Genomic DNA, 72,089 nt, shown 5'->3' on the forward strand with positions numbered 1-72,089 from the left:
AATACTTAAAAGGGAGTGAAGATTGACATAATATGCTCTCTGAGGTAAATGCTTTTAACAGCACATTATCAATGTCCAGTCTACTCTCCAGGGCACATTATCCAGACTCAAGATCATACGTAGGGTAGGGTAAGTGGGAAAGTCCAGACTTGGGGGAAGCTCAGAGATGCAGCAGGAGTCAGGATTGGATGGCAGTGAGTCGAAGACCAAGCTCAGGACTGGAGCAGGGACCAACAGTGGGTTGAAGCTCAGGATAAGGAAATCAAGGATGGTGTGAGAATATGCTGGGTACATGTATTAATTTTTAAAAAGCGAAAAATTGGAAAGAAAAGGGAAAGCCCTTCCTCAGAATATAGAAAGTTTGGAGTTATAAAATCAGTTGATGCTAAAACTGGTGGGTGAGAGATGAGGAAAGTCTATTTACACAGCCTCAAATAATCTCCCCACAAATTGCACATTAATTACAAAGGGAAAAACAATGACTTCACAGTGGAGAAAGTCAGCAGGTACCACCTTCATTGATCAAAGATAACATCACCGAGAATGGGACAAATAGATAACAGGCACCTCCCAATGCGGTGCGTCGGTTTTGCGCTGGTCCTGTTCACACTGCATCATCTGAAATAGTAACGAGAAAACACTGGAAAAACCCCAGTTGAGGGATAATCTCAGTTGGCTTCTATTCCTCAAAAGTGGCAAAGTCGTTAACGACAAAGGCAGGCTGAGGAGCTGTTCTGCAGTGAGGAGACAGAAGGAACAAGACAGCTGCTTGCCCTACGCCATCCCGCGCTGAACCCTGGCATGGCAAAAATCGCCAGAGACATATTTTGATGTAAGTGATGAAATTGGAATATGGACTGTGGGTTAGGTAACTCTATCTCATGAATGTGATATTACCTGATGGTGAGAAATCAGGCTGTGCTTCTGTAAGAAAACATCCTTGTTCTCAGGAAACACACCCAAGTATTCAGAGGGAAAGAAGCAGTGTTTCCAACTCATTCTCAGATGGTTCAGAAAACAGCATTGCTGCTACAACAAATAGTGGCGTGAATTTATCTAAATGTTTTAGATGATTTGCCATCTTCCTGCCATCATTTGCCCCAACACTCTTGCCAGTTGTTGGTTAAGTTCACCATTTAGTGCTTCAGCTACTGAAGGCAAGAACTAAAGAGCAGACATCACAGAGATTTCCGGGACTTGGAGCAGTAGCTAATGGCACTTGGTATGGTCTCCCTCTGGGGAAGGGCTAATGCATTTTTGAAAATTGCATTAGGTGAGGTTGGGAGCATTTGGGGAAGCATATGAGTGAAAAGGATGTGGATGGAGATACTGGGAGACCAGCAAAGTGATTTATGGCAGACAGTTGCCATTAGTTATTGCCTGGTATACACCCCCCATCCTGGGCTCTGATTTCCTTTAGGGGCTCTCTTATCCAGCCTTATGTATGGTCTTGGTGCATCACTGAAATTTGGCATCTGCCTTACTATGAAGCGAAGAGGATAGATCTTTCCTCTAATTACCTTGGTTTCCACCCATTTCCAAGCCTGACATTCTAGCCTTCTTGTAAGTCTGTGAGCTGCTAAGAGCCTTGTTATAAAGTTCCCTTTTTGTTTAAATTATCTAGAGTCAGGATCTATGGTCTGGAAAGACTGATCCATTCACTATGTGATGGGCACTGTGGTAGGTGTTTATCAGACACTGTCAACAAGTCTCAGAGCCCCCTACTAGCCTCATGGAGAAGAGAGGCCTTTAAAGGCTAATTGCTAGTAGCAAGAACCACAGATCCATTTGTCTCTGCTAATCAGGGAATTTTAAAAGGGGAGCATAAGTGCAGTTTTAAGTGTAGGAATCAGGAGTTGATCCTCACCAGCCAAGGGGAAGAAGCAGTTTGCAAGCTTTCTCCAGCCTGTGCCCCGTGACAGGTGAGACAGGAAGAGAAATCCATCGTCATAAGGAGTTAATTTTTTAAAAATTCTTATTTAAATACAATTTACCTAACATACACTGTATTATTAATTTAGGGGTAGAATTCAGCGAGTCATCACTTCCCTATAACACCCAGCGCTCATTCCATCAAGTGCCCCCCTAATGCCCATCACCCAGTTACCCTATCTCCCCATCCGCCTCCCCTCCAGTGACCCTCAGTTTCCTAGAGTTCATCACTTATGGTTTGCCTCCCTCTTTGTTTTTATCTTATTTTCTTTTTTCCTTCACTTCCCTTATGTTCATCTGTTTTTTTTTTTCTTAAATTCCACATATGAGTGAGATCATATGGTATTTATCTTTCTCTGGCTTATTTTGCTTAGCATAGTACCCTCTAGTTCCATCCATATCATTGCAAATAGCAAGATTTCATTCTTGTTGATGGCTGAGTAATGGTGCTGGGAAAACTGGATATCCATATGCAAAAGAATGAAGCTGGACCCTTACCTTATGCCAAAAAATGGATCAAAGACCTAAATTTAAGAACTAGCTAGTTCTAAATTTAAGAACTAGTCCTTAGAATAAAACACAGTTGAAAATCTTCATGACTTTGGGTTAGGCAATGATTTCTTCAGTATGACACCAAAAGCACAGAAGAAAAAATAAATCAGGCCTCAACAAGATTAAAAACTTCTGTGCATCAAAAGACACATATCAACGTAGTAGAAAGACAGCTCACAGAATGGAAGGAGATATTTGCAAATCATCTATCTGATAAGAAATTAATATCCAGAATATATAAAGAATTCCTATAACTCAACACACCAAAAAGCCTGAACAACCCAGTTAAACAATGGGCCAAGGTTAAACTAGGCATTTCTCCAAAAAAGATACACAGGTAGCCAGTAAGCACATAAGAAGATGCTCAACATCACTAGTCATCAGGGAAATGCAAATCCACACCAGTGCATATCCATTAGGACCGCTATTAGTCAAACAGAAAAGCATTGGTGAGGATGTGGAGAGCGGAGCCCCCAATCATGGCTGGTGGGATCTCTGTGTCTCTCATGAATAAATAAAATCTTAAAAAACAAAAACAAAAAAACATTGCTGGTGGGAATGTAACATGGTGCAGCTGCTGTGGAAAACAGCAGCTCCTAAGTAAGTTAGACACCGAGTTACAATATGACCCAGCAATTCTACTTCTAGATGTATACCTGAAAGAGCTGAAAGCGGGAGCTCAAACTTGTACATCAATACTCATGGCAGCAGTACTCACAAGGGCCAAAAGGTTAAAAACAAACAAACCGTCAATCAGTGGGCAAATGGGCAAACAAACTGCGGTGTACGCATTGCCATAAAAAGGAATGAAATTCTGGCACATATTAGAACATAGATGAAACATGAAGACATGGTGCTAAGTGAAATAAGCCAGACACAGACAAATAGTGTGGGATTTCAAGTATATAAAATATCTAGGCTAGGGGAATTTCTAGGATAAGAAAGTAGAATAGAGGTTGCTAAGGGCTGAGGGGAGGGAAAATGGGGAGTTATTGCTTAATGGATACAGAGGTTCTGTTTGGGGTGATGAAAGTGCTCTGGAGGTGGATGGTGGGTAAACAACACTGTGAATGTACCTAGTGCCACTGAAATGTAAGCTGACAGTGGTAATTTTGTTATGTACATGTTGTCATAAAGAAATTATCAAGATAATAAGGCTGGTGAGATCTTCCCTGAGAAGTTAATTTGGGTGGCTAACGATCAAAGATACTAAAAAAAAATACTGTTTTATCCCAGGCTTGAGGGTTTTTTTTTTTTTTTTTTACAGGTTGTTGTAAAACATGGTTGGAGGTAAGTCTAGTACATTTCAATTATTAATATTCCTGTTTATACCATAATTCATTTACACTAGAATTTCTATTTGATTTATCTCTTCCCTGAATCACAAGAAAAGGATTCGCAAGATTGTCATTGAACTCGAGGTTTAAGTGAGTCTCACTTAAAACACAGGCTCTGTGGCAAACCTCAAGTGCACTTTGGTGCTCCTCCCAGGAGCGCCTGACTACCCTAAGATGTACATTATCTGCAGAAGATAAGACCGAGGGCCCAAGTGTCTGCTGGCCCCCAGTGCACGGTGGGCGTGAACTGCCTGCTGCGTCCCAGAGGCAGAAACCCCAGCTGCGGGTAAGGATGGCAGCCATGGCCTCTGACAGGGACAGCTCTGGCATATTTCAGGGTTAGGACGGCCCGGCTTCTTTATTTAACACTGGTTACTAACTGTACCCAGCAACCGGGGGCAGGACAGCCAGGGCCACAGGACCATGAAAAGGCCAGCAAAGCATTCAGAACGCACACTGTTGGGTTTTGCTTTTGTTTTTTGTGCACCACTTCTATTCAGAGCATCTCTCCTCCAAAGTGATCCCGGGGTCCTGGGATCGAGTCCTCCATCGGGCTCCCCATGAGGAGCCTGCTTCTCCCTCTGCCTGTGTCTCTGCCTCTCCCTCTCTCTGTGTCTCTCATGAATAAATAAAATCTTTTTAAAAAATCACATTTACTAAGAAGAAAAGCATATGACTGTTACACCGCCTGTCTTAGCCACTACTGGTACAGGTTGCTGTTTTAGAATGGAAGGAAGTGCATAGTGGGAGGAGGGCAGCTTTCTGATAAAAAAAAAAAAAAAAAAAGCCTTTTGCAATGTTTACCCCCACATTGTCATAGTCACAGCGGATGGACTTGGGCAATAGCTGTCAAAGCAGCTTAAAAACATGCACAGGAAACTGTACATCTTAGGGTAGTCACATTAGAAATAAGTTGCTGATAAATTGGAAGCTGTTTTATAGAGTGTTTTTTAAATGATGACATATGTTGTCCATTGTTGGCCCTTGAGAAGTGACAAACCACCCAGGGCTCTTGGCGCCCCTCGGTTCTGGATGCCGGTGGCGGAGGCAGCAGCCCGCAGCCCGGGCCGACGGGCCACCTGGAGCGGCAGTCCCTGCGGTCCCCCTCTGCGCCGCGCCTGCCTCGAGCGCACCGTCGGATTAGACCGCGCCCGGGCGCCTGCACGCCGGGCCGGGGGCTGGGGCCGGCTTCAGGGTCCCCGCTCTGCGCGTTACTGCCGAGGCCCTTCTACAGCCCGCATCTCTTCCAGAGGCTCCAGTACGCTCCTCGGGTGGAGGACATACAGACGGACTTTCTGAGCGGGCCATCGGCCACAATGGTTGAGGGACTTTGATTTGGGGCAGCGGCGGAGGGCGCGCGCTCACTGAACCGCCGGGGGCGGGAGCGCAAAGCGCGTCTGTCTGCAGGCAGCAGCGGCGTCTTCGGGACACAGACCCCGCGGAAAGCTCTGAAAGCCGCTCTCGGGAGCCGCGCCTGCTCACCCACCAGCCTTCTCACCGGCCCGGCTGCCTTACTTTGCACTGCTTGGCTCCCGGGGTTCCTTTACTTGGAAAACATCCTGTTCAGCTCTGTCCGTGCAAACCTAGCTCACCCTTAACGCCAGGTGCGCCGCTTCACCCCCAAAGATGCAGGAACACCGACCTCCAGGAATCACGAGGTCATCCCGATTGGTCTCGCAGCCTCCGTGCTGCCTGCGCGTCTCAAAGTGAACAGTTCAAGGAAGACCGCGTCCCCGGGAGTGTATACACCAGTCTCATTTTCTGCAGGCACAAACACATGCACAGGCTTATTTAGCCGAATGGATACCGTGCATCCATCGTACTTACTGGGCTTATTCACAAATGCTCTGATTTGTTCCTTTCAGGTCTCCTGAAGTTAGATGTGACTTGCTTGGGCCAATGAAACCATCCAAGTAGAGGGAACAGGAAAGCAAGTTCCCATTTAGACTCTAGGATTTGCGTGGGACAGGCGTGTTCTGGGGACAAGAGTGGCTGATGCAAAGCAAGGGAGGTGAGTCTGAGAGGCCTCGGGGAGCACTTCATGGAGGGGGGTTTGGGGGCCACTGTTAAGGACGTGGGCTATCACTGAGGGAAACGGGAGCCAGCTCAGGAATTCCAACACAGGATCTGCTGGGCAAGGGAGAATGCAGGTGCTCACTGCGGATGTGATGGGTGTGTGTGTGTGTGTGTGTGTGTGTGTGTGCGCGCGCGTGTGTGTAACCTTCCAAGTGCACCTTGACTGATGACAGACTTTTTAGTTTTCCAGGTCATTCTATCTTGCAGGCAAGTTGAGAACCACCGCTTCAGAGAAGCCAGGGGACCAATTAATGGAAGGGAAACCTGCAATCATTATTTTAAACTTCATTTTTGTTTTCCTAATCACACCTACAAGTTGATGGCTGACGCTGGGTCCTCCCCTCCCTCCCCTCATCCAGGGCTTCTGAGAGGACACACTAGAGGGAGGACAGAGACTCTTCTGCCAACCAGTGATGCCTGATCCTGACAGCTATAAAAAAGTAAGGCGCATCTGTGGAGCCTAGGTTGATTCATTGTTTTTAGTCTCAGAAAAGTAGAATTATCTTAAGAAAACCTGAAAACACTTTAGAACCCCTTCTTCTTGCCCTTTTCTTCCCTGCCTCCACACTCCCTCTTCCTCTTCCTCTCTTGCCAAAAAGAATACTGCCAATTTCATTAAATGACTCCAAGTTAAAGTCTAAGAAAATCATAGATTCTAAGATTAAAAAGTACAATGATTCTCACATAAAGCATTCAAATTTTTATACCTGATTTTTGAACAAAAAAGTTTGCTTTTCAGCCCAAGAAACTAAAATATCAAAACAGTTCCAACAGATTTAGAGAACCAACTACATGATCTTCAAAAACTGCTACTGCATCATCTCAAATCATGGAGACTTGCCCTCCAGGAAGTTTCCTTCTTGGAGCCCTCCTGAGATGAAGCTTTTACTGACACTGTAGTTCTGTCAGATGCCAAATCCATCTGGTTGTGAAGCAGCCAACCTCTCTGAAGGTCAAGTTGAACCAGTAACACTAGTGACATGCTCTCAGAGTTGACCTTGAACAAGGGCATTTATATATGCATATATAACACCCTTATAACCATATTGTCATCAAACAGTCCAACCTACATATATTGTAGAAATCAGGACAGAGCATAATGCAAACCCTTAGGATATGTGAGGATGCAGAGTTCAACACCCTCAGACTTTTCTAAAAAAAAACAAATTTACATTAAGTCCTAAAGCGAACGTAGTCTAGCAACTTACATATTTAAAACAAAACCAAAGGAAAAAAAAACACAAGGCAAGCATTCTGATTTTAGACATAAAAGTAAATACTAAGGAAGAAGGACACCAAGCAGGCTTCCTTTCTGAGATCCAGGCACATTAGCAGTTTTGCTGCCCTTAGTAAATGCTAAGACTTTGGTCTTTTCATCTTATTAAGGATCATTGCAGCAAAGTCTGTCAAAACACATCAAGAAAAGTGGACAGTTATAAAAGTTGAATTTACGCCAACTACATGAAAACTTTTATTTGCTTAATGACAGGTTAAAAAGTCACTTCCCATGTGCTTTTCTACATCAAGTCACTATAGTTGTTTTGTTAGGAATGTTCTGGAGACCTTTAGTTAAGAAAAAAAAAAAAAACTTTGTTATCAAGCAGTGAAAAGATTAATGGCTAAAATAACTTGAGAATGACCCTGCTGTTATAATGATATATAGTGAATCTTTGTTTTCTTCATTAAATAGAATCGAATACACATTGAAGATTGTTAAACTGAAAATTTAAGAGACAATCCTTGGGATGATTTCAGTATGCTAATGTGAGGTACACATATAACCCATTTGACCCAGAATAGTCACAAACTCTTCTAGCAAACCCTTTTTCAATACCAAACAATTTTAGGCAGTCGATAGCAAAACAAACACAATAGCAAAATATAATACAAAGAGGATCTTTAGGAAGTACACAGAATTGCTACAATCTAAGTCAGAGTTTGACTGTCACTTAGAGCCCTCATTCACCTCTTCTTTTAAAACTACACTTAAAAGAATAATTTTCAGAGATTTCAGTGATGTCTCAGACTGAGGTGGATCCATAAATCTCAACACCTTTACTGTTTGAAAGGAACTCTCCAATTACCTCAATTTTATGTAATCCAAAGGAAAACCTGAAAATCGTTTTCCTATCTATCTTTATGCTATAATCCAGCAGTAACATTTATTTTTTTTTTTTTTTTTTAGATTTTTTTTTATTTTTTATTTATTTATGATAGTCACAGAGAGAGAAAGAGAGAGAGGCAGAGACATAGGCAGAGGGAGAAGCAGGCTCCATGCACCGGGAGCCCGATGTGGGATTCGATCCTGGGTCTCCAGGATCGCGCCCTGGGCCAAAGGCAGGCGCCAAACCGCTGCGCCACCCAGGGATCCCGAGCAGTAACATTTAAATTCAGTATTATTTTCTTTCCAAGTCAACTGCTAGAATAACATTTCTCAGATCATGTCCAAGCAAGTTTATTTAATATTAGAGCATGGGGGGGGGGGGGCTCTATATAAAGCTGAAATGACAAAAAATAAGTAATTTAAAATAAAAACATCTTTAGATTTAATTTCAAAGTAGGAATCATAAAGTTGGTATTTGTCTATATCAAATTTTATATATGCAAGCTTTATATATGTATGTTTTTTCTTTAAACCGGTCACCCAGTTCGGGGAGCCCTAGGTGGCTCAGCGGCTTACCGCCTGCCTTTGGCCCAGGGCGTGGCTCCCTGCAGGGAGCCTGCTTCTCCCTCTGCCTCTCTCTCTGGGTCTCTCATGAATGAATAAATAAAATCTTAAAAAGAAAAAAAACGTTAAAAAAAAAAAGTCACCCAGTTCTAAGAGTCAATTCTAAGGATACAGGAGTCTTTTTTTTTTTTTTTTTTTTTTAAAGATTTATTCATTCATGAGAGACACAGAGAGAGGTAGAGACACAGGCAGAGGGAGCAGCAGACTTCATGTAGGGAGCCCAAGGCGGGACTCCCCGGGACTCCAGGATCAAGTGCTGAGCCAAAGGCAGACACTCAACCACTAAGCCACCCAGGCGGCCCAGGAGACAGGATTCAATTGAAATAACGAGAAAAGTACCGAATTGCAATCTGATCATTCAGGAACAACTGACTTCAGAAACTATGAAATTGAACCACATAAAAACTGCCATTTTTGTAGATCAAAAGTGGTCAAATTAGAAATTTGAAATTAGAAATTTCAATTAGAGGGGCACCTGGGTGGCTCAGTTGGTTAATCATCTCTCTTTGATTTTGGCTCAGGTCATGATCTCAGGGTCGTGGGAAATGAAGCCCTGCATTGGGCTCTGTGCTCAGCATGTAGTCTGCTTCTCTCTCTCTCTCTCTGCTCCTCCCCTTGGTCACTCTCACTCACTTTCTAAAAATTAAAATCCTTAAAAATAAAAAAATTTCACTGGTTCTAATTAATATCTGGAAAACCTCTTGTGTACCTATAAGGAAAGCCATGGAGAAAATGCTTTGGTCTGGAGACCCAAGCCCATATCCAAACTATAAGCAAAGGAGGAACACATATGCAGTATGTTTAGCTCATCTACTATCTAGGTAATGGTACAACTATTACCACAAAACTCAATCCTATAAAAAGCTTTCTAGGTACTCTGTATCACCTTATATAAGGTATCAGAGAAATTAATATGTATCTAATTTAGACAACAGGCAGCAGCAGAGCACAAATCATTTACCTGTCTCTGGTAAGTGATTGGTTTTGTGACAAGTAAACAAAATCCTATCGACGGCATACAAACTAAGTTTTTATAGGGTAGTTCATTTAAGAATACATTTTCAACTAGAATAAAAATTTCTGTGATTTGATGGGAATTTCAGTCGAAGCAATTGATAACAAGGAAAGAGAGCCCCAATACTAGTATCTTGGTAAGTAATCACTTAAAAGTAAAAGAGTAATTGAAATAAACAATTTGTACTTAAAACACAAAAAACAAACCCTACCTTCAATGTTTAAAAGAATTATTACAAAAAAACAAAAACAATACTCCAGGATATGAAGTGACATTTTGACAGGTGAACAGATCGATACTAGTTACATGTAAGCCAAATACATTCTTATTTGCCTCAAACTTACTTTGAAGACTCACTAGTTAACTGTGCTTAACTGTGCTTTCATTCCACATTTTATAATGAAAGTAAACTTTTGCAGTTCTTACAACTTCACTTACATTACCAATTGAGTGTACTTTAAAATCCCTCCAATTCAATTATGCAAGCCTATAAAAGGAGTCACACTTTCAGACATGAACACAAGTAATACAACAAAATTTCAGAATTAGCAAAAGCATCAAAACACATATACTCAGACACACACACACACACCCCACTATGAAGTGAGCACTACTCCTGGGACACTAAATGAGTTACGTTCCAGACCACTCCTAATTCCTAGTCTCAATTCTTCAAGGGAGTAAGAAATTTTATCATCTATATAAATAGAAAAAGGGGAATGTTTTTGCCAAAAGAGGAACTACTTCTGGCTTGTTTCTGGAATGTTTTTATGAAAATAACTATCAATTCAAACTTACTTGCTTTCAGTAATCTTCCTAAAATCAAGAAAGGACAAGTCTATTTCTATTTCAAATTATGATTATCAGGCTCTCTCTTCTTTAGCCAATTAACCAAGTTGAGTTGAACAAAAATTCTCTTAATGTAGCCTAATAACCTCAAAATGTCCATGTTTCTAGGCAAAACAAAAATGCTCCTTGCAATATCAAACAATCATAAACACACACACATTATGCAATTGCCTGTTTATTTAGTGGCACCAGTTTTGCAAACTAGAAATTATTTCTACTTTTCATCTCACATACAATCTGCAATCATTCACAGGCTGAATGCAATTTCTTCAACAGACTTTAAAAAAAAAAGTACATTCTTAAAGTTAGAACTGAATTCACATGTTTTCTTTGGACCAGGAAAATGGTACATAATACAAAATATACATTTATGGAATTTCTTTAAAAGTTTGGATCACATAAACAGCAAACAGTGGGTGAGTTAACTGTGGAGAATTTCGTTATACATTGTTTAGGAAAAATATTTCTTTAGTTGTTATTAGTCTTACATTTATAGATTTAAAAAATGAATATATATATAATGAAACATGCTTTTAACATGTATATGGTCTCTCCACTCATAACAATTATACAAATTAAGTGAAATAAATCATTTCAAGAGTAAAACCAACTATTGGGGTGTATTACCACAAACAAGATATTTTCCTGCAGATAGGCTGTTGCCTTAATCAATGGCTAACCAAGTAAGACAATTGGTTTCTGTTTCAAAATTCCCACAAATGGGAATTGAATAAGCTATAACTGAACACCCAATTTTGGCAACAAATGCAACAAGCTAATCAATTTTTTCATGGTTGTTATATTTTAAAAGAAAAATCCCATTAGTCCTGTACATTAATGGCCATATGTTACATCTTACTTTAACTTTCTGTATCACTAAGTAAATACCTAATTCCTTAGAATTTGAAGTGAATTATACATTTAATGAACTCTTCTAAGACTAGGGAACTCAAAATCTTAAAACCTGAGTGAGATCTGACAGTTAAACGTGATATGAATATACTATATTTGCACTATGCAGGTCAGAAACATTCCAAACTTTCAATTTCCATTTTTTAAAACCCCTTTTCTATTGAGTTTCATGTGGCAAACTTAAGAGTGATGTCCTCCAAAACTAGTACAAATGCTCTATTTTATTCATCTTTAATCACTTGCTTTTCCCCAAAATAGTCTTTAAAAAAGAATTATTTTAATGCCAGGATCTAGTTTAGGCTCCCATCCATCTCTTCTATCTTTTAAAAAGTGAAACACTTCCTTAAAATAGACTCTAGTTATTTTGATGCCCTTGAAATTTTTATGGGCTTTGCAGGAAAAAGGCTGATGGATCGCTGCATATTTGTAAACTTTGGGGAGTTATGTACATTACATGAATTTTCCTGGGTAAGGAAGTTCCTAGAATTTATCAATTTCAAAGGGCCTAGGAACGTAAAAAGTTAAGAACCACTGCTAAAATGATTTTGTACCACTCACTGTACCTAATTATTACTAATTTTGTTCTGCAGCTACCCAATCTAAACAAATCTTACTTCAGATAGTACCATACAAACACAAATTTACTAAATGTCCTTTACTGAATCAGGAGGACTATATAAAAGAAAGGAAAAACATTAAAATTTTCTAAACATTTAATTCATAAGCAAGCTAATAGAAAACCATTTTAGAGCAATTAAAAGAACAAAAGGATTGGGCTTGGGGTGAAATAACCTTGCATTTATTTTTCTGTTTTTAAGTTGAAGCAGCAATTTTTATCATTATTTCCCTTGCTGGGAAAAATCAAATGATCTGAAGAAACAAAGGTCGGTTCTTTGCTGGTTTATGTGATGCAATAGTTTTTAATAATATACAGCTGGGCTTAAGGAGGACCTTCCTATGGCTTTTAAAATAATTAAGAGTAATCCTCTCTGTCTTCCTCACTGGTATCTCCCCACCCCTTAATCTCCCAGGTTTTCTTATTTTTGGCCCACTTTTATATAGTGTTATTAATTGGCCTTGGTAAGGTAATGCACCCAAGAAAACAGAATTGGCCTGCTTTAAAAAAGACAGAGAGAGAGAGAAAGAACATCACCAAGAGGGTAGTAGAGGAAATAAAGCAACATTTCTGCTGGATGAGGGAGGGAAAAAAAAGTTACTTTTTTGTTTTATCAATTCAAACAACATTTTCCCCCATCTAATATAAGATGTCAACTACAATTTCAACAGATCTGAGTTCTTCTAGTTGGCGCACTCCTACGTGCTGGTAATATAATCGGGGAAAACATAAGAGCAGAGGCCATTAGGTTAATATATGTATAGAGCAGGTAAAAGGGAAAGAATCTGTGTGAAGGTGAACAAAAACAGAAATGTTCATTTGACAATGAAGTGGAACCAAATGCCTCTCATCATTTCTGTATGGCATTCTGATTATCAGTAATAACTAACACTTGAGACATATTATTCTGACCAACAAAACAGCAGTATTATATTCCCAGCATTTAGAAAATGTATTCTTAAATATTTCAAGCATATTCTAAAGTAATGTATAATTTAAAAATACAATCCAAAACTCATGGCACATTATTGAAGGAAATAAAGTAAAATTAGGCTCCTAAAGTTTTAAACTCTAAAGAAGTCGTCCTAATGTCTAAAAGAAAAACTAATTAGACTAGATCAAATTACAAAATGGTCATCTCACCAGCAGTATCTGCAAGCAAAAGTATGAAACTCTTTAAGGTTCCTTCAAAGAAAAACCTCAAAAGAGAAACATCTATGTACTGAAATATTTACATATTTTCTACTACCAAATCCTAACGTAATACTGTACAAATAACAACATCACAAGCTTACACCTCTAATTCAAACTTTATGAATTAAAAGTATATATATGCCATGAAATTAAAAATTAAAACAAAAAAGAAAACCTGTAACCAATTTTGTCAGTTCTTTCAGAAATCACAAATTGAATTTGTCCAATAAAGATGGGCAGTGAAATTATCTTAAAAATTAAAACATAGTAATCATTTGGCTAAAGCCAGATATTAACACTGGCAGTGTTTTTTCAAGAAACAGAATTTTTCTTAAATTTTTATATATGTGTGTATATATATACACACACACACATTATACATATACATATATATACACATATATACACGTGTGTGTGTGTGTGTATATATATATATATATATATATATATATATTTTTTTTTTTTTAATGCCTTAAACTCAAACTCCCAACAGTATTTCCAGGGTTGGAGAATTCTAGGAAATCCATGACCTGTTTCTCTGCCTGGCTGCTGTCAGCAGGAAGAGTACAGGCCATTGGTTAAAAGGTAGTGAAGCATACTGAATAGAGTTGGGCCTCCTCAGTCCAATTCTATTACTATGCTGAGTAAAATTTTCTTCTGAGATTTTTAACTTTGGGGAAAAAAAAATAAATGAAGAGTTTCAAGTGAATAATGGAAGTACAAATGAGCTCTTCAGGGCAGAGACCTGCCTTGTTCAGGAAAATTATCTGGCAGACAGTAGGAGGGCAGTAACCATTTTTTTGAATGAGTAATTAAGTTATAGTATTAACATACATTAGATTATAAATTGTACTCAAATGTAAACTTGAGCGCAAGGACCTATTCATTTCTTTATAGTTCCAAAGTACTTAGCCTAGAACAGTGTTCTATAGATAACCCTCAATACATTTTGTGGAAAAGCTGAATTATTAGTGGAATTAATATGTGGTCAAATGGATGAATACTAAAAGTGTTGGTATAATTCAGATTATTTGAATTACATAACTGATTTATTCTTTAATCCAAATTTCTTAATGTACTAAAAAAAATAAGTGGCTGGAACAGTACACTATTTGCACAGTACTCTAGAAGCAAGCATTATAATTAAAAATGTTTGAAATAGTTCTAAAGCAAATTAACAAAAATACCACTTGGATTTTTTAAAGTTAATGCTAATACTGAGAACTGCTTCTGTTATCTGTAAAAGTATATTTCTTAAGAAAGTGGAAATTAAGAGAGCTTACCTTGCTAAAACAATAAGAGATCAGTGAAATTTTTTAATGTTAAGGTAACAAGAGTCTGCTACACAAAATAGATTTTCTATTAAAAGCAGCAAATTGAGTTCGTCCTATTAAAACACATAAATGAAAGTACATTTGAATGGTATACTATCATCACACAAGAACTTCATCCTCCAAAGAAAATAACATACAACACATGAAAAAATTTCGAGGCATTGCCCTGAGATGCTAATTAGCACACAAAAGGGGGTCGGGAAGGCAAGAACTTATTAAGTGGTACAAAAATGAAGTGCACAAGAGAGGTGCAAAAGTGCCTTTTAAAAGTGTGGTTGGTTCCCACCACCACCATCCTCTCCCCTCCCCCCCAGAATCAAGAACACACATAGTCTATTATGATGTATACTTCCTTTTTTACAATGAAAAATTATATATTGTATGGCAATGCTGACTCATGTGGAAAAGATTTAGTCTTCTCAGAGAACACTTAATATAGTTTTCTCTCACTTCCAAGCTTCATTTTCAGTACTAATAATGTTAACAAGGAATATCTTAACCTCTTTCTATTTAAAAATTCTCAAACCCCCCCCCACCAACCTCTAAGTATGCTATTATGGTCTGAAATATAGCTTTTCATCACATATTTTTTACTTGTGATTTAACAATTTTGCATCTCAAAATCTAATTCAAGGTTTTGAAATTTCTAGAATTAAAAAATTCAGTCTACTTTAAAAATTAAGGAGTTGTCTTCTTATACTAGGAATTTAGTTTTCAGCACTAGCAGGTCTAGTAACCACTCTACACTAGAAGCACTGGTATCTACTGAATGCACACTGAGATGCTTGCAAAGCCATAAGAGAACATTGTCATACTTCGCACTCTACCACAGATTTAGACACTGAGCATTTATTTGTAAGTTTGGAATTGGTTCTGTAATTCCAACTGTTAGGAATTTCTAAATATAAATAGTACTTGTTTTTCTTCATTCATGCTGGATTGAGATATAAATTAAATACAATTAAATTACATTGAAATCTCCTCACAAATAAGAGGGATAACGAAAAGGTTTTGCTGGTATGTAACTACTTAAATCTGAGACATTTCACATTACTTTGCCCACTACTCCCCTAACTTTACATTAGTTTTTAAGGCTATATATACAAATATGTATATTTCCAAGTTAGGGAAAAAACAAATATAACAGAACTGATTATACTACCTTTTATACAGAGTTTCGATTTTGTATTCAATGCTGTATTGTAATCTTACATGTTAATAGTTTTCTAGTGGAGAATCTGCCTACTGAATGATTAAATTACACGTCAATAAATACAATATCCAACCTAGACAGACAAAAATACAGAAGGGCACAAAACAGTAGTCTTTTCTGAGTGACAGATTTAAAAACTTACTTTCACATGCTTAGAGGAATTTAAGCCTAAATTAGATTAGGTTATTTTTATATCTACAATTCTTTAAGCTTTGAAAGTTATTTTTAAAGGCCAACAGCTAAATATTAGCAACATGCTATATTTCAAATCACAAATACATCTTAACTACTTGGATTCTAAAGACATGGACCAGTGAAGAATCACAGGCAAGCACACGCTCACAAACACAAAGGCGCGCGCACACACACATACCTACACACACCCCTACTATAGAGTGTTAGATTGTCAAGCTCTGACAATTATTTTAATGAAACAGTAGGCAAATTGAAGCTGAACCACATCTTAATGAAAAATAAGCAGCCAGAAAGAAATCCATTAAAAAACAGATTAAGAAACAACAGAGACTTAAATCTTGTAGTCTTTCTAATGGAAGGGAAACAGTTTCCATCTGTGCCTTGCAGTACAGTAACAGTATTTCCCAATAAAAGAGACTAACATCTTTCCCCATGAGAAACTTCTCATTTACAATGGCATGATGTTTTGAAAGGGTGGGGTAAAGGAGGAATTACACATACATGATTAAATTTCTTGTTTGTTAAATCAAGCTTTATTGATAAAATGGAATTCAGAATACCTTACTAGGAACAGCAGCAGGCCCAGCCAATCATGATAGCAAAAACGTGGCAGTCTCCTACTATATGTAGGAAGCTGCTGCTTATCAATTAGTCATTCAACGTAAGGACTTGTAAAAGAGGTGCAAAGAATCAAGGCATTTTAGCCCCAAGATTGATATTCTTATGAATATACTGTATTACCTGCAATACTCCTGGCAACAAGGCAAGAACAACCTAAAAGACAGTTAAAGGAAGGGACCAGCTTTATCAACAGTGCCAACCTCACTGCCAAGATAGTTTTCAGTTAACTCCCTGCATATTGGGCTTCGTAAGATTTTGGAATTACTCTCCATAATCGTGTGCACATTTGAGCGTGTAGCTGACATGGCTGCTGCTCTCCCCGTCCCAACCCCAAGTCCAAACACGACATGACTTGAAAGGGCTATATATCTGTTGCATCACACAACAAGCCAAACATTTTTTTGTAACTTTGATAGTGATTTAAAGCAGTTCATAATTAAATATGAGCATTTTGTACAAGGACAATTACACTTTACAAAAAACAAAATCATACAACAAAAATTGCTGGAGTCTGATTTACAACATGAATTATGGTTTGAAATCACGTTTACAGAAGTCTCAAATTTACAAAAAAACAAAAAACAAAAAAACAAAAAAAACCAGTCCTGGGCTAGCTGTTGTACGGCTGAAGCTCTCTGGTGTGATCCACTCTCACCCATGTCACATGTCCTTCTTTAAAGTTGAGGATGGATGTTTAAAAGGTTCAAGGAAGTTGAGCTGTACTCTCCTTTGGAGGTGAAGGTAAACTCCATGGCTAGATGAGCAGTTTTACCACATGTCATCAGTTGATGTAGAGTCCTTCATAAAAGGAAACAAAGCAAAACAAGGAACTACATTAAAGCTGAGAGATGCCAACATATTACTTTCTGGATAATGCAGAAAGATAGGGTTTTGTAAAGCTGACATTTAGACTAACGCTTTTTATAGCATAGAAGTAAGTGTATGTGTGTAAATGAAATATCAGTATTCAATTTGTTAAAAAAAAAGTTAACCCTTTGTTTTGTTTTGAATGAAATATCTGAAATACCATTTTACCATGATGTTGACCAAATGTATTTCTAAACCAGTATAATTGCTAAAAAAATTTATTTTCAATTAAAACCTAACTTTTTTTTAGAACACTACTTGTATAAACTTTTATTACATAAGAAGAAATTAAGGCTTCAAGTAATGTGAGATCTGAGGATTCATAATGCAATATATATCTCAGAGCCGTGCCCAAATGATTTTAAGTTCCCACTTTTCTGTAAACACCAATACTACAACAGAATTCTAACAGGAAATTCAACTGCAGAATATGACATTCTAATGTCTTTTTATATAAGTAGAATTCTCTATGTTAGGATCTAAATGAAGTATATACTCCATGGTTCTCAGCAAAGGTATTTCCAAACATAAAAACTATTTAGTGGAGCTGCGCATTCTGAAGTTCTGTTGCAGCTGCTTATAAAACTCAGAATAATTCAAGATTCTGAGCAGAGCTATTATTCCCAACTTTAAAAAATCATTTAGTGGAGGTAAATCTTTTGAAGCTGATTGCTTGTAGAGGCTTAAAAAAACAAAAATAATTCAAAAGGACTTTCTTCTTTTTTGAGAGAGGTGGCCACTCACCATGATTATGTCCTCAATCACTAGAACTGTGGTGCAGCCAGAATTCAGAGCAATCAATCAGGGGTGTGTGTAAGAGAATGGGTACACTGAACAGCTCTGCAAAAACAGGTAGGAAGGATATGCATTTAGAGTGGAGGGGAAGGGAAAGTAGACAGAGCCAAAATGCTACTTACAGTGTCATCATTTTTGTAAGGATTCAGTCTATTGTAAACGGCTTCAATTACATTCCGCCTAAATTTAAAGAAATGCAGAAAGTTAATTCTTTAGAGCACAAAACTGTTTAATACTTCACAGTTAGGTGCTCATTAAAATGTCAAAGATAATCTTATACTTAGAAATTATTTTAATTCTATTTCTTACTATCAATAAGTGATCCTCACTTTAAGACATTTGAGCCCCAATGATAACTAGAGGTGAATTTACTCTAAAATGTAACATTCCACCAACCCAATTACTAGAAGAAGACTAAGTCATGGTTTAAAAAAAAAAAAAAAGCAGTCTACTTCATTTATATATTGTCTATTTCATTTGAACTGGCTTCTGTGGTTATGAGTCAGCAATGACAATGCAGTTTTAAGATATAACACTAACATTCTGGTTAAGAGTTCAATGTTAGTTTTGAAGTAGAAGTAACTTCAACATCTGCTGCAGTAAAATAATTTAAATAAAATTTACATTTAAATTTCAGCTTTTTGTAATACCCCTTTTAAAAGGCTCGATTTTAAAGCTGAAATTTCCCTGTCAAGTACAGGATCTTATTGAATAACATTTTGTTAAAAAATCTGTAATGGTATTTATAAGTTATAGCCTCCGTACTTCCAAAACTGACTTGAAGCAGTTTAATAGTCATTTCACAGAAAAGTCATATTGGAAGAAAAGGTTTCTAAGAAAAGCTTCAAATAGGAATTTCTACAATTACTAGTTAGAGAAATGATTATAAAGAACATGGCTACATTTACAGAACACAGTAGAGAATGAAGGAAATTGTCTAATATCTTTGTAGGTCAATTATGTGGATATCATATAGAGGTAAAACTGTTTGAATTATAAAATTTCTTAAAGTCTCCACTTAAGTTTATAAAGATGTAAGCTTAATATCTGACACAAATTAGTCCAGTTCTATGAACTGAAGTTCACATAGAAAAAAGCAAGAAATGCATCCTCCTATCTTCCCTCACAACAAAATCCAACCAACTAGGAATCAGTAACCGAAAACAGTGGGAAAATCAGAGATGTAGAAAAATGGCTCAGATGGAAGAAGAGAAAGATGTTCATCCCTGGGGTGATAAATTATCCAGGGATTGACAAAATCAAATTATAATGTAATAAAAATGTAATAAATGTAATAATAATAAAAATGACAATTAGAATTTTGTAGTGCTATATAATTTAGTTTAAAAAATTCTTTCACTATTTAATGCTATCAGGCAATCAATGTAACCCAAGCCTCCACTAAAGACAGCCTTCAGTACAGTCAGTTACAATGACATTCTGACATCTATCCTAAACACACGGCATTTTATCATTAATAATGAAAAACAATGAATCACAGGCTAAACATTTGAAGATACAGGTAATTGCATCACTTTAGCCATTAGGTAAGTATACATCTGATCAATGAACACCTAACATTTTTATGTACTGAGATAAATTTTAACAGGATGCAGAATATAACTTACTTGCTTGCCAATTCACCCCCCGGTGGGAGGCTGGGGATGTTCTCACTTGCTAATGTGCGCATCACATGGACTAAGTCAGGGACGCCTTCCCCCTGCTTCTTTATGATTTCTGGGAATCAGAAGTACTTTTTTTGTAAGTGTTATCCAAATTTAATTTAAAAAAAAAAACTGAAACAAAGATAACTTAGGTTTTTAAAGATGGCATTTACCACATCTGAGATTTTCTAAGCTGGTATTAGGAAAAAAATCAAGTTGACCTTTGAAAATTTGACAAAGGGATGCACAAAATGACACAAAAAAATGAGATACTTTCCAGATTAATTTCAAAGAATGAAAATAAACAAGATAAAAATGTGGAAAAATGTCATGTTAAAATCAGTATATTACATAATCAAGGATATGGGTATATGAATGAGAATATTCTTAAGATGCCAACTAGTTACTTCTGAGGAGGTCAACTCCTCTCTTCAGACTGGAAACATGTTTCCTGAATTTTGCACAGTTTTAAAAAAAAATAACCAACATCAAAATTTGAAAGGGGAAAAAAACCTTTTAAATATAATGTAATTTACTGATCATATACTAACCCAAATCATTTTTACGTATCTTTGTATTTGCAAAATGATATGTAAGTAGCATGTGCAGGTTAGGTTATATAACTGAATACCACTCACAGCTTAATTTTTGTCTGAAGATCTTTAAGCAGTAAACAGCTATGTAATACCATTTCCTTAGTTGGTTATTTGAACAGGGCATATGGAATGGAAAAAAATCTAAATTTCATGATAAATTTTTACAAAGAAAAAATTCAAAAAACCATACAACTGTATTTAAAATTGTTAATTTCAAAACATCCAGTTACAAAATGGGTCAGTGATATGATCTGCAGTGTTGCCATGTAGATGCATACTGTTATTCATACCACAGAATACCAACAATTATGTACAAACAACTTAAAGAATTCTCAAACTATCAAGTATAAGAAGTCTTTTCTTGGAGTTATTTATTCTAAATGCAAGGTCATACTAAAGGTATTTGTAAATTAAAAGTTCAAGTTTTGCTCAATTATCTGTTTTTAAATGTTTATACTAAGACATTTTCTTTGTCATCATTAGGGCAATAAAATTATCATTCTAGTTCTCAATTTGTAAATACCTTTGAAAATCACAATGCATATAAAGATCTTCCATCCTTTAGATCAAGTCTCAAAATATCAATTCCTCATTAAGGCCACATTATATTAAAAAACAGACACTGCTACTCATATTTCTTTAAATGGCTCAAATTGTCCTTTTGGAATTAAGGCCAAATTTCACCATGTATTATTTTTTTGCCTTTTTTTTTTTTAAACCAGTCTTAAATCTGAACAAAAAGCAAGGATCTCAGATTTGGTTTGCCAAGTTCCTTTATTGTATAATCTTTAACAGCTAGTATTCTACATGGTTCTAATGCTGGAAATCTGCTGTACAAAAATAAAGGGTTTTGATGTTTACCTATGCTGCACAATTTCACAATCTAAAGCTGTAATACACTTAACATACAGTCTCTGCTAAGCCAATACAATTATTGGATAGATAACTAAATACAATAGAAATGAACACTGATGATAAATTCAAGCAATGATAGTTTCAGGTCTAAAAAACATTACCTTAATTCACCTATATTTGATGTATCTTACATCTCCTTTGTTAAAATATTGGGGTATTTTAATTGTGAAGAAAATTACAGGAAGACAAATTCTTTAAAAAAAATAATGTAAGGCTTTAAAAACAGTTAATAACTCCTATTCCACATGGGACAATACATTTAAACTATCTTACCATTAATGCTACACTAGCATTGCTTCTGCTTTTAAAAAGGAAAACAAAATGAAATATTCCTTCACTTGCTCTTGGACTATACATTTTAAATAGAATTGTAAAAAGATTGAATGCTTTTACTAAAGAATATATATATATGTATAGAAGATATGTTTCTCATACTAACATATAAACACATTCTGCTCTTCCCCACTTCCCTCCACACCAAGTCTGAGGGATCCTAGCAGTCATCTCCAAATTAACAACTTTAAAGCTTGGGCAGTCAGCAGAAAAGATTTAAAAAGTACAAGAACAATCTTAAATTGGCTTAGAAAGACCACAAACTTAAGTGATATAGTTTAAATTATGAGCTGAGTCTTTTTATCGCAACCCTAGAGAGAGTCAAGTATTTGGAAGGGCACAGGTAATAGGAGCGCTGAAAAGGCTTTCCTTTGATGGTGTGGACAGAGAAGCCAAAAGTATGCAAAATAAATAAAATGAGGTTTAGTAGGTCACAGCAATTTTGAAGACATGTATTTAAAGAAATAAAGAAAAAAAAAGAAAAAAATATTCAGTGCCTGTTTTAGAAGCTGAATGCAGTACTTTTTACTTAGAACAACTTTTGCAATATAGTTACATTCTATGTTTTAAAATATAGTAGCAATTTTAATTAATTTATCCTCTAGTTGCAGTCTTATCAAACCTACCTCAATAAAGAATAATTCATCAATAAAGAATATGAAACTTGATTTGTAACATAGTAATCTCAAATTGAATGATACAAGTATAATACTTCAACATATCAAAAATACTGAGTATTGATGTAAACTGTTCAGGTGGTAATTCTTCCTTGATAAAAAGCAATAAAAAAACTTAATATTATAACATAAAATTATGTATATAAAGCAATTATTTAGAATTGCACCAAAAACTTAAGAGTGCACACAATAGAAAAACGTTTTAATTCATTTCTAAAAACGTGATCCTATTTCATAGTAAATGAAACGGAAGTACTTATTCTTTAAATCAGTAAGAAAACATGTACACCCAAATTACTTAAAAGTGCCAATAAATCAAATACCAATTTATCCCAATACATATTCTTATGGTTTCATTTTTCACTAGCCAGCAGTTTGAACCAATGTGATATAACTTGGTAGCATTCTAAATATTTTATTTTACTGTATTATATATATAAATAACATTTCAAAATGATTCATTTAAAATATAAGAATTCCAAGAGCCTTAGGTAATAGTGAGAAAACAAACCCATTGAATAGTATGTCCAATGAATGAAATACTAAATAGTACATACATATACTAGATATATCACTATCAAGTGGGGAAAGAGATAAAAACAAAATAGCAGCTCTAGATAGTACTGAAAATCAAAACCAATCATGATTCTAATAGCAGACTGATTATAATTGATATCAAACAGTAAAAAGGGAGAAAACAAAATTAAAGTGCATATTAATTTTAAATAATGTAGGCACAGCGGAATATAATAGTGTGTAGGTCAACGCTTACATGCTATTAGATCTTTAACGTGCAAATTCATGACATTAGGAGCCAAAAATGCATTTTAACGCTATCATAGGCATGTCAAGTTTTTCTGCTTAAAGAAACTGCAAATCTTGCAAATCTATATGCTTATTGCATATATGTAGCAAAATGGAATTCTCTGGGGAGATCTTAGCATTATAAGCAGTAGCTGCATATAAGGTCATTTATATTTTTTCAAATATTTAAAGGCATTACACTTGAGAGTTACAAACATCTTTCTAATTGTCTCAAAGTAATTTGCAGAATTAAGACAAACATATTTCTGGAATTCCCAACTTAGTTTTGCTTTTATTCAGCATTTATATTTCTGCCAAGTAGACACCTAGTATATCTTCTATTCAGGTCTATGTTGTCTTGGTGAGGAAATTTATGGCTTAGGCAAGAAGACTTGAAACAGTTTAAAATATATTTGTAAAAGCTGTGGCATATGAAAGTTTCTAATAACCAGGCTGTGATCTTCAAGTTATTTAAAAAAAAAAAAAGTCCTAAAGATCTTAAATCCGTATACATAACTTTACACAGAAAGATGGTATTCAAATTATCACCATCATAAATAATCTACTTATAATTAAATAAACCACATATCAGACTTTCCTGGCATAAAATTACTCATGCCAGTGAATTCATCAAGAATTTCAAAGCATACAAACACTTTTTTAGCCTTTTTAAACAAAAGTATCCTGAACAGAATGTACAGGGTCACACTAGTTCTTATTTCTAATAGAACTGTAATAGGACAATCAAAAGCATCTGAACAGTTACTACAGAAATGCCCTTTCCCACTTTTGTACACTAAACACTAGATGTCAAAGGCATGTAAAGATCTAAAAGCTAAAATATTAAAGTTTGATTGTGTTGAGGTTTTTCTTTAATTAAAGCTACTTATTTTTTGTTAAATGATCCACCTTCTACTCTGCTTTCCAGGTACTTGTCCAATTCTGCCTCCTTCTTCACTGCTTCTGGTGATACTTTGGGGGCATTTGGAAAACAGATCAATATCACACTCATGTTGTCTCGACTTCCCTGGGAAGAAAAAAGTTTGAGAAATATTATAATCTTTTGTCTGGCTCTTTAAAGCCTTGAGAACTTTTACAGCCATGACACTTTTAATTATACTTGCTCTAACATATATACATACATATATATATACACTTATATTTCATGGAGAAAAAATATGCATATGTAGAGAGGCACACCCCTGTACACATATACTACATATGGTATACGGTATAACTAACACTCCAAAAGACAGGAGAAACACTACAGGTTAACCTCCACTACAGAAATCATTTTTTTTAATGCTATACAGCAAAAAGATTTCTGAACATTTTACTGGTGGCCTACTTAATTTGAAGTGATACCTAATAAAAATACACAAACATACACACACACACACACACACACTCATTCAACAAAACTGAAAATTCTAGTGGCATTCCTTACAAGAGGATTTGACCTATACTTACATGTATACTTGAAACACTTATATTTAAACTAATTTGCTTCATAATAAATAGAAACATGGAATTAGAAGTAAAGCTATATATATAATTTAAACATTTTTAAAATTTTAATAATTTAAAAAAATTAACTTTTAGGAAATATATTTATTTTTAAAGATACCTAGGTATGATTAAAATACCTGAATCAATGTTAGCATCCCTAATATTCCTCTCTCTCTTAGGAACTGGAGTTAACTTTTACATCTTAAGTATCTGATTCCTCAATATGGGAGAACTGACCTTATGCCATTAGTTTAAGTAAACCAAGGAATTTAATATTAAAAAGAATCTTGGATAAAAACAGTATAAAATACGGCAGATGATAAGGTACTGAATAATTTTTAAAATGGAGAATGCAGAAGAGATAAAGTGTTAGATGAGTCCTAATTTACTAGTGTCTGAATGTTACAATTCTCTCAAGAAAATAGCATTTAATTTAGCCAGTGACTATCTAATTCTCAAGAGTTCCAGAATTAAGACCAACAAATGGATACTACTCTTATGCATACTATAAGGGACAAAGAACATATGCATCACTGTTCAGGTCTCCTCAAATTCAGAAATCAGTAGTGTGCACTAGTAAGTTGCTGCTCTATTTGTTGTTGTTGTTGTTTTTTTTTTTTTTTACATATCTGCTGGATATTACATAAACTTGATTTGTGTTGGATGTTACATAAATCTGATTTCTAAGTATGATCAGATTTTAATTAAGATTTTAAGTAGAGCTGGCAGTATGCTTATAAAACTACAGAGAACATAAAGATGGCTTTCTATTTCTACATGTTAAAAGAAAATCAAATATGTTGCCTCAGAAGTTTTATAAAATCAACATTTGTTAAAGAAAAAGAAAAAAATTACTAACAAAAAATTTAATTCCTCAGCAGTCCTATAAGTTAGATACTATGAATCTCTACTCAATAGCTGAGAGAGGCTGAACAACTGGTCCAAGACGATGGAGTACAAAAGTGACAGAGGTAAGCCTGACTCAAGGCCTGACTCAGGTGGGCTCCCTCTTGCTCAGCTTCCTCCTCTGTAAAATAAAGGGGCTGAGCTGGCTCATCTACGATATGATCCCCTTTGATAATCCCAACAACCCCATGAGACAGGGTGATAGTATCTCTTACCTTTTTTACAGTTAAAGAAACTGATTTTCCAGAAAGCTGAAATAGCTTACCTGAAGTCATACACAGTCTTACACCAAGTTCTTCTGACTCCGCGTTCAAGGCTATTTTTATCATATCATGCCAATTAATCACTAAACTTTCTTTGTTAGTGCTACAGATTCATTAGACTATAGTCTCAAAGTACTTCCATGAATGTAAGGCAATATCACATGATAAAAATAAATTATTAAAATTCTAAAATGCTTTTTATTCATTAGACACAGGGGCCTAACCCTCCCCCCCCCATGCCTTTCCTTTTAAGACACACACCATGATATACTCTTTCTGCCTTTGATAATCTTCTACAATATTAAAAAGCTGAGGTAGTCATGGTTACTAAAAGACCATTCAGATTATAACTCTTGCATATTTAGTAATTGGATAATTTCTAAAAATGTTTCCTAAATGTTCATAATTGGTAAAGAGTATCCTACAATTTTGTGCCCAAAACTCATTTCTGAGAACTAGTTTCTAAAATGATTAAATACGAGAGTAATAATTAAGATGACATAAAATCATTTTTATCTTTTAAAATAAAGTCTAGCTACCTTATACAAACAGGTGTCGACTACTTCATTGCAAACTTTCTCAAGGTCATCAGTGACTTCAAGTCTGGATCTTACAAAATCACAGAGCTCTTCATTTCCCATAACATCCCAAATACCATCACATGCAAGGATAATGAACTGATCATCTTCTTCAGATCTTTCAATATCATGGACTTCAGGCTCTGGTGAGACAAGCTGCTCTGTAGGACCTTTTCCATGGACACATTTGTAATCAAAGTCCCCAAGGGCCCTCGATACAGCCAGAGAGCCATTCACACGCTGAATCATTACAGAACCACCTGCATTCTGAATTCGTTCTTTTTCCAGCGGATTACTTGGTTTGTGATCTTGTGTGAAGAAGTGAACTTTCCTGTTTCTACAAAGTAAACCTCTCGAGTCTCCACAGTTAATGAAATAAGTATGTTGAGGAGAAATTAAGACACCCACAGCTGTTGACCCACTTCTATCTGCACCATGTTTCTTCTCTGACATAACTCTCATGTGTTCATCAATCTCCAGAAAACCTGTTCTGATTCCATTCTTTACATTTTCCACAGAAGGTGCTCCTGCAGACCCTTTAAAATCCTGGTTATTGGTGATGTGATCTAACAAATGCTCACAGCAGTATTTGGCAACCTGAGAACCAGCATGCCCATCATACACAGCAAAGAATGACCAGGTTTCAAGTCCACTTGGCAAACCGATCACAGCCGTATGTGCATCCTCCATTTCAACTCGCCAACCTTGCATGCTGCTTAGCCCATATCGCAACCCATTACCCTGCCCCTGGGCATTATGTTTTTCCATCTTTGGTTTGTCTAAAAATGCTCCCATTATGTCTTGATATTCTAGGTCTGCAAAGGAAGAGAAACAGAAAAGTTAATAACTATCTTATATATAAAATACATTTCCAACATCCTTTTTAAGAGTGAAAGAAATATAAAGAAAGCTTTAAATAAGAAATCACAACTCAGGGGCAGTCGGTTAAGCATCAGCTCATGATCCTGGGATTGAACCCCATGTCATCTGGCTCCCCACTCAGTGGGAAGCGGACTTCTCCCTCCCTTACCCCTCCCACCACTCATGCTCACATGCTCTCTCTCATTCTCTCTCAAATAAATAAAAATCTTTAAAAAAAAAAAATCACAACTCTTATAAGCAGACACTTATCGTGTTGCTGACTTAGAACCTAGAGATTAACAAGAAAGAATTGGGAGAGAGGTTGATCAGGCACAGCTTAGAATGAACAACAGGCAGAGGGAACTAAGACATCAAGATAAAAGTAGCTGACATGCCACTTCCCCACCAGAAACAACCACCTGAGGTAGAAAGGAGACTGGCAGTGGTTATCAGTTTCCATGAACCAGGACAAGTGTTTTAGGATGCAATGAACAGGTGAATCTCTCTCTCAGACCTAAATTGTATGTGTATGTTAATCAAGAAAAAGCCAAATGAATTCACAACATACCAAAAGCCTACTAATTCAAAGCATCTTGGTTGATTATTTAGGATTTTCTAGTTTTATTCTCAACTACCTACAGTTTTGTTCCTAATATATGAACTCTCTGAAAAAGTAAAAAAATGATCTACTCACAATGATCCAAATTTGCACACTCATTCCTTTAAGTGTCTGCTCATATCAATCCCCTTAACTGGAAACCCTTACCCCCCTCCCTACTTAAAGAAAAAAGTGTATCCATCTTGCAAAATCTAGTTCAAATTCTACCTTTTCCAAAGGTTTTTCAGTCTTTGAAAAAGCTATTAGTTATTAAATTACAATAAGGAGTACAACCTCAACTGCCAAAGTGCAAAGCAATTATATATGCACACAACAAAGCTTTTTATATATAACAAAATCAACCTATTGTGATCTACTGTTCTATCAACTTAGCAGTAATCACATGTATCATTATTATTATATTCTATGACCATTAGGTATAAACAGTAAAGGAGATTAGAGGGTCTAGGAACAGCCACGTGGACAAGCCGGAAAGCTGAGCTATCTAATCCTTTCCCAATAATCAAAAGCTAAAAATTCTGGTCTGAAATGGGCCCATACAACACAGAGAGACAGCTGGTTAAAATTTAGGTTGACCTTTACTTGAGTAATAGCCTAGGAATGTAGAGACATGGGATCAAAGTCATCAAATAAGTCACAACTGAACTCAAACCAATCTAAAAGAAGGACAGAATTAAATTTAATGGAGGTAAAATGGTGAGGGGAAGTATGGGTAGGTAAAAGTACCTAGATAAATCAGGATGCAGTTATGAGACTAAGGGATTGATGATGCTAGTGATGCTAAGCTTTGAGAAGAAGTTGGGAGAAAAAGGGTAAGAAAAACTCCTTAGGAAGGTAATAGTTTCCCAGTAACCTTTTCCCCCTTCTTTTCCTACCAGGGCCAAACTAATACACAAGAGAGAAGTCTGGCTGATTGGTGTGATAAAACAATCTCCTGCCTACTCCTCTGTCCCCCAGTACAATTCCACTAATGAAGGTAAATAATGAAAACTAGCCATCATTCTTTATGAGGGTAAAATCTAATCTTTATGATTAGATTACCAGATATCAAGTTGGTATACATTATTATGATAAGAGTGAGTGCTTTGATTGGACAAAGGATAACATAATGATGATATCTTAATAGCAGACAATATTTAAGAATAATTCTAAATCATTCATTCATTCTCAACAACCCTCTAAAGTGGGTAATAATATATCTTCAATTTATAGATGAATCTTAGTAAGACAAAAGAACTTGGCCAAGGTTACTCAACTGGTAAGTTTAGAGGAATCAGGACTCTAATTCAAGTACCATTTACTACTAAGACAATGGTCTTGATCATGGATATACAAAAGAATTATTTGTGGACTTTTCAAAAAATTATAATTAACAAATCGGAATTTCCAGGATAGGGTTGGAACCTAGGCATCTGTGCATCTGTAGAAAAGATTAGATGGGATGCCCAGATAGATAAATAGCTAGATGATGACTGAGCCATCATGAAGTTAAGTCATCTGCTGAAGGTCAAAAGCAATTTGCCTCATCTCTGTACCTCAATACCTTTAGCTAGGCTAAAGGAGAGGAGAGAGATACACTTAAGATGCTTGATATCTACTAATATAGCATTCCTTATCTGTACAACGAACATACTTATACTTACCTCTGAATGTTGCTTCAAGGTTTAAATGAGGTAGGCAAAAATAAGGCACTCAGCAAACAAACTAATTATTACTACATTTCTACACACATAGTCACAGCTGGATTCTGATATTACCTAATAGGGAACTTATTATTTTCTTTTGCAGAAAAGTCCAGTAGCTATTTTCCAGATATATATATAAAACTATCAAATAAATAATTCTTTGAAGATAAACAGGGTAAAATTCCTAAAAACAAAACCCAAACTTTGAAAAAATGTATTAGAAATGTAAATACGTAACAAACCAAGTCAACCATCTGATAAAATTTTAGGTACAGGTCCATAGCAAATATAAAAATCTACATACATCAAGGACAAATTAATAATTTTGTGGTTGAACTTTCACAAAGTGAAAATAGACAATTCAGAAATCTTACCTCCTGGGATTCTGAGTAATTTGTAGAATCCAAGTGAAGCAGCCAACAATAGCTACATAAATATAGCAGATGGTTATGCAAATACAACACTTACCAGAAACTACTTACTTATAAATACTATGTTTACATAGTCATCTTCCAGAAGTGGACTACTAATTATATAGTCAAATTATTAAGTTGGCATATATCTATAAATAGTAAATCCAAGGAGATTCAATTTGCCCATGAAAGCTTAAGCTAGTTTCTAAGAGAAATTCTAGAGTTGCTTCGTCTTAAATCTACTCTGAGCACATGCTGGATGGATCTCACCACAACACTAGCTTATCAGTTGATATGAACTTTTCAAAACAAAGTACTATGACAATCACAAGACTGAATTCATCTTTGATATAATCAGAAAATTTAGTGAACGCTTTTTGTCTTTGAAAACCAAACTAACTCCTAAATTGAAAAATTCTAAGGTTGGGCCAGGAAGTCATTCATTAAAGTTCATTCACAGGTTTTTATTAAGCAAAATTGATCCCATAATCATAGCAAAAAATCTTAAACCTTGTCATTTGGTTTAATCTGCTCAAATATCCTGCCCCCCCCCGCCCCATAAAAGCTCTATATAGTCAACTGTTAAGATCCTTAAGTGACATATTAGCCCCAAAACAAGAATCATTCAAGTAACAGTTTGAGCAGTCTCTTAGCAAAAAAACTGAGGAGTAAAACCATACAAGGTCTTTCTCTGTTTACCTATGGGGACACAGTCTAATACAGAACCCCTCCAGGCTCCCTAAACAAAGAACAAAATAGACATATGTAAACAATGTAGAGAAATTATATTCTAAAGACTAGGGGGAATTAAGAGGGGGATAAAAAACTATGTATGAGAGACTAGGAGCTCCTTGGGGAAAGAGGGAAAAAAATGGAACTAGCAGTATAGGTGGCAGTGTACATAATATGGCAAAATTCAAGTCATGTGCAGTAGGCTGTGGGATATAAACTCTTTACTACTACCAAATGTTTATTCTACACTGCCCACTAATGCTTATATATGAACAGACTTGGTCTTTATGTGACTCCTTCTTCTCTAGCTACCTGCCTTTCCCTTCCCTTTGTGATTCAACTTCTTAAAAATAAGTGTTGATGCTCCACATTGTTGCCCGGCTATTCCACCAAATGAGCTCCTCCAAATTGCTTAATCCAATGAACGTTTTTAGTCCTGATTTCACTGACTCTTACAACAGCATTCGATACTCCCTCTTCCAACTTCCCACTGGCTTTTCAAGATGTTACACACACTCCACTTTCCTCCTGCCCTTAGCTTTTCCATTCTTGTTCCTTTTGCAGGCCCATCTTCATCTTCCAAGCCATTAATATTGACATTCAAGACTTAGACCTAAGCCCTTTTCTCACTTTATGCTGGCGTCTGAACTACTACTATTCATGTGTATGAAGGAAAGGGAACCAGATGATATTTTAAGATACACAAGGATCAAAGTATACACTCATACTTTTTAAATGAGAAATCCAGCCAAGCAAATATCTACTCACTGTGTTTTAAAACTATGTTCATCTCTATGATGTGTCATTAGTTTCTCTTAAATAACCTGCTTCTTAAAAATCATCTAAAAAAAAAAAAACAAAACCCACATATAAAGTAAAAAGAAATTGCAAAATTGCCTACTTATCCAAATTACTACTAAGGAGACCCCCATTTTATGTCTATAAATGGAAATAGCTTTTATAAGATTAAACTTAAAAGTTATAGATGCATCCAATATGTGACTTTAGACAAATCCTTTAGCTTAATTTCTAACTCTGTTCATTGATAAACAACCCTGATTAACCATTTTCAGAACAATTACCTTGTTCTGAGAAATGTTGAAATGAGAAGCCTAAAGTTCTAAGAATACCTAGGTAAATGGCATTAGTAAATACTATTTCAGTCTAAAATCATGCTGATGAATTCCATTAAAATTTTTTTATTCCCAATACTAAATATTATGAGATAAAATTATTTTACAACAGAAAAATCAACTTACAGAGAATGAAAAAAGAAAAAAACAGCTACCAACTAGGACTACAAACTGGTAGCCTGAATTTGATCTTCACATATATTGTTAGCCCCTGCCCCTGAACATGTGTTCTCCAGAGTTCCTACTACTCCTCCTTATTGACCACATGGCATGTGAGCTTACATCATTTGATAAAGAGGACAATGCTTGTGACTGTAACAGCATTCAATCCATAAGGATTTACTCTAATCTGATTTTTCATGAAGTGGCTACCTCATCTCAGAGAAGCAAAACAGAATGATACTTGTAATTAGCTGAATAATGGCTTCAAAGGTACCAGGTCTCAATCCCATAAATGTTACCTCATTTGGAAAGAGTCTTTGCAGGCATGATTAGTAAGAAACTTGGAATAGGGAGATTATTTTGGATTATACTGAGGCCCCTAAATGCAATCAGAAGTGTCCGTATAAAGAGGCAAAGCAAGAATTGTCACAGAGGAGAAATGATGTGAAGAGATTTGAAGATGCTGGCCTTGAAGATTACAAGAGATATATGGCTACAATCCAAGGAATGCTGCATTCTTCCCTAAGGCCTCCAGAGTGAACACATTCCTGCCAACACTTTTGGAATGATGCCCTCTAGAATGGTAGGTAAGAGAATGAATATGTATGACAATAAGAAACTGGAGTATAAAAGTATTAATAGGGCTAAGGAAAGAATTTAAGAGATAAAAATTATTGTAATATTTTAAATGGCATGTAAAACAATAATGAGCAAAGAACCTAGAGAAAACAATCTGCAAGGGGTAAAATTCAAAGTAAGAGAAAACTCACCCTGTATGCAGTTAAGAATAAAGAGATAGAAGTAGGTTAAGGATACAAACAATGCAGATCCAACAATTTACTTAGTATACTGTAAAAAGAAAATCAAATAATGGAGAAGAAATAAAACTTTAGAGAAAAAAGAAATTAATCCTAAACTGAGGGAAAATTTGAATTGATGATTGAAAGTGTTCATCAAGTAGTAATTTTAATAGAAAATAACCAACACCAAAGTATAGTTTGATAATGAATTTTAAGAATACAAGAACTCAAATGAAACAGTCCAAAAAAATAAAAAATAAAAAAAACAAAAATAAAATCAGGTTGGGCTCAAACTTTTGTCACAATATGCAATAATGAAGTAATGCCTAAAAATGTTGAGAGTAAAGGAGGATAGTCCCAGAATTCCACACCCAGCAAAGGTGGCATTTATATGTGAAGAACAGAAAAGTTATTATCAACTATGCCAGCACTAAAAAGGTATCATTCAGGGGCGCCTGGGTGGCTCAGTCAGTTGAGTGGCCAACTTTTGATGTTGGCTCAGGTCATGATCTCAGAGTCCTGGGATGGAGCTCCACATCAGGTTTCATGCTGAGGGGAGAAATCTGCTGTGGATTCTCTCTCCTTCTCCCTCTGTCTCTGCCCCTGTGTGTGCGTGCAAGTGTGCACAAGTTCACTCTCACTCAAATAAGGTCTTTAAAAACCTATTTAAAGAAAGATTAATGCCATCAAGAGATTAATCAAAACCAGAAATACAATAAATGGAGATGTTATAGTATATATAGGACTTTGGGATGGGCAGAATACACTTAAGCAAGTACAGCTGACCCCTGAAAAACATGGGTCTGATCAGCACAGGTCCACTTACTTATACGTCACTTTTTTTTTTAAATAAATGCAATATATTACTATAAATGTATTTTCCCTTTGTTATGATTTTCTTAACATTTTTTCTCTAATTTTAATATAAGAATATAGCATATAGGGGCATCTGGATGGCTCAGTGGTTGAGTGTCTGCCTTTGGCTCAGTTCGTAATCTGGGAGTCCTGGGATCAATTCCTGCATCAGGCTCCCCACAGGGAGCTTGCTCCTCCCTGTGCCTATGTCTCTGCCTTTCTCTTTTGTGTCTCTCGTGAATAAGTAATTATGGTGCTTTATTCATAGTGTCCAACGGTCAACTGTGTAACAAAAGTCAAGGGTTGTGACTTTAACTTCAGAGAAAGAAAAGCATAAGGAATAAGTCAATAAATAAGACTTTTTAAAAAAAATTGATGAGCTTGTACTCTAAAATTTTAACTTATGAATTTTATGAGCTAAATATTTTTATGTCAGATAATTCAAAACTCAAAAATACTATGTGCTAAAATTAAGACTATATTTTCTGTTCAAATATGATTGAAATATTGATTAAAAATCAAGCATTTAACTTGACTGAATATTGGAAAGCAAAAGCTTTAAAGTTTCTTAACATACTCCCACCCATCCTATCCCAGGTACCCCTCCCCCCATAAAGAAGAAAAAGAAAAAGAAAACAAATGACACAGGCCATATTATCTGACTTTAACAATAACGGTAGATGTTAAACGGTAGATGTTGGTAACAATAAAGAAAAAAGAAAACTTCAAACATCTGGAAATTACTTTCCAGCTTCTAATCAACCTTGCATTGAGTTTGTATATTTTTACAATTACAGAATATTTAGAAAAAATAATGATAAGTAAAGCCTTTTATCAGATTTTGTAAGATGTGACCAAACCTTACTCAGGAAAATTCATTTTCTTAGTAAAAAAGTGATAATCAGTATACTAAATCTCAACTGAAAAAGTAAAAAGAACAACCACTTGCATACACACAGACCTAAGGAAAGAAATACATTAAGGAATATATCAAGAAAAATTAAGGTAAACATGATATCATGAGAGAAAAATGAGTAAAAGAGATAAAACATTAGGTAGTCTGAGAAAAACTATTATTCAAAATTAGAACTCAAGCTATACTTGCCTCAGACATAGGTGCTTTGTTTTGTTTTTATAAAACACACTGTACAATTCTTTGCTAATAAAATTGAAAACGTGGAGGAAATAGACAATGTTCTGGAAAAACAAATTAACAAATTTTTTTCAAGCAGTGACAAAACAGAGATCAGTAATTCTGGAAATAAATGAGAAAGTTACCAAAGAACTAACCTTCAAAAGAACTCTAGAGCTCATGAAAAACAAAATAAAAAAAGCAGAACCACCATTCCAGGTTAAAGAAAACCACAGAGATATGACAATAAAGTGTAATATGCAATTGTGCACTGGTTTATATATATTTGTGTGTGCAAAAAGAATATGCATTGTATACACACAAAGGGAAAAAAGAAAATTTATAAAACAAATGTGGCAAAAAAATTAGTCATTCAGGTAAATACAAAAGTTCACTCTACCTTTCTTCAAATTTTCTGTAAATTTAAATTGTTTTTAAAATATAGTTATGAGGGACGCCTAGGTGGCTTGGCCTTTGAGTGTCTGCCTTCAGCTCAGGGCATGATCCTGGAGTTCTAGGGTGGAGTCCCACATTGGGCTCCCTGTGGGGAGCCTGCTTCTCCCTCTGCCTATGTCTATGCCTTCTATGTCTCTCATGAATAAATAAGTAAAATCTTTTAAAAAAATAAAGTTATGAAAAATAAGTGTATCAGACAATTTCACAACCAAGATCTTGCAAGCCTTAAAAAACATAATACTGCCCCAATTACCTAAATTACCTAGAGAAAAAAGCTTCCCAGTTCATTTTTCAAACTTACCATAATCCTGATTAAAAAATGGCAAAGACAGTACCAAAAAATAAAACTATAGTCCAAAAATATTAATATAGATACAAAAAATCCTAAGTAAAATACAAGCATATAGAACAAATCACCAAGTAGAGCTCATTTTAAGAATTTAACTATGAGCCAACATTCAGCAACCTATTAATGTCATCTTTTTTAAAAAGTTCAAAGAGAAAAAAACTACATGATCATCTCTTCATCTGATAAAATTTATTCCATAATACGGTACTATATATTTCAAGCCAAAGAGGAAGCATAGTGATTAGAACAATTCCCAGAAAAGAAGCAAACACAAGGATACCTGCTACTCTTACCCTAATACTTAGTGAGGTCTAGAAATAGAGATCAATATGGTTAAGATTTTTTAAAAAGGAATAAAATTATGAGAAGAGATCAAATTGCTATTTGCGGATAATAACTGTGTGATGGGAAACTCAAAATCTAAAACATTATTAAGAAAAAAGGTTCAGGGCAGCCCCGGTGGTGCAGCGGTTTAGCGCCGCCTGCAGCCTGGGGTGTGATCCTGGAGACCCGGGATGGAGTCCCATGTCGGGTTCCCTGCCTGGAGCCTGCTTCTCCCTCTGCCTGTGTCTCTGCCTCTCTCTTCACTCTCTCTGAATGAATAAATAAATAAATCTTTAAAAAAAAAAAAAAGGAAAAAGGTTCAGTATGGTTATCTGACTACATACAGAAAACTGTTAATAATAACCACTTAGAAAATAAAAAGATGCCAATAAAAGTATACCTAAATAAATAATCAAAGAAATATTCAGGACCTTTAAGAAGAGAGCCTCAGAATAAAAGACACTCCTCTTTCTGAGACAAGAAGATTCAATATTGCAAAGATGGTTATCCTCCCTTTATTAATCAATAAATTCAGTGTAACCACAACTGGGCCTTTTTGTTCCCAGACCTTGATGAAATGATTCCAAAATTTATATGAAAGAATAAATGTTTGAGAATAGCCAAACATTCTAAAAAAACATTAGCATTTTCCATTTCTAGTATTAATTTCAAATTATAGTATTTAAGAGGGACTACCGTTACAAGATTTATCAATATAATAGAACTGAGACTCTGGAAAGACAACTGTGAGAACAAAAATTCAATAAATGGTGTTAAAACAGCTGGCCTATTTCAATCCTTCCCTCCCTATCACACATCTTAAAATAAATACCAGGTAATTAAAGATTTAATTTTGAAGTACTATAATAAAACCATACAAATACATCTAGGTAAATATTTCTATAACCTTATAGTAGGAAAGGACTTTCTAAGTGTAACCTTTTTTTTTGGCATTGGGCAAAAGAAGACTCTAAAGGAACAAAAAGCAATTCCATAGGAATAAGACTTCTACACTATAAAACCAAACTCATAAGCTTAAAAGGCAAATATCTGTAAATAAGTATTTGCAAGATGTATGGTAAAGTTAATATTCCTAAAATAGACAAAAGTCTCTTAATAAGACAATAAAATGAGCACTTTAAAGGAAAAGAAACAAAGAACAGGCACTTCAATTTATAAAATAATACAAATGGACAATACATGGAGTAATAACCAATCTCAGTAGCCAGTAAATGCAAATTTATTTTTTATTATCAAAAATTAAAAATTATAATGTCCAGTATTGGCTAAGGAGTAAAATAAAATACGCTTCTCATAGGTAGAAGAGTAAACTGCCACCTTTCTAAAGGACATGTATCACACACATTAATATTAAATATTGACGTCCACTTAAATGGTTTTCTATATTCACACTCTGAAGTGCCCTTCTATTCCAAAAGTACTTTAAAACAAAGGGACGCGGGGTGGTTCAGCGGTTGAGTGTCTGCCTTTGGCTCAGGGCGTGATCCCGGGTCCAGGGATCGAGTTCACATAGGGCTCCCTGCAAGGAGCCTGCTTCTCCCTCTGCCTATGTTTCTGCCTCTCTCTCTCTCTCTCATGAATAAATAAATAAATCTTTAAGAAGATCAAGCCACCTGCTAAAGATAAACTCTTGTAATACAAAGCTTTTTGTGAAGCTGAAACCATGTGCCTCCCGGGTTCAACTAACAGAGATGGACAAGAGTCTACATCCTATATGAGTAGTAACAGAGATTAAAAATGCCTGGTGCAAGGCTGGCATAGTACTCAAGCTCCCTGAAACTCATGCCTGGGGTTGAGGAACTCTGTTGCCTATAAAAGGAGCTGGAAAAAAAAACTACTAACCATAACCTGGAGCTATAGTTGAGATGAAGTTAGGTGCCCAGTGAGTATAAGTATAGCTCTTCTTTTAGTCTGTCTTTTCTTGGAGAGATAAGCCTGATTCTGATGTTATCAAGAATCAGAAACCACACCTCCAATATAAGACATGGTTTCAGACTAGGCACCCCAGGGCCAAGATGTTGGCACATGCAAAAACACTGGATAAGAAGGGTGAAAACAAAGAAAACAAAACAAAAAACTTCCATTTGATATGAGAACACAAAAACAAACTCCAAAACACATGAGGAAAAAAAACTATGATAGCCAACAGCATCAATAATTGTAGGAATTCAAACTAGAAGGAAAAATAACAATCTGAAAATAACTTAAAATGTGTGTTTAGGATCCTTCCAAAGTTAAAAAAAAAAAAAAACAATAGAGGAAAAAAATTTAAAACATGAGAAATCAAACCAGAATAGGTGGCTATTAGAGAGAGAGAACCTGAAAAGGAGAAAAATATTCATTGAGGAATAAGAACAACTCTAGCTTTATAAAGTCAAGGAGTTAAGTTTGTAAATTGAAAAAATGATACTTAGGAAATGCCTAGAAAATAACACAGAAATTAAAGAGGAATACTGGTAAAACAATATTCAAAAATAAAGGGGCGCCTGACTGGCTAAGTGGGTAGAGCATGCGACTCTTGATCTCAGGGTTGTATGTTCAAATCCCATGTTGGGCATTGAGATTACTTAAAAATATAATCTTCAGAAAAAAGGACAATATAAAGGTCAAAGAATTTTCTAGAATTGAAGAAAGATATGCATATTTAGATCCACAATGTATTTCAAAGAGTACCTCCATATAGCCCAACATACACATACCTAGGCACATGGGATTGTGTTCAGGGTTGTCAAGTACAGGGGAACAAATACTAATATGCCACACTCAAAAAACAGGGCTCTGTCCTGCATATATTTTACATATATTAACATAATCATTGCTACAACTCCTATTATATTACAGATACTATCTCCTCATCTCTGTTTAGAACTCGCCCAAAGTCACACAGTAAATAGTAGTGACAGAATACAGAAAAGTAATCATTTAAAAAACTGCTATAGAGAGAAGAATTACATACAAAAGCCTAACGACTAGGTAGAAATCAGACTTCTCAGAGATCCAAGTTTCATAATGCAATGAATTATCTTGAGAGTACTAATAGGAAGGGAGTGGGGGGAACCTACTAACCAAGAATTCTTTATTTGCTAAAAAAGGAAAGTAATGTATAAAACATACTTTCAGGGAAAGATTACTAAAAGATATACATCTTAGCAAAAAGAAAGGTAAATACAGGAGTGAGGTACAACAGGTAAGGACAGTGAAATATTTGGCTGATTAAATTAGGTATGAAATATAAAAAAGAAAACTTTTTTCATGCTACCAAAAGAGGAAATAAAATTGTAGAGTTATACGGATGTTGAAGGAATGTTATTTTTAATAAAATATGAGCTCAAAGAAAAAAAAATCACAAAATATACAAGGAAACAGGTTGCCAGGAGGAGTTAACAAATATAAGATATAAAATAACCATGTGTGAAATGTTTAACAAGATTTCACACGCCAAAAAAAATAGGAAAATGAGAAGATATTATTTAAAAATTCACCAGGAAAATTGGGAAAGAATTAAATACCACTTTTGGAAATTAAGAATTAAAAATCGTTGATACTAAAATTTCAAAGGATGACAAGAGATTAGAAACAAATGCAATAAATTTAGTTCACTGAATTGAAGAAATAAAAAAAAAATTATGTTCACTTCAAAAAACCTACAGCCAAACGATAAGGGGAAAGAGGAAGGAGAAAAAAATCAAATTCTCCAACAATATTAAGTAGCATATATAGTCCACAAAAGTAGCCCTAAGAAATTTTTTGGACTTTGTATAGTGCCCCTGAAAGCCCAGGAACTATTAACTAATCTCTCTGTTGATGTCAACTCCCTAGAACATGGCTATGGTAGTAGCACAAGTCTATATATTCTAAGTCAACATTTATTCTACTGAGAGAATCAGAAAACACCAGGAAAAAAATGGTACCTTACTCTGTAAGGCACAGCTTAATCTCATTTAACTAATGCTCTTCTGGTATCTCATTTTATTTTTTAAGATTTTACTTATTTATTCATGAGAGACACAGGAGAGGCAGAGACATAGGCTGAAGTTGAGAAGCAGGCTCCCTGCTCCCTCCCTCAATACCAGGACCTGAGCCAAAGGTAGAAAGAAGCTCAACCACTGAGCCATCCAGGTGCCCTCATTTTCTTAATATACCTAAATCATAGCAATCTTTAAATTTGTACATCTTTACTTTAGAGGTACAAGTTTCCTATAGGGCCCATTAAGCTTACAGCTCATAGGGCTAAGAATATATATCATTAGTTCTCATCCAGAAGTGCTTTTTACTTTGGGTTGCTCAGTAGGTCTTCAGCTTTCCCTAAAGTTATGAAGATTTGTATAGAGCTCTTTTGAGTAGAAAGACTTGTCATACACATATAAAAATTACACACATACTTTGTAAACTTGGGTTCCAAAACTAAAAACATTCATTTAAATCAGATAACAGGGCAGCCCTGGTGGCGCAGCGGTTTAGCGCCGCCTGCAGCCCGGGGCCTGATCCTGGAGACCCTGGATCGAGTCCCACGTCAGGATCCCTGTGTGGAGCCTACTTCTCCCTCTGCCTGTGTCTCTGCCTCTCTCTCTGTCTCTATGAATAAATAAATAAATAAATCTCTTAACTCTTAAAATAAATAAATAAAAAGCCCACCAAACCCAGGTTTGGGGGTGAAAAAAATAAATCAGATAAATTTTATATGTTAAATAATGAATCTCATTGTTATAAAAAATTAAGTATTTTCATCACCTGCTCCTCTAGAAAGTTACACACAAAATATTGTAGGCAATATTCTGATAAGGACCTGATTACGAGGTTTTAAACATATCATCCAAGGTGTAAAATAGAAGTACAAACAGTTCCCATTAGTTTGTACTCCCCTTCTCCCAAATTTTGAGTTTGCTTATTACAGGATTTTGCTACTTTGTTGCTATATGTATGACTACAGCTCTTTGGAGGCACTTTTACTGATTGTACCTAAAATCCCCGCTAACAATTCTAATCCAACCAGAAGGCCCCTGACCAAATCAAATTAGATTTTCTTTCGAAGGGCAGCCCTGGTGGTCCACCGGTTTAGCACCGCCTCCAGCCCAGGGCATGATCCTGGAGACCCAGGATCGAGTCCCATGTCAGGCTCCCTGCGTAGAGCCTGCTTCTCCCTCTGCCTGTCTCTCTCTTTCTGTCTCTCATGAATAAATAAATAAATAAAATCTTAAAAAAAAAAAAAAAGATTTTCTTTCGTGCTAATTCTAGATCCCTGAAGTAGTCCATTGAGTATGGAGGCACTCAGAATAGGATTTTACCCCTTCAATTTGAAAACCCTCAGGGGACAGTGCCATTCAATTCTCTGTGGGATTTCTCCAAAGTATCCCAAGGTGATAATGGTTTCCCATGCTACACTGGTTCAAACCTGAACATCTTCAAATAACCCAAAAAAATAACACATGACTTATAGTTCAGCTTCAAAATTCCTATACAGAGTTCTGGAAAGAAAGTATGTCAAGGGTACTAAACCTTACCAGAATGTGCGATTTCATTTGTGCTTCATTGACATGATAACTAAAACTAAAAGTTCAGAAGGGAAAATTTTTTAAAATTCTTATCTTCTACTGCATGACATTTTTGCCTTTTCTTTCTTCCCTCTAGGTCTTATTCTCTCCTAGGCAATCTCCAAGTTTTATTCTTCTGTTCACAAATTCAGTATCCTGGGGAGCCTGGTGGCTCAGTCGGTTGAGTGTCTACCCTCAGCTCGGGTCATGATCTCGGGGTCCTGGGATCAAGCCCCATGTCGGGCTCCCTACTCAACAGGGAGTCTGCTTCTCCCTCTGCCTCTGTCCCTCCCATTCTCCCTGCTTATGATCTCTCTCATATAAATAGATGAAATCTTAAAAACAAAAACAAATTCAGTCTCCTTGCCAATTTTATACCATTTCTATTCCTGTTCTCATCAGTAGAATGTTGTCCCTTCCCAGACTGATCAATTTCATCTTCTATTTTCCTGTTCTTGCCTTTAATTCTAATTCTTGGATTTAGGGGAATAAGAAGGTAGATAGAGTTCAGGCAAGTCAGCTGCAAGGGGAAACATTTCTGTGAACTGCAAGCCTGAGTTTGAAAGACAGAAGAGAAATGTCTACTCTACCAATACTTTAGGGAAAGCTGAAGAACTACTGAGCAACCCACAGTAAAAAAAAAAAAGCACTTCTGGATGAGGACTAATGATGTATAGTCTTTGAAATTTTAATACTAATGAAGAGCCTAATTGTCGGTTTAAATTTGGATACAGTCTCCCAATTACTGAATTATTTTTCCTGGTCAGAGGAGGAGGAAACAACCAGTATTTAAGCTACAAAAGGAAGCTACATTATTCATCACTGGTTATCTCACAAGATATACAAGCTGTTTATAAAGGCCAGAAATTAACTGATTAAAAAGTTATCTGGATTCCATTTATATGAAATATCCACAAAAAAAATGTACAGAGACAGAGAGTAGATGAGTGGTTGATACTGGCTGGGGGAGAGAAGAATGTGGAGTGACTGCTAATGAGTACAAAGTTTCTTTGGGGGTGATGTAAATGTTCTAAAATTAAATTGTGGTTAATGGTTGCACAATTTTGTGAATACACTAAAAACTACTGACTGCTAACTTTACATGGGTAAATTTTATGCTATGTGAGTTATATCTCAGGAAAGTCACTTAAAAAGATTGATTTTTAATAGTTTTATTAAAACTATTAATAGTTTTGTTAAAAAATAAAGATTGCATTTAATAGTTTTATAGTTTTCTGTATCTATATTTTATTTTGCATAAAAAGATTTTTAAAATGGCTGGAGTATATGAAGCAACATGGAAAATACAATATTAAATTTTTTCAAAAATTACTGAAAACTTCCTCAGCTCAACATTTCATCTTATAGCTTCAACTAAATACTGACCTTTTGAATTAAATACTTTTTCCAAAAAAAACCAAATTTCATCCAAATGAATTAAAATGCAAGAGTGTCACTGAGTTAAATATCTAAATTTAAATGCCCCGAATTAACCTTAAAAGTGAAATTTCAAAAAGCAAACCATAAGTAACCAAACCAACCAAAATAAGTCAGATACAGCTCTTCTATGCTAAATAGTATTTCCATTAAGTCCATAACACGTCATTTTTTTTCCTACCAAAAATCATTAAAATAACCAGTCTTTGCTGAATTAGGTAAAAATTTACAACTACCGAAACCATAGTTGCCTGGTGTAGGTATTAGCAGGGGTCTCAAGTTCACAGGGTACATGTAGACAGAGCTTGCCACTTTTGAGGTTTCCTTCATATTTCACAATTTTTTAATATATCAATATCTTCTAGACATGTACTGTAATATGAATTACATACTCCATGAGGTAGTCATAAGTTTCAACAAAGGTATGTGCCTGCACAATTTTAAAAATAAACTTTAGAAGTACATAATTACCTGAAAAATATCTAAGCTTAATTTAGTTGGTGGGTTCTAGGGACTATAAAAATTAGATACTGACCTATTTCCACTAACAACTAAAGTATGAGCAAAACATTGAAAAGATGTGGAAAGCATATTTAGTTTTCAAAGTTTTCTAAGAATGTTCAATAGTATTCACAATCTCAATTTGCCTCATCTGTTAACTATTTCCAGTTTCTCAGTTTTGAAACTTGACTACAGGAGTGGATTCAATTTCCAGTTTGCTATTTTTTAATCCTTGTATATTTGAGGATTCAGACTGAGACTGACCCAGAAAATAATAACTGACTCCCTTAGCCAATCCATTCTTTTTTCTTTTGCCTAAACAAACAAAACCCCCTGTGTGACAGAACACTTATAAATGTATGATGGTAACCTGAAAGAAAGGGAAAATAAAAGTTATTACATATTTAAGATGACAAATGGTTTATTCACAAACTATGCAGCAATTTTAAGTATTTTACACATGAATTGTCACTGCTAGAAGAACCAAAATGTATTTGCCTCTAAGAGGAAAACTTCTGTCCATAAAATCTAACATTTTGAAGAGCAGATTCATTCACTGAGTCCACAAGTTTTGATGAGATGCTTTGTGTGTATGGAAAAGTGTTGGGGGAACGCCTGGATGGCTCAGTGGTTGAGCATCTGCCTTTGGCCCATGGTATGATACTGTGGTCCTGGGATCGAGTCCCGCATCAGCCTCTCCACACAGAGCCTGCTTCTCCCTCTGCCTAGGTCTCTGCGCCTGTGTCTCTCATGAATAAATAAATAAAAATAAATAAATAAATAAATAAATAAATAAATAAATAAATAAATAAAATAATAAAATAGAAAGAAAAGAAAAAAGAAAAGAAGAGAAAAGAAAAGAAAGAAGAGAAGAGAAAAAAAGAAAAGAAAAGAGGGGGATCCCTGGGTGGCGCAGCGGTTTGGCGCCTGCCTTTGGCCCAGGGCGCGATCCTGGAGGCCCGGAATCGAATCCCACATCGGGCTCCCGGTGCATGGAGCCTGCTTCTCCCTCCGCCTGTGTCTCTGCCTCTCTCTCTCTCTCTCTCTGTGACTATCATAAGTAAATAAAAAATAAAAAAAAAATAAAAGAAAAGAAAAGAGAAAAGAAAAAAGGTGTTGGGGAAGTAAGAGGAAAAAAATTTTAAGTGAAAATTCCATCTTTCTAATAGCTTAGAAAATATATATCTAACTACCTCCTATACTTGATTAGCCACAGCTCAAATGACATGACCTAAAATGAATTTCTCAATTCCCTGCCGCTTCTCCTAACCAGTTCTCTGTCTCAGGAAATAGATCTACCATTAGTCACAAGCTCACAGAATACTGTATTTCACCCTCATCATAGTATATAAGACCCTGTGAATTCTCTCATTTTAGATTTTAAGATTCATGAAGGAAGGGATCGTGTCTTTTCTAGTCATAATACTTTATAAATAGTGAGACACTTGTTTAATATGTAGGACAAAGGAATGATAGCCATCATCATGACTTCTCTCTTGTCAACAGACTTAGGAATTCTTTTCTCCCCAGGAAAATGTATTCCCATAGAAGAGGACCCGAAAACAAACTGTATATTATCATTTCCATTTTGTTATTCTACAGAATGCATAGTTCTAATTTTTAAAATCTCAAAGAAATGTAATTATTTCTAATAAAATACTGGACTCTAAAGCAAATGTGCAACTCGTCAATTAAAAACTTGATTTTCAGATCGTGTTCATTCATGATTTTTAAGTTTCCTGACATCATTGACACTCTCATTACTAAAAATGCCCCATAAAATATATTGGAGGGGACAAAAGAGAAAGATGTAGTTCTGATGAGAGGTAGAGCCTATACATTCTCTTTCCCTGAGCTATTTATTTATTTATCTGTTCATTCAATTAATGGTCACGAATGGGTAAGTTTTTTTAAAAGTGTTTTCTATATGAGAAGTAAAATATAAGGTAATTTAGACACAAAGGAATAATTTCTGAGAGCTAGGAAACCCACTTTCAATGTATTTTAGACAATAACATCTTTAACTTAGTCTGGGAGTTTTATTGTATATAAAATGAATTAATCCCATATGCATGTAAGGAGCTCCTTATTCTACTGGCTGTAGCAAACTAGTACAAGATCACACTAGATGGCTGACTAGCTGAGGTACTTACTTGCTTATACTATCAGGAAGCATTTACACAGAGAAAAATGAAGATGACAGAATATGGAGTAATAAAGGGGTTAAGCTGAGGGCGGACAAAACAAAAATTGCCACATCTAAGATCAGCCCCTAATATCCAAAACAGCCTTATAAGAAGACTCTCAGCCAGGATAATAATCTACTGCTTTATAGAAAGTGAAAATTTTATTTACCAACTATTTACATTCTGAAACATGATGGAATACTGCAGAGATATTTTTCTAAAGCTTGGTAAGTTTTGTAATTGTCTGCAAAACAAAACCCACAAAAACACTATACAGCCACTCCTTGCTTATCCTTATCATTAATATTTTCATTTCTGAACTTTGATAACAAAGGTAAGCAAGCTGCATCTCCTATAGACATAATACCAAGTTAGATGCAATTTTCTACCATTCGTGCTAAAAAAAAAAAAAAAGGTGCTAAAAACACCCCCAAGGCATTTGTTCAAAATCAGTAATGAATTACATTCTTAGAAATAGCACAATTCTTGAATACATATTCTCTAAATAAAAGAATTAAGCTACATACAGCATGATTCAAAACAAAATAACACCAACACCACCACCACCACCACCCCATTTATCTACATCTTTGCCTGAATGGTCATGTCACAGATGAATTAAAAGAACTAGCCTAGGGGCACCTGGGTGGCTCAGTGGTTGGGTATCTACCTTTGGCTCAGGTTATGATCCTGGGGTCCTGGGATCAAGTCCCACATCAGTCTTCCAACAGGGAGCCTGCTTCTCCCTCTGCCTAGGACTCTGCCTCTCTCTCTCTCATGAATAAATAAATAAAATATTTTAAAAATAAATAAAAGAACTAGCCTAAATTTAAAATGGATTATATGAGACCTATGCTCTCACAGTTTGCTATACTTCTGGCTCATGTTCAATTTTCTTTGTCAAGTGTTTATCAGAAAATAAGCAAGGAGACTACAAAGATTAAACAACCATATATTGAGTATCTATTAAAGTGAATAAAACCTGGTCCTGGGGATCCCTGGGTGGCGCAGCGGTTTGGCGCCTGCCTTTGGCCCAGGGCGCGATCCTGGAAACCCGGGATCGAATCCCACATCAGGCTCCCGGTGCATGGAGCCTGCTTCTCCCTCTGCCTGTGTCTCTGCCTCTCTCTCTCTCTCTCTCTGTGTGTGTAACTATCATAAATTAAAAAAAAAAAAAAAAAAACCTGGTCCCTGCTTTCAAGGAATTTATTTTTAATAAATCTTAATATTGAAATACTCCATTTATGGTATAACTTCTTTTTTTTTTAATTTGTATTTATTTAAGAAAGACTGAAAGCAAGAGAGATCACAGAGAAAGGGGGAGGGAGAAGACACCGCTGAGTAAGGAGCCCAATGTGGGGCTCCATCTCAGGACCCTGAGATCATGACCTGAGCCAAAGATAGATGCTTAACCAACTGTGCCTCCCAGGTGCCCCTATTGTGTATCTTCTATTGTAAGTTTAATTAGGTAGCTTGTGTTTAAGACCATCTCCTTAAATTTACTAAGAATTTAATGTGAATAAAGGACTGAAGAAATCATTTGTCAGTGGGTTGCAAAGTAATGAATAAGCCATAAGGCAAAGCTGTGTATGGCTTGTGGTACTAGTTGTATTATGCATATATCTTATATTTTTCTTGTCTTACAAAATTTAATAGCTCCGTGAAAAGTTCTAAAAGGGAACTGACATAACATACGATACCACACTTTTCAAATTTAGTGTATACTTCCACCTCAATCCCGATTCACTCACTGGATACAATGGAACTGTAGTCTTACCCTCATAACCAAGGATTTTCTAAACCATCATAACTGCCAACAGTTTTTTAGCAGGAGCAATAAAACTGCAGTGACCCATATATATATTAACTATGAAAAGTCCAAGGACATGTTTAACTTCTATTACTAGCTGTGAAACTTTGAAAAGGTAACTTAACCTTTGTCTCAATTTCCTCATCTGTTAGAAGATACAAGTAATAATAGTATCTATCTCATATACAGATAGGAAGATTTAATGATATAGTAATCAAAATTTTTCTATGATAATGCCTGGCATACTGCTCAATAATGTCAGCTATCATTATTAGTAGCTCATGTTAAGGCTAGAAAACCTTAAAAGGGCCACAAAGAATCAAATTACTCTGGTCTCATTAGTATCATACTCCAATAAATGGGCCTAAGCAACCAGACTGCCTATATAAAATTATCCATTTAAAAATTCAATAAAGGAAATTTTACTATGCATTTTCCAAATACTGGAAATAGTTTATCAGTTTTGGTATGGTTTATTTACTTATTTTTAAAGATTTCATTTATTTATTCGAGAGAGAGAGAGAGAGAGAGAGAGAGGCGCAGAGATACAGGCAAAGGGAGAAGCAGGCTCCATGCAGGGAGCCCAATGTGGGACTCAATCCCAGGACTCCAGAATCATGCCCTGAGCCAAAGGCAGGCCCTAAATTACCGCTGAGCCACCCAGGGATCCCCTGGTATGGTTTAATACTTAGCTTAAATGTTTATGAAAACAGACCACTCATCTATTAGGTATTTGCTTTGGTTCAAATTCAATCAGTTATCTCCCTTCTTTAACTAATACATCATCTAATTACTGTGATTCCACATCTCTCATTTAAAAGGTTGCCTAGTGCAAGTATCTATAAAGGTATATATGCATAGTATCGTGCATCTGGAAAGAAATGCATAATTATGAATGTCCTGTTAACCCTCAAAGCAAAAACAGTGGAAGTTAAAATGAAACCTTTAGGTCTAGAATCAATCAACCTAATTTTCTATACCAACATAAGAACTCTGTCACATTTCTGATTTGTATAATCTTCACACTTAAATATCCAGGTTCAGCCAAAATAATATATAGGAAAAATAGTCATATCTGCTACCTGAAAGCTCTTAACTTTTCCATCACCTCCTACAGCAATCATTTCTATTGTCAGGTAGATTTTGCCTAATATTTACAAAATATCTGAATATCTACTATCCACAAGCCACTGTGGTAAGCTTTGGGGATAATAAAAAGTTATTGTATATTCCCCTTCAGAATTTTATGATTACATTGAACACAGTTATAATTAGAAAACAAATACCTAGCAATAAAGTATACAACTAAAGCCATGCTAATAGTACAGTGAGATACTGCTACAGAAGTACAGAGAAATGAGAGATCAAACACTGATCAGAGAAGGCTTTGTAGAAGAAATATTAGAAATGAGCTCTGATAAAGAAGAAAGCAAAAGCTAAAAAAAAAAAGAAGAAGAAAAGAAAAAGAAAGAAAGCAAAAGCTAGAAAGGGAAGGGCAAGAATTTCAAGCTACCAATTAGCATTAGCATCGATGCACTGAGATAAAAGTACAGGGTGTGTTCCAGAGATGGCAAATGTACTGGTTTGGTTGAAATAGATCAGCCCCAGGGCGCCTGGGTGGCTCAGATGGTTAAGCATCTGACTTCTGATTTTGGCTCAGGTCATGATCTCATGGGTCATGAGATCAAGTCCCACATCTGGCTCCCCACTCAGTGGGGAGTCTGCTTGAGATTCTTTCCCTCTGCCCCCACTCACTCCCCTCATACTCAATCTCTCTCCAAAATAAATAAATCTTAAAGAAAAAAAAAAAAAAGAAATAGATCAGTCCTGAGGTTCAATTATGTAAAGTGTCAAATGCCCAGCAAATTTTAAATTTTATCCTAGAGAAAAAAGGGATTCCCGAAGTATACTGAGAAGAGAAATAATACGATATAAACAGTACTTAAGGAGTTTGTGATGGTTTATAGAATGGAGGAGAGAGACACAGCACAAAACGAAAGGGGGAAAGACCAACTGGAGTGCCAAAACCATGGTTTGGGTATGAAGTGATAAGACCTGCACTATTCTAACACAGTTTTTCAACCTTAAATAACACAGGACCACTACAAAGCCTTAATACCCTTTATTTATTTTTTTAAAGATTTTATTTATTTATTCATGAGAGACACACAGAGAGAGACAGAGATATAAGCAGAGGGGGAGGCGATGCAGGACTTGATCCCAGGACCCTGAGATCACGACCTGTGTCAAAGGCAAATGCTCAACCAGTGAGCCACCCAGATGCCCTGGCCTTTATACCTTTTATATAAAGACTCCCTATTATTGTTGTTGTTGTTGTTGTTGTTTTACAAGAACTAGAGTTAGTTAGAATTTAGTTTTCTTACTCTCTTGTATTTTTTCCATAGCAGTATCTTTTTGCTCATTTCTAATCATAAACTGTACCTTCTCTTCAAAATACCCACCCTGTCTTTCTTCACTTACTGATCATTCTAGTCTGAACATTCACCTTTGCTTTATTACTCTTACTCTTTATCCTCTATTTAATCATCTATTCCCACCTAACCATTAACTCAAACCCATGACCTCTTCAGCTTCATATAGTCAAATACATCTACTCATACTCAACTTTCTCTTCAATTACCTCTTAACACTTAACTTTTATATGTAAATTCTATATGCCTACAACTTTTATAACTTCTTCTAAAGTCTCTACTCAATCTCTCATAGTAAGGTTTCCAGGATCACTACTAAAACGGTACTCAAAGACTTACACTCAGTAAGTCTCTATTCTTCTATCTCGAGATTTCACAAACTCAATAGCAGCTACTATTTATTTAGTACTTTCTTCATGGTAGAAAACATCAAGTATTTTAAACAATCATCTCACTTAATCTTCAAGAATACCTTATGAGAAAGGTATAAGTCTCCCATAAGACAGATAAAACTGAGGCTAGGAGAAATCGAGGAACTTGCTCCAAGTCACCCCATCAGGAAATTTTACTACCAACTCCTCTCTAAAGCCTTTAATGTGGTTCTATGTATGACTGTAAGTACTTAGAAACAGTTCCCTTAGTCCTTCATTAAGGATATCAACCATTTGAGAATTTTATATTGATTCTATTCCTCAATCTAAACAATGATAGTTGAAGACAAAACTGTTTCGCTCTGTTGACTCCTGAAACTTAGGAAATGAGAAAATGAACTGAAATCTTTTCCAAATGTTTCAGAAGAGACTCCTGTATTGGAAGACTTTATTCATAAGTTTATAAGGTATCATTTAATTTGAGGAATTTGAATCATAGTGTTAGCATTCAGCTTTTCAGGTTTTGATTCTTAGGAAAAAGACGGCTCATCTAGTTGGGAAAAATTCACTTAGGAATATTTTGAAAATAGTTTTATATCTACACAGTTCTGATCCTGGCATGTTACTTAGATTCTATGAGTATATATTTCTTCATTTGTAAAACAGAAATAACATCATATCATTTACAGGGTTGTGGGGAAAATTAAAGCCTGACAAATGGTTAATAAACTATGGCTTTTATTATTCACTTTATTCTGTATCAAAAGTAGTCTGTTCTGGGATCCCTGGGTGGCGCAGCGGTTTAGCGCCTGCCTTTGGCCCAGGGCGCGATCCTGGAGACCCGGGATCGAATCCCACGTCGGGCTCCCGGCATGGAGCCTGCTTCTCCCTCTGCCTGTGTCTCTGCCTCTCTCTCTCTCTCCCTCTCTCTCTCTGTGACTATCGTAAATAAATAAAAATTAAAAAAAAAACTTAAAAAAAAAAAAGATTCTCTTAAAAAAAAAAAAAAAAAGTAGTCTGTTCTCACAGGATTTTAATTCAAATCATATCAGCTACAAAACCCTAACAATCTAGGTCCTAAATATGAATACTACATAAACTTTGTCAATGGATTCCATATAAACATACTAAGAATTATAAAAACTCAATCTCCCACTTTTATCACACATTTATTCAAGGAATGTTTAAAACATCTCTAATTTCATAAACACAGTATCAGTAGTCTACTTTATTAATACACATTAACATCTAGTACTTTTCTCTCTGTTTCTTAAAAAAATTCTAAAGGCTGTTACATTTTAGATAAAGGTATATAGAAGCTCACCTCTCTTAATCGTTTCCTTTTTCTATCCTCCTACCTGCCTCAGCAAAAGAAAAGCTAGGTAAAGAGATTATCTAGGTAGTACATAGAGAGCAAGGGCATGCAAAGGTCAAAATCATCAAGGAATAGATTTTGGAGACTCAATAAAATATAAAATTGTTACTCATGTAACATGAAATACATTAGACATTAGAAAGAGCAAAAGAAAAATATAATCAACCTTTTGATTTTGATATAATTTAACCCAAGCTTCTTTCATATAAGGGTGGTTAATAATCTCTTAAGATAGAAATTCAGAGAACGTCTTGGCTAATAAATGCGATAATAAATGAAGAAACTGAATTTTAAAAATCTGTTACCAACATTATTTGAGATGAAAGAACACATTCTGGCATAAGTTACTACCTAAGGTATAGGAAGATACAAACTTTTACCTAGTTGCCTCACACCTTCCCCTCACCCAAGGTCCACATATTTCACAGAGCCACACCTTGTTTTATCTTCTTGCTTAACTCTTATAGGACTCCCTTTGAGCCCATTTTCTTACATGGCTGCTTCCCTTCTCTGATCTAAGGATGGAAAGTAATCAGTACTACTCAAGAGTCAGGTGCCTAGGCAAGAGTTAGGTAATCACTTGGGGGAAGGAGGGGAATTGTCAAAATATCACCCTATAATTAATTTTATCTACATGATCACAGACTTACAGCTTAAGAAATTAATGCAGCTCTCATAGGTGAGCATTTCAGGGACAACAAGCTCCCTGTGGACATATGTATGTCACTCTTCAGTTTTAAATTTCTAAATAAATAAGCATTCATAGCTAAGCCAGAATTAGCTACACATTCTATTAGCTATTATAATAAACAGTCTAGGTATAATCTAAACAAATTCGAAGTTTTTGGTAACTGCTCAGCAATGTTTACCATGTGACATGACACTGCTATAGATTCCTTTGGAAAAAAACTAGGTATTAGGAAACAAATTCTCAGACAAAGGTTTATTAACAAGTCAAGATAAGCAAGACCCAGCTTGAACTCACAGAAACACCTTCATAATATGTTCTTATAATGCCTTTCACATCAAACTACCAAGGGTCCTGTGCTTGTTCAAACCTGTAGTCTCAACCACCCTTTGTCTCCTGTGGAATCACCATCCTTCTTCCACCCAAAAGTTTTTCAAGACATCCCATTCCCAACAGAAAAATCAATAAAGCCCACCTACAGGAATATCACCCCATAAGACCAATCACCAACTCAAAATTCTTTTAAAGAAGACACTTATTTTTAAATAGCATGCAGGTTTAGAATACTGAAACATCTAAGTGCCTGGCTTATACCAGGCATTTTGTCAAGGCATATTGAATAGACAATGTTAAGAGAATAAAAAAAATTTAACAACTGGCCATGAATTTAATATAGTATACCACTCTGGCTTTACTGATTTTTAGCTGAGACTCAAAAGGTTAAAGGACTTGTCCATGGACACTTACTTTGGAGCACAGCCATGACTAAATAATTCTTATCTCCCTAGTACAGTGTTCCCTTCAACATGTTATACTGTAAATATGGTCATCTCTCCAGCCCTTCAAACTAAAATACAAAAAACATATAACCTATTTTTTTAAAAAAGAATTTTTAAAGAAAGTCATGTAAATTTCCACCGAAAAAGAAACTAAAAAAAAAATTTTAAGTAGGCTCCTGCCCAAGGCAGGGCTTGAACTCACAACCCTGAGACATGACCCTGAGATAAAGACTTGAGCTGAGATCAAGAATCGGAAGCTTAACGGACTGAGCCACCCAGGCACCCCTAAAAAAAGAATTTTAATTACTCTATCATTCAACCCTGTTATTTCTCAAATATATACTGAGGTAGCTAGCCAAACTTCCTGGTCTTATATACCTCCCCCCTAATGAAATCACTTCACTGATGTGAATAATGTTTGATGATATCAAATCAAAAACGTCTTAAGTAACTTCCATGTGCACTTCTCATTAAGGTTTCAATAATGTGGTACTGCCTAAACTTGAAGCTTAAAAGTAATCATCCCTATGTGATTGAATATTTATTCAGATCCATGAGTTACATGTAAGAACACAACTACAACGTCAGGTCAAGGAATGTTACTTTGTGCTTCAAATCATTTACTAACAAAGAAACATTAGATCACAGGTAACATCTATGATTAGAAAACAGGAGAGTGGGTCACCATCTCCCTAATCAATTTTCTAATCTGTAAAGAGCTAAAGAAATACAATATTTGTAAAAGGCCCACCATGTAAAAATACAAAAGTTGTAAAAGTGAAGTTGTTGCGGTTGAAGAGGAATTGAAGAGTAAGCTCCGTTGAACCCTCTGAGCTCTGGAACCCCTAAGGCTCAGCAGAGGGCCGTTTAAATAAATCCTCTGACTCTTCAGAGCTCGTTGCATCTAAAAACTGGTTGTGTTTAAAATCCCAACATGCAAATCTGAAAAGATCAAGCCTTTTCCCTCAGAACAATTTAAAAAAAAATTAAATTTCTTTCAATAATGTCAAAAACCCTCTACTCTGGTCAAACAATACCTCTGTATCTCATTGATTTTTATACCTCCTCCCGTCACTCTTCCAACCGCTTCTTAAAATTCATTCCGCTCATCAGTGCAATTTGCAGAAAATTCAGGGGTGGGGATGGGGGCGGCGCGTCTAATTTCTCGGCTCGGCCAACTTAAGTATATGACCTTTGTGGGTTTCTAAGTACCGTGCGGTGCTTGAAAAGAGAAAAGGAAAAATACCTCCGGTGATGAAATTCTCAAAACGTCTCTAAACTGCGGTTGGTAGGAGGCTCTCCGAAAATATTTGAATCTACAAGCAGAACAGAACCCATACCTCCACCGCCGAACTCTTAACAAGAAGAACTTTCCTCGCACAGTCAAGAATACGAGAAGAAATCAGGGTGATGGACTCCAGGGAGGTGTTCGATGTCTCAATAATGAATGGGCTGGAGGCATCACAGACTTGAGTTCTGGGGCAGCCTCACTCTCAGCTCAGCCCCCCTATAAAACCCGAAGCAAACCCTCCAGAGTCTGGTGCCTCGAGGCCAAGCCCGGTCCAAAGGAAACCTACCCCCCTTCTTTCCTCCGGGCCTCCCTCCCAGGGGCTGGAGCCCTGGGCCGCCCGGCGGGTGGGGGCGCCGCGACGCCCCACTCTTCGCTCCGGAAAAGTTCCGCCCGCGGTGCTCGGGCCAGGCTGGCCTGGGGCCCTCGCCCGCGTCGCGGCCGCGAACACCCGCCGGGCCTCGGCGGCGGCAGGGTCGCGCCCCCTCCCCGCGCCGCCGCCCCCGACACCCCGCCCCCGCCTCCCCGCCTCCCCGCCGCCGCCGCCACCGCCCTCGCGGAGCGTTAACCCCTCTCCGCCCGGCGCCCGGCTTCGGGGAGGAGGCCGGGCCAGGGGGTGGAGTTGTCGTGTCTCCTCCCGGGAGCGCCCGGGCAGACGCCCGGCTTGTTTACAGGCCCCAGGCCCAGGCCTGGCCGCCGCCGCCGCCGCCGCCGCGCAGGCCCGCCCGCCCGCCCGCCCGCCCTCGGCCCGAGCGTCGCGCTTACCCGGAGCAGCCGCGGGCGGGCAGGTCCCTGGTCGGCCAAGGCAGCGGCGGCGACGGCGACCGGGGAGGGGGCTGCAAGGGGGTCACCGCGGCGGCCGCCGGCCAGGTCAGGCCGGGGAGGGGGCGGCGGAGGGGAGGAGCCGGGCTGCGTCCGGGCCCCCGGCTCTCGGCGCCCTCGCGGCTCAGATCATCCGGGCGTTGGAGCGGGAGGCGGAGAGCGGGTCCCGGAGGAGGAGGAGGAAGAGCCGAAGATTCATCGCTTTCGCGCCTCACCTGCCTGGCGCCCCCCCACCCCCCCTCCCCAACCGCCCGTTCCGGCGCTGCAGCCGCCCGAGCACCCAAAGCTGCGGGCCGGGCCGGCGCCGAGACCACTGCTCCCTCGCTCCCGCGCGCGCTCCCGCCCGTAGCGCCGCCGCCGCCGCCGCCGCCGCCGCCGCCTCGAGCGCGTCCCCGCGCAGGCGCGCTCACGACGGCGCCGGGCCGCCCCTCCCCGACTCCTCCGTCCGCCCCGCCCCGCGGGCCCGGCGGCCGCTACAGCTGCGGCGCGGCGGAGCAGCTGGAGAGACCCGGATGTCGTCGGGCAGGAACTGCGGCGAGGGCCGGCCGGCGGGGGAGGGGCAGCCGCAGGTGACGTCACTGCCCTACCCAGCCTCGCTCGCCGCAGCCCCCTCGCGGCCGGGGCCCCTGGCCGAGACCGAAGGGAGCATCCGAATCCCGGGGCGGAACCGGGACCGGGGCCTTTATGCCCCCGGCCCTGCGGGCCGGGCCGGGTGTGTGAGCGTCAGGAGCCCCGGCCATGAAGAGCTTCTCCAAACCCGGCAGTCCGTCGAGCCAGAGGCCGGGAGCTCGCGCTAGGGCGTCGGCTCCTCCCGCCCCGGCGCTCCCACTGGTCTTAAATACACACCCCGCTCCCCGCAAGGACGCGGCTCTCGGAGCCCGGAGCGCAGACCCCGAGCCTTCCACCTGTCTCGGGCGCAGTCGCGGCCTACTTGCCGCCGAGCTGCTGCGGCTTGAACGCGCTGCTGAACCCGGGCCGCCGCCAAACCCCCTCCCCCAGGGCCCCTCCCCTCCGGAGCCGCCGTCGCGGGTGACCCCGGACTGCCCCTCGCAGGTGCCCCTGCCGCACACCTCTGGTCCCGAAGGGCAGCAACACCCTCCCGGCACCCACCCATGCGCGGGCGCCACTGATAACACGCACGGGGCATATGCTCTGAGTTTCTGGCAGGTTTTCCATCTGCAGCTCATCGGGTTCCACGTCGTATTTATTTGCACATGTTAGACAGTCACGTGATTCTGTCACAGGGGACCTCCAGCGACCTCCAGCAAGGTTTAAGGAACGCAAGATTTTTCTTGAAGATAATCGGAAACGTTAACAGCTGCTTCCATTAGAAGTTAGCAACTGAACCTAATTGCAGCTGCATATGCAGGCGGCCAAAATCCAGTTTAGCTAGCTGGACTACAGAAAACCGACCCACGCTGTTTGCAGACGCGGGGATAGAATGACAAACCCTAGGCGGCCAATGAATCAGAACTGGGAGCAGTACATCACCAGCACGAGTTCCCATTGGCTGGGGTGTCTTTTCCCTCTCTTGTCAGAAGCTTAACCTGTTCATGGGTTGGACCTATACCACGTTTGCTGGAAGAGAAGTTTAAAAGAAAAGGCCGTGTTTTAAAAAGATGGTCTTGTATAGACAAAGAAAAATTAAAAAAAAAAACAAATAGTTAAGTGCAGGAGGCAAATACTTTAAAAAAAGAACACCTGAAAATATTAGTCAAATTGTGTTCTGGCCAATAAGAAGGTAAATTTGTGGGAGGCCTCTCCGTTTTATCTTAAGAACTCCCTGTAGCAATATATACCCTGTTACTTTGTATATCCTAAAAGCACTTTGTTGCCCCAACTCTTAGATCAAAATCTATTTACTCTGTCACTCAGGGAACACTTAGCTGTTTTTGAAGCTGTGAAAGCCATCTCCAATTTTTTCTACATGACTTTTTTGGGACGATTCTTTTCCTTTCACATTTAGGCCTGAAACCTAACAACAAGCGAAAACGGTTTCACCAAATAGTCACTGGCAGGCCAATTCTTCAAGGAACCCGAAAATCACTCTACCCAATGTTTATGGCATTACGATTTCTTAGAGGAAGACAGAGATGGATCTTTTCCAGGTTATACAATGTGAAAATAAAATTCACTTATGCACTTGGTCCCAGTATCATCTGAGGACACATTTCCTAATTACTTTTCCGTACACTTGCCAAAAAGGGGGAAATTAGATCAAAGATCTTTGAAACTGTGCCGTATTGAAATCCTTAATACTTCAGACAAGTAACAGCATGATTAGTATGCTAGTGGACTCATTACAATTCTGAAATTGAAAAGCCCATGTGGCAACCATTATTTGAAGTGCCCCTGGAAAACAAATTTTCTTGTTCATAAAGCAGAGCCTGGGTAGCCAATGACAGTAGTGGACCATAGAGAACGTTAAAGGCCTTACCTATCTTTCTGCTTCCTTCCTTTAGGCTTCCACATCTTTCTTCTCTCTGTTCTACACTTGTAGGAGAATCTGGGTCAATTATAGCAGAAGAGGTAGAAAAATAGAAAACATGAGCATAAAGAGATTTTTAAGGAGGCTACAGAGTGTACCACAGATTGCTGATAAAGCTGTACCTTCCTACTATTTCTTATTTCTGGATACAGCTTGCAGGGACATTTTGGTATGAACTAGGAATCTCATGGGTTATAAGATAACCATGGAAAAGTTTGGAACAAAGATATCTTAATATTGTCTGAATAAATATGCTTGATATTATAATACCTCCTTCCTTATTATTATATTATATTGAACATTATGTTCCTGAAATACTATGCTATGGGCAAAACCCCACTATTTAGAAGGGAGGAAAGGACATTGGAAACAATAGGGTTAAAAGTTTTCTCTTTGTTTGAACTACAAGGTTTTGCGTGGGCCTCCTACAGGTATTTAGGGTTTTCTTAGTTTCTGTGAAACCTCAGTGAGAATATATTCCCATAATTGTATTTTAATAATTCTTACAGGTGTATTGTAAAACTATTCTACCCTGCTCTGCAAATCTGTTTACATTTCAGTTACCAAAGAGGAGGATTTTCTGAAAGATTGGCTTTCAAATTCTGAATTTAACTGTGTGCCATTAGCCTAGTAATCGAAAGGCATGGGGTGAGGATGGGGGCTGAGGTGAGGAATCAGAAGCTCAGGTTAGCAATACTCTCTCCTCTGTTCTTCCACAGTCACAACTTAAAGTGAAGGTTACTTTCTGCCTCTCTCTGTGTCTCTCATGAATAAATAAATAGAATCTTTTAAAAGGGCAGGGGCACCTGGGTGGCTCAGTGGTTGAGTGTCTGCCTTTGGCTCAAGCCAGTGATTCTGGATCCTGGGATGAGTATTGCATCAGGCTCCCTGCAGGGATCCTGCTTCTCCCTCTGCCTATATATCTGCCTCTGTGTGTGTGTGTGTGTGTGTGTGTGTGTGTGTGTGTGTGTCTCATGAATAAATAAATAAAATCTTAAAGAAAAAAAAAGTGAAGGTTACATTCCTTGTTCCCAGATTACTATTCTGAATCCATCCAGGAGAATAACTTTTGAGACAGCCTGGCTTGGGCCCCTCAAAATTAAAGATTGAAGATGTAAGTGACCCCCTGAGGGGAGTATGTGAGAATTCTCTTCACTTGAGCCATCCATCCTTTCACACTAAAGTCAGTCACTACTCAAGAGTCACCAAGCCAAGCAGAACAGAATTTCAATTCTTCCTTCCTCCTCCACCTTCACTACCTGTTGCACGTGTCTCTCTCACAAATATCCTCTTCGTATGTCCTCCTCTTCTCTCTTTTCTCCCTATCACTTTTCTCCCTTTCTTCTGTTCTTTCTTAATCCTCTTTGCCCTTCTTTTCCCCATTCTTCTCTTCTCACTTTTTCTTAGCTTAGTCCAAATTATAGCCTCTGCTACCCACTTTCTCCTGAAGCAGTACATATTAGTGGATAGTGCCCCTAAACTAATTTTATGAGTGGGGGGTATGCCCCCCACCCTCGCCCTCTTTTCTCCATCCTCCCCCCTCTCCCTCCCCCCACCATATGGGGTCATGAAAACCTTAAGTCTTGAAAGCACTGTCACAGAATGAAAAGGATTAGAGAATCCAGTCCTATGTGACATCACTGAGGCAGCTCCATTAGGGTGGAGCAGATGGGAGCCAGCAGTCTCATGTTACCTCTGTGACTTCTCCCCTCCTGGGCCTTTTAAGGAGAAATGTGGGTGACCATGAACACCACAGGCCAAATCCTAGGAAGTCTTTACGGTAGGCTCTCACCTACAAGAGAACTGTATATGGGGGCATCTAGGTGGCTCAATCTGCCATTGGCTCAGGTCATGATCATCTCTCTCTCTCTCTCTCTCTCTCTCTCTGTGTGTGTGTGTGTGTGTGTGTCTGTCTCTTATGAATAAATAAATATAATCTTAAAAAGAGAGAGAGAGAGAACTATAAATGGCCAGAGCCCCACAACACTGGTGCAGATCCTTTTGGACAAATTCATTTTTTCTACAGATAGTTATTATAATCCAGGCTGGTAGTAGATAAGGACATGAAGGGGCAAAAGGATCTGATATTACAATCAGGGTAAAGACAAAGAAGCAAACAAATAAGGAAATTAAAATTGGGATCAGTGCTATGAAGGCAATAGATTGGGGACATGACTTAAAATGGATGTTTAGAGAAGACCTTATAGCATTTGAATTCAAGGGTGAGGAGGAGTCAACTTTGCAAAGAATCACGGAAGAGCTTTCTTGGCAGAGGGATCAGCATAGGCTAAGGGCCTGATGTGAGATAGGCTTTGGCAGAAAGGTTGTCTACAGACCAAGAAATTCAGTAAGCTCAATGTATATGTTTGATAAAGTCAAGTTTAGATTTTCATCCTGTGATATTTGGGATACTTAATCCAATTTAAGATTAGGAAACCATCTTGAACAGAGGGGCATGATCCATGCCAAATAACTTTGTGAATTGGCCCAAAAAGCAAAGGAGCTTGAAAAATCAAAATTAAAAATCAAAGGACCTTTATTCAATTATTGAAAATAAGATGCATTTTACATCCCCAGAGAGATATCCCCTCAGACAATCCAACAGCAGCTAGAAATAAGTAAAAAGAATCATTTTTCTCCCAACATAGACAGCTACTCTTAGTGGATGAAGACTAGCAAAAAATTTGGATTTCTTAAGAACAATTTTTCTGGGTGTTTACTGTCTACTGTGGGCATTAGAGAAAATGTCAAAATGAAACCATATCTTTGAAAGCTGCAACACATTTTGCATCCTTAATGATGGTGGCCTGGTTGAAAACCAGTGCTGAAATGATCAACATATTAAAGGCTTTTTTCTGTATCTGCCTCTGCAGTTTTCAAAGCACTGTCACTTAGGCCCAACTAGTTTAATCCTCACAGCATCCTTTATGGTAGGCAAGGTAAGAACTGTTCTAATCCTTTACAGAAGAGAAAACTGAGTGTAAGGTAGCAGCAATACAGGGGCACCAAAAGTAATACTTGGTAACCAGGTTTTTCCCTGTGTGCTACAGATGGTCCTAGCTTTTACATGCAGTGATAAAGGCAGTAAGGAGACTCGGTGGCATATGCAAGGACTTAGGGTCAACAGTGACATGTGGAACTGGCTTATACTACCTCATAAGAGGAGACTTAAATTTTCAAGAATTTTTCCAGTTGTTTGTCAAACAGAATCATTATTAAAAATTAAATTATATAAAACATCTAATTAAAGAAAATGTAAACAAAGCTAAAGTATATTTAAAAACTTTCAAATTTTTTAATGTATCTTACTATTATCTATGCTCTTGAGGTTACTGACATGTATTGTGTCTGTGTGACGAAAATTCTCTATAATCTATTACTGCACATTTCTCCCCAATGCTGTATTCAGTGACTTTACTTTGGTAGCTTGAAATTGGCTATGAAGAAATATTTACACCATGGAAGTCACTAAGTGTCACAAATCAAGGCTTGACTTAGGCTTTGTTGATTGTCTAGACTTAAGTGACAAAGAAGCTGTTCATGCAGATTAAACTTTAAAAAGCGTGTTGTATCTATAGCTGTTATATGGTGAATGGCACAGAACATCCAATTCAACAAAGAAGCCCTCACATCATTGACAAGTAAGTTCCCATATACATGTTTACTGTTGCAGTTTTATCAAAATACTAACCAACAGATATGTCAGAACTGTATTCGGAAAGCTGGTTATTAAATATTTACCAGCATACCAGTTCAGCAAAAGAGCACTCACATCATTGATAAGTAAGTCCTTGACCACCATGTCCTTCTTCCTTCTCACTGGTGGATCTTTCTCTCACTACAGTTTGAAGATGGATAATGTCTCTCCTGGTCTCTCTCATAGCCTAGAGCACAGTTTCCAATCATTATGCCAGCACACACTGGTGTGTCTTGAATGAGTTAAAGATGTGACAATGTATTGATTCCTTAAGCCCTTGGAATATTTGAGTGAGGGTCAGCTGCTGAGACTGTCCTGTCTGGCCACAAGAAACCTCACCCAGGTACACCTTTACATCATAAAAACAGTATCTTTCTGTTTGCATCATGATGTGAAAAAATTGGGAAGTAGTGGCCTAAGACATGGATATGTGAGGCAGTTCTGACCAATGAACCTGGGGAAAAGTCTTGGGAGATGGATCTAGGAAAGATTTTCTTCCTAATAAGAAGAGTCACCCAAGAGAAAATGCCTTCTTCAACCAAGTGCTGTCATGTCTGTGAGTGAGCCTTGAACTTCTGAGCCATCTCCAGTGTAATGTGGAGGTGAATGATGACAAAAGGGTGGGTCCTGCATATTATTGAGCCTTTGAGCCACTCTTGCAACTGTCTACCTTGGGAATTTATTTTGGGAGTGGGAGTGGATAATATTTCTCATTGTTTAAGCCACTTTTATTTTTGTATTCAGTTATTTGTGGCTAAAATCAGCCAAATACAGAATAACTGGTACATCCTTGACACCTAGTGAGTGCTCAATAAGATTAGCTAATTACCAAATTAGATCCTTTGTCTTTAGAAAAGCTGTATGGTGAGATGTATACTTATTATTTAATATTTGAAGGATTTGTTCAGTATGTAGAGTAACTTTTTTTTTTAAGATTTTTATTTATTTATTCATGAGACACATCGAGAGAGGGGCACAGACACAGACAGAGGGAGAAACAAGCTCCATGCAGGGAGCCTGATGTGGGACTCAATCCTGGGTCTCCAGGATCATACCCTGGACTGCAGGCGGCACCAAACCGCTGAGCCATCTGGGCTGCCCATGTAGAGTAACTTTTAATCTTTATCTTGATTCTTCCCTTTTTTAAAAGATTTTATTTATTATTTACTTAGAGGGAACGAGAGAGAGAGAGAGAGAGAGAGAGAACAAGCAGGGGAGGGGCAAAGGGAAAGGGAGAAGCAGGCTCCTAGCTGAGCAAGGAGCCCAACGTGGGGCTCATCCCAGGACCCTGGATCATGATCTGAGCTGAAGGCAGATGTTTAACTCACAGAGTCACCCAGGCATCCCTTGGTGCTTTCTTAAAAGTGTTTTTAATCAGGTAGTAAAAGTAGTAATTGAAAAATGAAGTCATTTTAGGCTTGAGAGCAATTGATACAGAGATGTTGATATGGATATCCTTTTCTTGAAAGCTCTAGACAAACTAAAATTTTATCACATGAAAAAGGCGATAGAATCCCTTCAGGTTCTGCAGAGCAGAACAAGAACCAATTCATGGGAATTTCAGAGAAGACCATTCTAGTTCAATATAAGGGGAAGGGAATGAACATGGTCTAGAATATGCCAAGCTCCATACCAGGCCCCTTAAGCGTGTGATTTAATTCTCACAATAACCTGGCAAAAAAAGATACTCCATCCCACCCCCCATTTAACAGAAGAGAAAAATAAGGCTGAGAAAGAAAGCTCTTTTCAGATCTGAGACCATCTGAGTCCAAAGGCACTGCTTATTCTGTCCCAGGGGCTGACTGGGCCCACTTGAGGTGACTTTCAGTCTTCTTGAGGCCCTTTCCACTGCAGTATTTCATCCAAGAAAAGAAGAACAAGTCCAAACATGGTGCCTTTGCTGAAGATGTCTTGGGAAAGGAAGTACACAGCACACTGAACAGTAAAATCTTTCTCATGCTACCGGTAAAATTACCACTTACCTCAGAATTTTATTTCTAGCTGTCACCAATTCCATTCTCCTACTCTCTCTACTCAAGGAAAACTCTCTTGCCTTCTCCCAAGACTCTCCTTTCTTGTTGGCTTATTCTTTACAAATCCCACTCAGCAAGACAAAAGCCAGAGTAACAGCATTGACCCCCAGCGCAGGGGTCCTTAGAGAGCATCGGTCAATGATACAAACATGGCAGAGGCTTCCTGTAGAGAAACAGCAGGTAGAAGGAAGAATTCAGATTAGCGTCGGAGACTGACAACTCTAGAGCCTGTGGGAGGGGCCAGGCAGGCCCACTGTAAGTGTGAGACCAGGCCGGACATAACAACAGGCAGTGGTGAAAACTGTGGAGGAGGAGAACATATTTATTCTGTTTGAAGATATTCATAACAATCATTTTTAAATATTTTAAACATGTGAGAACCAAAAGGACATCCCAAAGCCTATCTGTGCTCTGTTTATCCTGTGGACAAGTTATTAACCTCTCTCAGCTTCGGTTTCTTCATCAGGAACACAGGAATAATCACCTTGCAGAAACAGAAGAGAACTTGCACAGAAAGAACCTACCACATTGGGACCCCTGGGTGGCTCAGCTGTTAAGCATCTGCATGCCTTTGGCTCAGGGTGTGATCCGGGATCCAGTATCAAGTCCCTCATTGGTCTCCCTGTGGGGAGCCTGCTTCTACCTGTGCCTTTGTCTCTGCCTCTCTCTGTGTCTCTCAGGAACAAATAAATAAAATCTTAAAAAAAAAAAAAACAACCACATTGCCCGATACCATGGTGTGTAGACACACAAGAAAACATAACTGTTTCTTTAAAACACATGATACTTTTCATAACACATCGCAAATGATTTGACACCTTTCATGCAATATTTTATCTCTTCTGTAGGTCTATATGGGTTCACAATAGAGTTGTCGGTTGTAAGGCTAAAATTATTATTTTCAAAGCCTGTTTTGACTTCTAGACCTTTGGCTTCCTCAGGGCCTGTGGAAATGTATGTGTGACCTATGACAAGGATCCTCTGCTGGAGCGGTCTGCCACCCACCACACTGCTGATCCTTTCTAGTGATTTTCTACTTCGTGTGGTTTACACCAGAGGTGATCATTTGGTTCTGAACCAAAATCAGAACTCTGGATTGTTCTTCTTATACTGCTTTAAAAGAAGGGTTCCAAACCCTGTATTTTATATGTTATAGTGTTTGTCATTTTTATATTATAGGCTTGAGTCACCACCATGCATTTTACCTAATCGATAGGTATTGAGTACTTCAAAAATGCCAGGCAGTGCTCTAGAGGCTAGGGATATTGCGAAGAAGAAAGGTAGTTTTCATAGGGCTTATTTGAGGTTAACAGGAAACAAACAAGATTCTTAGGAATAAAAACTGTAATAGATGTAAAAAAAAAAGAATGATCTGGACAAGCAGTGTGGAAGGGGGTGCAAAGGGAAGGTTCCTTTACATCAACTGGTCAGAGAAAGCCTGTTTGAGAGGTGGCTGCTGGGCAGGCCAGGATGACAGAGGAAATCACCATGTAAAGCTATAAGGGGAAAGCCCAGGCAAAAGCAAAGGCCCTGGGGTGGGAGTGCTCTTGACATGTCAAGGACAACAGAACTCTGGGATGTCTGGGGCACAGTGAGTGCTATGTAGGCAGGGTGCCTATAGGCCACAGCAAGCATTTTGATTTTATTTCAAGTTTGGTGGAAAACCACTGGAGGTTTTTATTCAGGGGAATGATGTGATCTGATTTATATTTTGCTCTTGCTGCAATATGGAGAAAAGATTTTAGAAAAGTAAGAGTGGTAGTAGAAAAATCCTTTCGTGTCAGTTTCATAAATCCTTAAAGAGGAAGTGAAATTAGTTTTCAGCTTTAAATGGCAGAGAATGATTACATTTTGGTGATAGGAATGTGGTCTTTTAGACAGCTCTTGTTACTGGAGCTTATGTTTTCATTTTCTGAGAACTATACTTAGATATTTTTGCCAATGACTCATCATGTAACCTTTCTTGGTTTGTATACTAAAATGTAGCAAGGAGTACCTTGTAAGAAACGTTAAATTAAGAGTAGGTAAGATAGACTCCAATTCAAGTGGTTCAATTTCAGGTGAATATCTAGTGCCCTCAAAAATACTCTCAACCATCCTCATTAATCTCTCCCTCTCCACTTGATGCTCTCCCAATACACATCTGAAGGCTGAAGACTCAAATTCTACCAGTTATTTATATCTTGTGCTATCCAGTGAAAATGGTAGTTTAGGTGTCCTTATCTAAGGCAGATATTTTTACATCTTAATATGAAAATCTTTAGATCTTTTGAATAGTCAAATTTTAATGCTTGGGAAGCAAGTTTTATTGATGTGCATTAATGGGATAGGGTAAGGGAAATTTGAGAAGGAATTTGGCAAAGACCTCAACAAAATCAAAGATGAATTCTACTTCTCCCACAGCCATATCTAGTTTCAATCTTGCTCATGGACCAAGAATGAAATACAAATATTTCATGTTTAGTCTTCTTATTTGCTACTGAGTTTTCTTCCATTAATTTAATGACCGTATATTGGCAATCTTCAAAGTAAACCTAGAATAGGTGTTTGATAAACAAGTTTATGTTTAATCTACATTATAAATACCCAAGAAATATTTCATGGTAAAAATTGTTATGGCTATTATATTACAACTGTAGGATATGTAGTCTGCATCGGTGAGCCAGACAACAATTTCTGCCTATGGTGCCAGATTCAGCCTGTGCAGTAGATAGTGTAAATCATAAGCATCTATCACTGGTAAAAATAATCTGTCATTCAAAACCAAGACTGATTATGAACCTACAATTTGTCAAATGTGGTTAAATATGGAGAAGGATGCAAATAATAGTTGCTGCAACGTATCACAAACTTCCTATTTATCAGACTCTGGTATATGTCATGTCAATTCTATTAAAAATATCTGTTAGAAATAATATATTGTTTAAGTTACATTTTATAGCCATCGTAAGTTCTTGAAAGAATATTTAATAAAAATATATGGATCTGTACTTTTAAAAAACCATATGTACATCTCTTGGGGAGGGGCGGTCAGTAAAATTACTGACCTTTGTCCAAGTAGGCAAGACATACAAAACTCTTTTGTGTTGTCAATCACAACAAAAACATGGAAAGGTTAAACGGAACAATGTGAGTCCTTGAAACATGGGATGCCAAAAAAAAAAAAAAATCTTGGCTTGATATAAAATACCAGTGATTTATATGGACTGGTGAGTCATGTGTATCATATCTGGGTTATGTACCCATAAACATTGCCTTAAAGGCAGTCAGACTATTTGGACTGTCATCACTAAACTCATCATCACATGTCAGTCCTGCCTAAATTCAAAAGAAAAAACTAAAATACAGAAACACATGGAACTGACAACATATAAAATTTCTTCTGTCCTACACTTAGAGTCCCAAAGGCAATGTTACAAAAGGGTATTTAAAAGTCCACGAAAAAAAAAAAAAAGTCCATGAAATGCTCCTTGTAACTCTATCTAATTTGGATTAGATAGATCCTTTTTGATTATTAACTTTTGTTTGAAGCTGTCAAGGGCAAGATATTTCACTGACTTAATAAAATGCTCTAGATAATGTAAATCACAACCCCTATACCTATGAAAAGAATTGTTAGTCAAACACCAAGTTTGGAATAAAAACATAGTACGTGAGATGCCTGGGTGGCTCAGGGGTTTGGCGCCTGCCTTCAGCCCAGGGGGTGATCCTGGAGTCTTGGGATCGAGTCCCACATCAGGCTCCCTGCATGGAGCCTGCTTCTCCCTCTGCCTGTGTCTCTGCTTCTTTCTCTCTGTGTCTCTCATGGATAAATAAATAAAATCTTAAAAAAAAAAAAAAAGAAAAGTAGTATGTGTCAAATCCCATTAAACATGGCAAGAGATACAAATGGGGGCTACCATTTATTGAGCACTTTCTCTTTTGTAGAATCTTGATTTCTACAGTATCTATAATATCCCTTCAAGGTAGCTGTTATTACTATATTTCACAGATGAGAAGTGGAAGCTCAGAAAGGTTAAGTCACTTGTCCAAATTCATAGAGCAAGGGAGTGGATAGAATTTGAATCCCAGGTGACTCCAAATATTGCTGGTTTTTATAACATAAAATTGACGTTTAAAATATGATATTGGGGGCACCTGGATGGCTCAGTGGTTTAGCGCCTGCCTTTGGCCCAGGGCGTGATCCTGGAGTCCCAGGATCGAGTCCCACGTTGGGCTCCCTGCATGGAGCCTGCTTCTTCCTCTGCCTGTGTCTCTGCCTCTCTCTGTGTGTCTCTTATGAATAAATAAATAAAAATTAAAAAATAAAATAAAATATGATCTTGGTGTCTATTAAGACATCAGGTTATACAAAGACCCTCTGGCCTCGGAAGTCAGAACACAGGGTTTTAGTCTTGGCTCTGATACTATGCCACTGTGTACAACCTAGTCAAGTCATTTCATCTTTTTGAATTTTGAATTTATATTTTTGTAAAATGAAGGTGTTGAGTCAAATAATCCTTGTAGTTCCTTCCACCTTCAACATTCCACTGCTCTAGCAATGAAAAAAACCCTGACTCTGGAATTGAACTTCTATTTCTTCCACATTCCGGTAATAGTAATATACATTTCTTTAGGAAGGATCACCTCTTCCTCTCAGTATAATTCCTTCCCCTGATCTCAGAATCTGGTGCAAGGTTGGACACATGACCTAAGTGGACCAATTTGGGTAATTCCTAGGAATTGCTTGGGAGTCATTAGAAGAAAGACATCTTGTTCCTCTATGGTTTTTAGCAGTAAAGGTGATGAGAGTATGGAGCTTCTTGGGACATGTGCAAAGATAGCCTCTCCTCTGGAGTGTATAGTTTCTTGAGGCAATACATTCTCTATTTTATTAAGCCAGTTTAACTTGGAGTTTCTTTCTGGCTCATAGAGTCACAATACATGTACTCTGAAGGATAGGCTGGATTTTCTTTAAGTTGGATTTCAGAGCGGAAAAGCTATGCCCGGAATCTTTGAGATGAGCATGACTCTCTTAACTGGATTGGAAATGAAATGTGAAGAGGTGATTGGATATCAGCAATGCAAACTGGTTTGTAATAAATAGAATCTTTAAAAAAAATAAAATAAAACTGGTTTGAGACCGAATTTTCTAACACATGTTGTTAAGCTGCCAGGAGGACTTTAGACTTGGATGGTTATGTCAGATTTTATGTTTCAAAAAAGACCCCTATGATTTTTCGAGTTCCACCTCTCCTCTTCCAAAACTTGACATTTTTCCATCAAAAGGTGGAGAAGATTTATATCTTTTCCCAGTGATCCTAGGTAAGTCTTTAAAACTGCCTCAACAAATTGAATGTGATTGAAGCAACACTGCATTACTTCCAAGGCTAGGTAATACAAGGCAATGTGGTTTCCATCTGGTTCTCTCTCTTTGAGAACATTTGCCCTTGAAACCATACTATCACATTGTGAGCAGAGAACCATGTGTAGGTGTTTTAGTTGACAGCCTGTTTAATAAAGAATTTGGACTTTTTCCCCAGTTCCTGGGAAGTTACCTTAAAAACTTTGGAATGTCCCGGGAAGCCTGAGTGGCTCAGCAGTTAAGCACCTGCCTTCAGCTCAAGGCATGATCCTGGGGTCCCAGAATCGAGTCCCACATCGGGCTCCCTGCACGGAGCCTGCTTCTCCCTCTGTCTATGTCTCTGCCTCTCTCTCTCTCTCTCTCTCTCTCTCTCTCTCTCTCTCATGAATAAATAAATAAAATATTATAAAAAAAAAACTTTGAAATGTCACAAGTGATAGTATCTTTGTTATTCATCATGTTCCCTGATAGTTCATGCTGATTTGTTGACTAACAGTGGAACCTTCAATAATTTAAACAAATGTGATGACCCAGGATAGAAGCTGCCCATGCCAGAAAGACCAATCGTGTGAGTAGAGGTTTGGGGTTTTGAATTGGGTGATATTAGCCCAACCTACGTGAAGGGATCAGAACACCTAAAACACAGGCCAGTGGCTTTCAGACCTAGGAGAAGAAAGAGGGTAAAAAGATTTTGAGGAGAGTTAGTGAAGAAAGTTTTTTGTAGTATGAGGGGGCAGGGAGGGGGGATAGATTTCAAGCAGAAATAACATTTTGTGCACAGTATTGGGTAAAAAATTATGAAGTTCTCAAGCAGTTTCAAATAATAGTGCCTGCTTATTTTTTGGAGGAAGGAATGCAGTAAGTAGATAATGCATATAAAAATTATGGGTAAGAGGTGGGCCTCAGCTTAGTAACTAAGATCCTTGTATCAAAGTTTTATAGAAGGACATCCGTGAGCCATGCAAGAGTCAGTAGGGAAATGATAGGATTTGATAAGCCTTTTGGAAAGATAACACTGAAGGAAATGTGCAATCTGGGCAGGAAGGCAGCGATCATAATCACAGAGGTTTAACATTATGCACACAGTTGGGAGTCATTGTAAGGTTTGTCGACATCTAATGACTAGCAGCCAGAGTCAAGGAAAAAGAGTTTGGGGGAGTCATAAAGAAATAGAAGAGGATGATCCCAGAGCCATCTAAAGTAGACAGCCTTCTAAGATGGCCACAATGATCCTCATCTCCTGGTATTCTTATCATTTTGTACTCCCCTTGAGTACGGGCTGGACTTAGTGAGTTCTTTCTAACAAACAGAATGTGGCAAAAGTGATGACCTGTTACTTTCAAGATTAGGTTGCAAAAGACTGTGGTTTCTGTCTTGCTAGATCTCTCTCTTTCCTTCCAGCTTGTTTGTGCTGATGAAGGAAGCTGGCATGGTGTGAGCTGTCTTCTCCATAGAGAGGTCCATTTGGCTAGGAACTAGGGGCAACCTCCAGCCAACAGCAAGTGAGGAACTGAGGCCCTTGGTCCAACAGTGTGGAGAAACTGAATCCTGCCAACAACAGCATGATCAAGCTTGGAAGGGGATCCATCCCCCATTGAACCTTGAGGTCACAGCAGCTCTGTCCAACATTTTGATTTTAAACTGTGAGAAACCTTGAGCCAGAGGACCCAGCTAACCTACCCCCAGATAATTGAACAGACTGTGAGATGTTTGTTGCTTTAAGCCACAAAGTTTTGGGGGTAATTTTAAAGCAGCAATAGATAACTAATATAGCATCTAAGCCCATGATTTCTATACTACCTCTAACATTAACATTCCAATGCTGCTTAAAAAAGTTTTTTTTTTGCAGCACAGTTCTTTCTGTGTGCCCCAATATATATGGTATATTTGTTTAAAGTTAGGGTGAATAAAAATAAGTTTCATCTTGACACATCTTTAAAAAGTTAACAATGTCTTTGGAAGTAGTTAGAGAAATCCTATAATGTCCCAAACCCAAGGGTGCCTATAATTTTGGAAACTAAAATGGACTGAAAGAGATTATATTCTCTTCTTCTCCAAAGATGTTCAAATCTTAGTAGGTTTATTCCAGATTTGTTACTTACCATTTTTTTTAAAGATTTTAATTATTTATTCATGAGAAACACAGAGAGGTAGAGACACAGCAGAGGGAGAAGCAGGAGACCTACATGGAGACCGATGTGGGACTCGATCCCGGGACCTCAGGATCACACCCTGAGCCAGAGGTAGATGCTTAACCGCTGAGCCACCCAGACATCCCCATTTTCTTAATTGAAAATCAGAATACAGATAGATCTAGAGTCCAGAATTATAAATAAGGAGGATGTGGCCTATTAGCATCTTATAATAATAATTCTTCCTTAATTCTTTCTATGTATGTATATGTGTATATATATTTAAAGCAAATATTCTTACAGTGTGGTGAACAGAATAATGGCCCCAACAAAATATTCACCTCTAATCCCTGGAACCTGCAAATATATTACCTTATATAGCAAAAGGAACTTTGCAGATGTCATTAAGTTAAGGATACAGAGGTGGGATGATTATCATGGATTGCCAGAGGTGCAGTGTCCTTTTGGGAGTGAATCAGGAGGAGCAGAGTCAGAGAAGAATATGGGATGATGGAAGCAGAGGTCAGAATGATATGAAGAAAGGGTCTCAAGCCAAGGAGTTAGGTGGATCTCTAGAAGATGGAAAAAGCAAGGAAACTAATTCCTCCATAGAGCTTCCAGAGGGAACATGGTCCTACAGGCATGTATCACTATTTCTGATCTCCAGAATGGTAAGATAACATACTTATGTTGTTTGAAGCCACTGAGCTTATGGTAGTTTTTTAAAAGATTTTATTTTATTCATTCATGAGAGACACAGAGAGAGGCAGAGACACAGGCAGAGGGAGAAGCAGGTTCCCTGTGGGGAGCCTCATGCAGGACTCGATCCCAGGACCCCAGGACCACTAACTGAGCCAAAGACAGAGGCTCAACCACTGAGCCACCCAGGCGTCCCTATGGTAATTTGTTATAGCAGCAACAAGAAGCTAGTGCATATACTTTACTTCTTTCGGATCTTAATTTGCTTCTTACTGCTATTAGAAGATATTTTCAAATATAACTAAATAATGGCATTTTATTTTTTATTTATTTTATTTTTATTTTTTAATTTAAATTCAATTTGCCAAGATATAGTTAATATCCAGTGCTCATTACTGTATGTGCCCTCCTTAATGCTTGTAACCTGGTTACACCATCCCCCTATTCACCTCC

At 37.5% G+C, this 72,089-nt stretch overlaps 1 protein-coding gene across 4 annotated transcripts; it reads right to left on the reverse strand.

The window, feature by feature from the left end:
• Positions 1–16,458: 16,458 nt before the first annotated feature.
• On the reverse strand, positions 16,459–55,605 carry PPM1A (protein phosphatase, Mg2+/Mn2+ dependent 1A). 4 transcript variants are annotated; one of them, XM_055304577.1, is made up of 7 exons: positions 55,187–55,605; positions 30,021–30,072; positions 26,443–27,296; positions 24,135–24,252; positions 19,865–19,973; positions 18,359–18,416; positions 16,459–17,372 (listed from the first exon to the last, which is right to left on the reverse strand). In XM_055304577.1, exons 3-7 carry the CDS (start codon positions 27,274–27,276, stop codon positions 17,343–17,345), a joined length of 1,149 nt encoding a protein of 382 aa, XP_055160552.1. In that variant the 5' UTR covers positions 27,277–27,296; positions 30,021–30,072; positions 55,187–55,605; the 3' UTR covers positions 16,459–17,342. The 4 variants fall into 4 exon arrangements, with proteins under 4 accessions (XP_055160552.1, XP_055160549.1, XP_055160551.1 ...); XM_055304574.1 differs by lacking the exon at positions 30,021–30,072 and having other exon boundaries at positions 55,187–55,604; XM_055304576.1 differs by lacking the exons at positions 30,021–30,072; positions 55,187–55,605 and adding an exon at positions 54,474–54,653.
• Positions 55,606–72,089: the final 16,484 nt, after the last annotated feature.

This window comes from Nyctereutes procyonoides, unplaced genomic scaffold (genome assembly GCF_905146905.1).
Source record: "Nyctereutes procyonoides isolate TBG_1078 unplaced genomic scaffold, NYPRO_anot_genome, whole genome shotgun sequence".
NCBI classification, from domain to species: domain Eukaryota; kingdom Metazoa; phylum Chordata; class Mammalia; order Carnivora; family Canidae; genus Nyctereutes; species Nyctereutes procyonoides.

Excerpts from the sequence above, each read along its gene's own strand:
- PPM1A (XM_055304577.1), bottom strand. The coding sequence starts at position 27,276 with ATGGGAGCATTTTTAGACAAACCAAAGATGGAAAAACATAATGCCCAG. Across the intron at positions 24,253-26,442 it reads TCGACACCTGTTTGTATAAG|GGAAGTCGAGACAACATGAG; the intron begins GTAGCTAGACTT and ends TTTTCTTCCCAG. Across the intron at positions 18,417-19,864 it reads GGGGGTGAATTGGCAAGCAA|GCGGAATGTAATTGAAGCCG; the intron begins GTAAGTTATATT and ends CTTTAAATTTAG.